Genomic DNA, 68164 nt, shown 5'->3' on the forward strand with positions numbered 1-68164 from the left:
CGCGAGGTATATCTCGAATTTATCTACCACCCGGTTTTACTGTTCATCGCTGTCATCGTCACCTGAATTAGAATGATAACATTATTTTCAGTCATCATTTTGCAGAATTTGCTGCAGAAATCACTTTGGCCTCTTAGGGTATTTAATTTAAAGCATGGTATTGATTACCTTCGTCAGCAAAAGCTCAATTTCTTATGCGGCCCCGATATTCCAACCCTTGATTACGAATTGCGACGAGTGATTCGTTGCGAAATAAGACAAGATACGACCGACCGAAAGTGAGTGATGCGTCCTTTTCTCTTATTTATGTAAATGATGCGAGTGACCCGTGCGTTTTGCCGCCACTGCATTGGTTAGCCAATGCAATGCGATCCTTGAATTCTCTATATCTTTCTGCCATGCCCTTTTCGGTTTTCACAACTTTCCCACCCCCGATTCTCCTCCCCGATATGACATGACTATGGCCCCTACCGTCCCCTGTAACCCTCCCATTCCACCCATCTGCATCCTTCCTTCCTACCATTCCATCTGAGTTTCCCTAGTTTCCACTCTCTCCGCGATATTCCCCTTCCCCCGCCGTCAGTGCAATGTTCCACCCCTTCAGACCCTTCCTCCACCGCCCCACCACCACCACCACTCACCCGAGTCTCCAGAGCCGGCATCAATGGCGCGAGAGTTCTCTTTCGACCGGCGCTATTAAGTCCTCATCGGTCGCTCACGGTGGACGCAGCGGCAGGGTGGTGGGTGTAGCTGGTTCGGCGCGGTACTCAAAGGGGTTCCCTTGGCCAGGATACGGGAGAGGGTGGCTACAGATGACCCAGTGAATTCAGTGCTCCTCTCGACTCTGTCCGTCCAGCGAGGCTCGTCCACAACCATGGGTTTAACTAAAGCTGCAGCTATCCTGTTCCTCGTCTGTCAAGGTACGGGTGTGAAGTGCTAATTATGTCACTCAAGAGTGTGCGAATTGGTTTTTCGGACCTCAAAGAACGGTTATCACGGAGGTTGTGCGAATGAACGAGGTATGCCGTTGTGATGTGAGAGTTTGCTGTGAGAAGATTACGGTTTTACGGGGAAGTTGGTTGCTCAGGACGTAACGCGAAAGGTTTTGGGTGGGGATCGTTTGTTTTGTGGCTACTTTTGGGGAGGGGGAAGGGGTTACATTCAACTACTAAATATAATTTATTCTTCAATTGAAGGGGGTACATTGAAAACCGTATCCCCATACATTTCAGTTATGTTTGAACTCCTGGACGCCGCTCGCCACGACCTTGTGGTAATTCAGTGAATAGAGTGCTAAGACTCTGTTTGAAGGGTCTCTGGTTCCAATCCTTCAGAAAATTGTGATCCTTGTGGTGCGAGGTGACCCAGGGAATGTTATTGGCTTCCCTGCTGCGAAATTCTCGCGTGTTTTAGTGCGAGGTGAGCTGTACGGCAGTGATTCGATAGGTGAGGATAGAACCCCTACCCTCACTTCTCTGAAACAGTCTTCGAGTAGAAACACTTTGGGGCGGTTTTTTAATGTGTGGTTAACATCAACCAAATGCTGATACAGACTTTAACTTAACCAAGAGGTGCTTAGCTTCTGAAAAAGATCAGATCTCAAGCTAACCAGAACTTGCGCTAAGTCACCGCCAGGTAGATTTGGAGGTTGTTTCATCTTATGGTTAGTGCTAACAGAACATTATAAAACCGGCTCTTCGTGAGTGAGAGGTTCAAAGTCCCATCAAAGAAATGTGGTCACGCGCTGACAGTGTTTTCCTCATGTCTACTCTCTTTTCTGTTTCGGCGGGATTGGACCCACATTGGAGCCTCTTATTTTGGCCATGGGGCTTATCTCTTATTCTGCTCACCTGCTGTTGTGTTCATGTCGTGGGGGTATTCTGATACGGGGTCGCAAGAATCGTTCGGCTAACAGTCTGCCTTTGTCACTTTCCACTGGAAAATGCTCAATTGGTGGTCATTTCCATTGACCTCATCTTTGTAAGCTCATTTATTACATGATTTTTGTGTTTATTCTTTTATACCAATTTTATAAATGGGACACTGTCTTTAGCGGGTTATTCAATACAGAAAGCAGAAATTTATCATGAACGTTTGGTCTTAATGTTTGCGTACGTGAAGCGTTGACAATAATTTAAATAGCATTTAACTTTGGGTCTTAGTAATAGTGTAGATAAAGGGTCTTCCATATCTTTCCGTGACTTGTTTGTATTTAATCTGTGCGATATGGCTTCTGTATCAATCAAAATTGACTTTTGTTGATAAGCCTTATTTGATTGTATTTTTCCCTTGAGAATAGCTACATAACTTCTTTTACCATCACAAATTCCAGCATAATTATTTCAATAAAATAATGGTCATCATATTACTTAAATTCCTCATTCGCTCCAGTAAAAATATTTTGGAGTGTGTCTCAAAGCTAAAAATTTATTTTGGTGACCGGCTCTTGAGGATCTTGATCGACCAGTCTGTTGAAGAGCTTATCGTTTTAAAAACCAGTTTTCTCATGCTTTCAGTTACGTGATTTCCATTGAACTTGGAATAAAAGTAAGACTTGCTACATTTTTCCTCAACTTTTCTTGGGACGGCCTTAAATACCGGTTCATAATCTTCAAATAATCGCCCCGCAGCAACAATCACGTGAGATTAATGGTTCTTTTCTTATTTTTTACCAATCATTCGAAGAATGCGGCCAAGCAGAAAGTAGAATATCGATTCTAACAAATGCGTACCGTAGTTATTTATAGATTGTGGAAAGTTTAGACGTCCTCCCTCATTACATTATTTTTTAGTGTGCATTTAAGATATCTTAGGTAAAATGAGCGAATTATTCCTTCATATCATTTATTGGCTGTAGGAAAGGGACAGATTTATTTCTTACATATAATGTTTATCATTCATCTTTTTGCTTCGGAGCTTGCATTTTCAAGGCTTTGAAATGTTATTATTGTCAAACAGGTTATTTCGTGTGATGCAGACCTGAGTGAAACGCGCTATGTACCAGCGATTCTCTTGTAACGCATCGCTTATTCTCATTTCTAACTTTTACGTACATTCCCTGTTGATAAGAATGATCGCTCGAAAATGTTTGAAGGTTGATGTGATTAAACTAATGAATCGATGGCATGCGTAACATTTATGTCAAGGTTAAAAAAAACTTTTCCACTTGAAGTAGATGTAGTCTACGACGAAAATACCACTTAGGAACTGGAATAGCGTGCTAAGAATTTAAGGAGAGATTAAATTAGGATAAACTGAAAAGTTTTAGTTTATGATCACTTATATTTAAATTGAGATCATTTAATGGTGAACATGCCTTTTGCTTGCGTAATAACCGTCATTAGTTCATGATATAATACTTAAGTCCCCTCTAATGGAAAAGGCGTGTAGTCAATGGCAGAGAGAGATCTTGATGATTCTTTCGAGCAGGCATTTTCAAGGCTTTGAAATGTTATTATTGTCAAACAGGTGATTTCGTGTGATGCAGACCTGGGTGAAACGCGCCATGTACCAGCGATTCTCTTGTAACGCATCGCTAATTCTCATTTCTAACTTTAACGTACGTTCCGTGTTGATAAAAATGATCGCTCGAAAATGTTTGAAGGTTGATGTGATTAAACTAATGAATCGATGGCATGCGTAACATTTATATCAAGGTTAAAAAAAACTTTTCCACTTGAAGTAGATGTAGTCTACGACGAAAATACCACTTAGGAACTGGAATAGCGTGCTAAGAATTTAAGGAGAGATTAAATTAGGATAAACTGAAAAGTTTTAGTGTATGATCACTTATATTTAAATTGAGATCATTTAATGGTGAACATGCCTTTTGCTTGCGTAATAACCGTCATTAGTTCATGATATAATACTTAAGTCCCCTCTAATGGAAAAGGCGTGTAGTCAATGGCAGAAAGAGATCTTGATGATTCTTTCGAGATCATGTATACATTGCACTCTCGGTTAGAGACTCTCAATAGATTAAGCTTGAGAAATCCGATCCAAGGAGGCATCGCAGGGCTTGAAAGCCTTAGCGATATGCAGTGCTAACCGTTAAAAGGTAAAAGTTACTTAACTTGCACAATTTCTTTTCTATGGAAAACGTCTAAATTTGTTTACCTCCCAATGGATATAGTAGGATTTGATTATTTATGAATATCGCAGGTCAGCCTTGAGCAAAGTTTACCTTTTAAATTTAACTTGCCTGTTGTTCCAGAGAAATATTTTTTTACTTGACGACTCGGCCTAAATAGAAAAGATAATCATTTTCTTAATTGTGGAGCCAGATACTTGTGACCTATTTTCTTCATCATGAAATGTCAACTCCTCCTCTCTCCGGGACGACACTTCTACCAGTAAAATTATTGCCGTGAAAAATATTCGGTTCGCCGCGGTCGCCTTGCGGTTAGTTTTTGCTCCCAATTCAACGGCTGATTGGCTTCGTTTTTTTCTTTGCCGCGGTGAGTTGATCGATCATTAGGTAGTAAAAAAGAAAAATGTTGACGCTTTCTCACGCAGGCCTGGCGTTAAATGACTGTTAAACTAGTAAAAAAAAGCTATCTTTCGTGTTAGTAAGTAGCGTGCTCCCCAGCGAAATAATGATATAATTTTTGTCCATTTTTAATTCAGCTGGAATTTAGATTAAAAATTATCTGAGCATGGATAACGTAATTACTAAATTATTGACAGGGACGTGGTACTTTAATTGAATACATTATTTAATTACATTACGTATGATCCCAAAAACTGTTTAGTGAATAATATTTGTCTTCAGGGGTCCATATCGAAAGCTACGAGCTCGTATGTCTTAACTTGTGTGGGTCCGAAACAGCTAGGTAGCATTTTTTTATCTAACAAACGGGATATATTAGCGAAAAAAACTACCTAATCAGCGAGTGTGCTGTTATAAAATGATTTTTCACTATTGAAAGAACCTTTCACATCGTTTTAATTATTAATATATACACTTCATTTACTTTCGCCCACTCATCAGAGCCTTACCTCACTTTCTGTGTCAGACTCATTTTATTTCGGCTATGTTTTTCGCATCCAAGACTCCAATGGCTGATTACTTCAATATTCATTAATTATGCAGTCTACTTGTAATGTATGCCACATTTTGGAGGAACGTTTGTTTTGATATATAGCAGGAAGTGGACCTTGAAGCTTATTCTTGGTCCCCAAAGGCGGAATTCAAGCTCAAGGTTAGTTCCTGATTTTCAACGCTGTCGGCGGTCTCCGAGGGATTCGCGTTATCTTTTGCAGTTCCAACCTTCGTTTATATTCTATCGAGGCAAGCTGGAGTGCTTTTTCTTTCGCGATGATTCTTGACATTTCGAGCTCTTGTTTTCGTTGGCCCGGAGACTATTTACTCGGCGGTCTTCTTTGTACTCCGCCGCGTGCGATACCGAGATTTCTGCGATGCATTTTTTGTCATATTAGCTCTTCACTTATACACTTAATGGAAATATGTTTGATGCAGTTTACGTTATTAGCATGTTGCTATCAAATTTACACCAGCGAGAACTTAAAAATGTTAAACTTACGCGGAAGACTTCGTGTTGTTACATAAAACCAAGCCTGATAAAAAATTTTATAATATAACCCTTCGTCTCTTACGTATTTTTAGTCAGAGTTTTAAAATAGCGTACATTGTTTTCGCCATCAGCATCGTGATTAAGTTTGATGGTAATAAGAATGATGACGGTATGAGACAACGTCACAAACTCTGGCATCTGTGTTGATGGCAATGCTGATCAATCGTCACTGATGATTCGAGGAAGCCATTCAGTTTACCCCAACGTCTATCCTTTTTCTTCAGTTTTTTTCTTTTGTATATCCTTTATTATCCGTTTCTTGATCATAATCTGAGATCCTTGCATAGGTTCTTCCCATGCATTCTTCAATAAAACTTCCAGTTGGAATCGTTCTTTTTCCTTATATTATGCTCAATACATGTTGACTATCCTTGTATTTATCTTGACTTTACAGTTTGTCTTGTTATCCTCTCTTTTGGTTATTTGATAAATTTCCTTTCTTGTTCCTTTTTTGCACAGAATTGATTTATTTGTCGAGATGTTTTTTTTGCATTATCTTTCATGTAATTCTACCTTGAAGATAGATACTCCCTTTGTGTGACCTGACATATTTTCCTCCTAGTTTTTTATTTATTTTTTCGCTGTCGCAAATTTTCGATTAAGTTGTATATTTAGATTAAAATGAAAATTAAAAATAACATTCACCGAAGATCTGACTGTACCCACGTTTTCATTTATTGCTTGATATCTTCGATGGCTGGACTTAGCACAATCGCCTCCCCGGCACCCAAATATATCATCGTCATGACTGGAAATGGAGAAATTCGTTTCTAAGATCACTTTTCTGTAAGTTTTTGTCCAACTCGGGTACTTTAGTACTATGATTTCGGCTGATGCAATGACTGAATGATTTTGGCATTTGGAAAATTTTGAACTTATTGTTTTGGATTCAAAAATGTGGAAACTTAACCCGTTGGGTGGCCAGGGAAAAGTTTTTATACCCGCTCGTTCTGTTTTCCTCACGATTGCGATAATCACCATTAGTGGCTCTTCCTTTCTGGGATTTTTTAGATTCTCTCGTGCCGCCTCAATCGGGGAATCATCATCTCGGCCGAATTTACGTAACTCTCTCCCGCCCGCATCAGCGATTATTAAGTCCCGGCTCTTCCCATAGCTGCCCCTTGCTCCCTTAAAGAACCGGAGGGAGTCTCTCTTTCCACCTTGAAGTCCTTGAACTACAAAAGTTCGCCATTGCCACGTCGACCGCACATATGTTTCCCTCCCCTTTCACGCGTAGGTATATCCCCCGTTTCAACTTTCGGCGCTTGCCGCGTTTATCTCTTCCGTGACGAAATACGCGCTCTTTCCCGCGGCAGGATATTCGAATCCCGCATGCATCGCTGACTTCGTGTGCGCTTACTTTCACCAGGGGCGGGGAGTTCAATTTCAATGCATCGAATTTTATCAACATTTTAACATTTTTATTGGTTCAATAGTTTTTGTATCCTTATTTAGGAGTATAGGGAGTGCATTGAAAATGCATGGCTACAAGTCCCAAACGTGTTAGAATTTTGAGTTGTATTTATCGCTGTGCGTAGCACTCCCTGCAAAACATTTTACAAGGGAGAACGGCCCTTTCTCCCGGGAGGAGGGGGGTATTCCATACTACCCGGACCCAGTGTTGACATCCCCCCAAATTTGATACTGAATCTGCCCTTGCCTCACTTATTGGTGAATGGAACTATTTTCCCTTCTAGAGATCCTGCTGGGACTGCAATTAGCTACTTTGTTCAGGGACCCATTGACACCACTGATGAGGCAATATACCTTGCTTCAATACTAAATAACAAATTATATAGTTTCTCCATTTTCTCAGACAAAAATATGTTCATAATATCCGTTGCTTGACTAGTCCAGTATTATTTTAGCATTACCTGTAATATATTCGAGCGTTAACGTTATTAAAGCCGTTTTTGCAGACACAAGTCAGCTCCAAATTAATTTAATCTCTGCCAGCATTTAGTATAAATGTACACCAGCAATCAAGAATACATAACTTTACTGTGAAAACGCCCCTCTCTCCTGGGGGGGTGTCCCATACTACCCGGACCCGGGTCATAACCCCCACCCCAAATTTGTCGCTGAATGCCCCTGACTTTCACCGCCGAAATCCGTGCGGTTCCTTCCTCTATCGGAGCATCTATTCATATCGGTCGAACGCTACTATACAAAATGGACAGTGCGTTGTTTTCGGAATGGCCTGATAAGGGATCTGCTTTCTAATGCAACCGAATTCAGCGTGGACTTTCTCAGTGTTTCGGCATTGAATAATGTGATAATTTCTCTCGCATGTTTTTTTTGGTGACAGTGTTTTCGTATCCGCTTCATGGGAAACATTGATATCTGAGTGATTTTAGGTTGGTTGAACTTGAATTGGTTGGTTGGATGGAAGAGAAGTAGAAATCACTTTCGAACTACTGAAACAGGAAATGCGTTAAACCTCTGTAACTTTCCACTACTCATTTTGTTGTTTCCAGCATCAAGGTGCAATAAATTTCTACTTTTGCAATTTTCATAAATCTACTTCTTCCTTTGGTGCAAATATTCCGTTTGATTTCGTAAGTTTATATCATAAACACTGAGAATGTCTAAACATTATGTAGAATATTTTTATTTATCTTCACATCAATGGGAAAAATGTCGTATATTTGTCTTTTTTCGATTATTGTCTACTCATTATTTGAACGAAATAATCATTTCATCTTGATTAATTAAAAGCTTTATTTTGTTTCCTATTGTAAGCAAATTTCGTTCGGGTTTGTAACTACTTCTTGCCACTAATTGATCAGTGCTATTGTTGAGAATTGATTCCATTTGGTGGAAAATCTTCCTTCCCCACTTTCTTTCGGCTCATTACCATGGTTACCTAAGCAGCAGGTATTTTCGTTTTTCTCTATTTTCGCGAATAAGCCCACGCATATGTCTTCATTCCTTTATTTAAAACTAACCCCATGTAAAAAGATTATATAAAATAATTAAGATAAAATGAACCTGAGAACCTGGCGCCTTTTTGAGAGGGTTATTCAAAAAGGTTGCTTTAGAGATTTTTTTAGATTTCAGCGCAGTTTCAAGGAGCAAATGTACTAAATATACAACAGAACCACACAACCTAATTAAATTTTATAAGCTGTGAAGTTCTCACTTTTCGTATTTTTTTCTTACGAAATTGATATTTTTTTATTAACTTTCATCAAGTTTTTAAGAGTCATCGTGAGCCCCAGCTGAGGGCTCAATCACCCCAGACCGCCCCTGGATGTCCTAGTTAAAAATAAACTTATTTGACCTTACATTTACCATAGCTCTCCCTTCTATTATCGATCCATCATCTTTAACTATTTCTAAGCACGGAACGCGGGACATATCGTGACAGGGTATCTCTCAGTGCCGAAATCGCCTAAATGACATTGAAGCAGGGGTGCCGACTTAGAAAAAATATTGGGGGGCCCAAAGCAGGGATCTTGCCCCGGGAAATTTTATAAGTATTGAGTTTTAAGTTTTTTAAGCATTTTATAAGAGTCATATGATCAACATTAGAACTCTGATAACTTAAATCTCGATATCTGGATACTCCGGGGAAAATTGACAAGCCTGACACATTTTTTTCCCACACCCATAACGAATTTTTGAGGGGGCTCGTGCACCCTCAGGCCCCGTGGAGTCGGCGCCACTGCATTGAAGAATATTATTGAAGTGTCCTGATAGACTCGATAGCCTCTCATCGCCGAGGTTATGCTATGCATTGGGACCAAACCAATGTTTAGAGTTAATAATGTAAGAACCTTCTGGGGCGAATGTAAGGAAAGGTTGATGCTCCGATGATGAAGGACCCCCACAACTTTTTATCATGTTTTTATGTAGGCTATCTTTGCGTCATTTTTTGAAGTTCATTAGTTCACTTGCTGCTTATTTTAGTTGCTTTTTTTGTTCTTTAGTGTTTTGGTTGGGTCGGTGCCTTGGGCACAGTGGCATAGCCACGGGGGGTTTTCCGGGGTACTACCCCCCCTTGAGCATTTATAAGGGGCGCCCAAAAACGAGTAAGATGGCCTCCATAAATAAATTTTAATAAATTCTCGTACAAAATTACAGTTTTTGAGTCCTAAAAATCGCGTTTTCAACACCAAAAATCCCAAATTTTTGCGAGGGAGGACCCCCGTTTGCCCTGGGGTGTTTTCCATACACCTCGGAAGGGCCCCGAAATCTTCGGTAAATAAGGTTTTCCATTCCAAAGAAAATACCATTTCAAAATCCTGGCTGCGCCACTGGCTGAAGGCTGAGATTTTCATGCTGCTGCTTTATCGTGGTGAAGCCTGAGAAGAACCCAATTATTTTCGACCGATCTTCCACACAATCTAAGTAACTTTACCACACAGTGCTTAATGGAGGCCTGAAAAACAACGTGAAAAAAGGGGGGCAGAGTTTTGATTTCAAATCAAAGAAGAGTTTGCGTGCTCAGTGTTCACTGACTCAAGTTATGCGTCGTTTTCGAAGGCAAGAGAAGTTTATGGTAAACCACCGGCTTTATAATGTGATTGCCTCTGAGGACCGTTTTGACACGATAAAAGTTGAATACAAATTACTATTGAAAGGAGAAGCCCAGTATAATCCTAGGAGAGAAATAATTCTCTTAAATTAATTACTCATGCTTTTCTATCGAGTTTAGCGGGTAATTAAACCAGACTTTGCTTTCATGGTAAAATGAATGAACTGTAATGAGATGAGGGTATGGAAAGCGAAGTAAGATGATAAATTTATGGTGTACTCCAATTAGTGAAATAAATTTTGCGGTTCATCCGTGATCTTACGCCCATCTGTTTGGGTGTTAATAATAATGAATACAAAATAAAACATTTTATTCACTTTCAGTCACAGTTTTCCGCCGAGTGCATGGAACATTATTCAACAATGTCGACTTACATTACTGGCGCTGCGTCTGGAAAAGAGCTAACACCTGCCCGGATGAGGACATAAAATATTTTTTATATACTAGGTAAGTACAAACCAAACTCTCATATGGAAATTCTCATTTTAATTAATATTATCTCATTAATTCTCATTTTAAGATTTAATAGCATGTACGGAAAGATATCAAGGGTCCCTCTCATTCACCTCAGCTTGGCATTATAAATTACATGAAGTTAGATGCTTGGTAAGCGAGCGGATTGAACTCGTTAAACGGATTTTAGCCAGTCAAAGTTTCTGAATGACCATTGCATCTGTCTGTTATCTACCCGTTACGATATCTTTATGGTAACCTCATGCCCTAGTTATGAGCGGAATTTAAATTATTATTTGTTACGACTCTGTCTCTGAACCTGATCGGTTCGAGCAAATGAAGTTCATTCCCAGTGGCACCACTTATTTGCTGTAAATTAAATTCTAACTTTCACCAAACTGGGTCGGAAATCCCACCGCTGCAGCCTTGTTTTACCTCCGGCGATGAACAACTTACTAAATGTCCTCAAATATGTCCTCTCGCTAAAAATTACTTGAGAAATCATATATAAATATATCAGATTGACAATCACAACTGGCTCGGCTAAGGCAGACGTATTTGATGACTGGAAGTGTCCTTCTACTTATAAGACATTATGTGATTTAAAGTATAAGTTTAGGTAGTAGCGGTCTCAACGTTAATGAGAAAATATGTTATCATATATGTTATATAATATGTTACCATAAAGGCTCTTACTAAAGATCTAACGATTACGCATGCATAAAGCTCTTGAGATAGATATGCCTCTATGAACTATATTTGCAGTTTTATGCATTCTCAGCCAAATATTTTATTTGGGATTTTTGATTCGGAGTGGAAGAATTTTATTTACAAGTGAAAGGGTACAATCAACCGATTAATGGGAGGTAAAATATTTCAAATACGAAGAAGAAGGAGGTAAGCGAGATTAGAAGCAACATCGTGAAGAAGTAAACGTAGCACGTCTATTGATAGTAGTAAAAGTAAAAGTCAAACTCAGTGGAAATATTGCAATGTCTAATTTTACTAATATTAAGAACATCCACCATATCGTACCCAACATCATACAAGATATCTATTGATATTTTTGGATCACTGTTCTGCTACTGCTTTCCTCGAATCGGGTTCACGCTATCAGGGAATAATTATGTTAAGGAAACGGTATAATTGGACTTTAAATATTAAAGAAGGTACTTTCAGTGCATCGAATACTTTTTTATTCTTGTTTTCTTGCAAAAATGTAAAAAAAACGTATTAATACAATACAGGCCAGAGAGTTTGGTGCCAGTGGGATTAATCATGACGTCTGTAACTGAACAATGACACACAATTTGCATTCTTCTTCAAAGACATTATCAGATATAACAATGTTGTCGTCTGTAATTTTTTGATTATGGGTTTCTTTAACACAAACATAAATATCACGGATAGTCCAAGTGCTTTCTAAAATTCTATAAAACTGGCCATGGGAAAAAAGGGTTTTTTGGTGGTACAATCCGGCTCTCTGAATATTCTGACCACAGATTACCATTGCAAAGGCCTTTTTACGCATAAATTCATAATATTTTCTAATTATTAAAACAACTTCAAAATAAACTCCCACTGTAACACATAACAATTTTATATATTCACCCATGTACAATCACTACGTCCATACCGTGCTATTTTCATTTTTTGTTGTTTATTCCCGTTTATAATAATTCTTGAATACTTTCAATACAATATTTTTATTTATTCGTGATAAACGTTATCTTTTATCTCCCCAACACACGATGTGTCTTTTAGAGAACTTTAACATTCTTCATAATTCGTGCATTTTATTTTTAATACTTTTCCCTGATTATGTTACGTGTCCTTGGTTTAATTATGGATTTAACATTTTTTAAACTTTTTTTTGGAGTATAGAATTTAAAAAAAATGTGTGGAGTCGATGTACACTCGAGTGACTAATCGGCATGGAAGACTCGGAACTTTTAAGTCAAATTAATAGGTAAATAGTGACATTTGAGCTTGTATTTTTCGTCAGAAGGCGGTGATTCAACGTCAAAAATGATTTTATGACTGTATGTGCAGTATCAACGGAATACATAGGGCATGACAGAAAAAGACCTTTCTGTTATAATATATATGATCGTGCAGCGCTGTGGAATATCTTTTTGCATAATTTGTCCTCCTCCTGATATTTCATTCGATTGAATATTTTTTACATATAATATGTTCCCGTTTTTTTCTGTCCGCGGTTCAAAGCTAGCATCTGTCGGCAGGTTCTGTAATTGCTCTAAATCATAAACTAATTTCAATTCCTTCTTGCCCATAGCTGCTATAAGACTCTATAAAGCAATCCGTCTCATTGATCAACCATCTTGTGCCGTGGATCAAGTTGCGAACTGATAGCCACCGTGACTGTGCTTTCACATTGACACAGGAATATTTCGATGGCTAACAGTTGAAGTTGAAGCATTGTCATTATTGGGGATTCAGCCCGAGGGTTAGTTTGGGTAGGTGAGGATCGAGCTCACCTCGGACCAAGCCACGGGCATTTGAATTTCACAAAGGGGGCGAATTACTTTCCTGGTCCACCTCGCATTTCGAGGATATTTGGTTTCGTGGTGTCCGAAGGCTTCTCCCCGTGCCTTTTTTTACCTCGGGACCATGCGATTAGTAATCTAGCGCCAAACTCACATGGCCATATTGCCCCTCTGATTAATATTTCTCTGCGTTATATGTTATATTGTACATTGCATCACCATAAAATTATTTGCCTTTTCTCGGTTTCGATGAATTCGCCCGTGCAGAACAAGTGCTTGTGGAGCGTATAGAAACCTGTTTCAATGCATTAATCTGCCCTCGATGGGCGTGAATTTTTCATCAGAAAGGAGTTCATTCGCATTTTTCGGCTTGCCCTATTATTCCCGGAACCTCCTTTCGTTTATTCGAATACATTTCCACGTTACACGCGACCAGTTCAGTTAATTTGCGATTTTTTTCGCTGTTACGCATGGACATAATTATCCAAATATCAACGTAATGTTTTCGAAAGGGGGTGTGTCGACCTTGTAACGTCGCAAGAGAAAGGCTATTTATTGAACCCACAATCTCTAAAGTCTCAAGTTTTCGCGTGTCCACATCATCATTAGTCAACAATCCGAAGATTGGTTTGACACAAATCGCCATTCCACACTCCTGCCTGCTAGCCTTTCCATAGTGACAAATTTCTATCGTGTCTTCATAAAAATTTAGTGAAGTATCTGCGACTCCTCGGGATAATAGTGTGGTGGTTTCCTCTTCTTGCTTTCCACATCGCAGCACAACAGCCGATAAAGTAAATGTTATCAAGCCTGCATTGAATTGAGTGTCGTTTTACTTACGATGTGGTCTCCACCTCAACTCATATGAAGAAGAGGAGCATTCCTCTCACCAGGGTGATGGGATCCGTCGCAAAGTCACGGCAGGCATCTCCATAGGATTAATGCATCTTTTAGATGGCCTGTATTACCCAGGGATATATCCGCCGCTTTTTGTCCACTACTGCTTATTTGATACGTAAACTCGCTTATGTTGTAGTTAACCTAAATACATATTTAGAGCTAGATCCACCATCCACAACCCAGTGGACACCTTTGGCGGCTTTATCCGTCCGACGCAATTGAAATGTGTTCAAGGTGTCATGTATACCTATTTGATTAATTTATTCTCCTATTGAAGTTTCGTGGAACCATAGGCTGTGAGATTAATAAGCTATGTATTTCATTTCTTATATTTTACATTTAAGAAAGTCGGCAATGTGGCTATCTTCAAGTTGAAGTATTACTATGAAGGTATAATGGAAATAATTAATTTACTTGGGTAGTAATGAGTGTTCGGTTGTATTTAGCTTTATTGTGGGAGAGTTTAACGAATCAATATTCTATCACACTGCGTGCGCAGTAGCCTGAAGAATTTGTTTCTAATCATGAAGCCTTTAGATGCATTTACTTGGTCAAAGCCTAATAGTTGTTAGAATCTTGGGGTTGGCAATAGGGTAGATTTCCCATTCGTTGTAGTTGTGAATTTGTTTTGCCGATGATCAATGCTTAATTGGCTATTTTCTTACCTTACACGTTTTTGACCTAATGCAGAATGTAAAACGCACGTTGCTGCTGAGGATTTACATTTATTTTTTATGATAAGTAGATGCAATATGATTTAAAAAAATTAAAACGCACGATTTATATTTTGGAAAAAAATTGGTGTAGGCTTAAATTTTGATGTTGGAAGCTGGCAAATTCTTCAATAATTATTTTAAATTTGTATTTCGTTGTCACTGCAAGTAACTTCAATTTTAGGACGATATTTTTCATTCCATTAGTATTTATATATGCGTGTAGTAATAATTAGTAATGATATTTGTTATAATCAGGATGCATAATTAATAGCAATACTCCTGTTCAATTACTACAAAAGTTTTCTGCAGGAATCCTGAATGTTAATTACTGACTTTCCACAGGAGTATGATTTTTATAGTTTTCTTTTGTTCGCATTGGTTTTTGGGAACATGGTGGCTGCGGAAAAATTGCATTGGGCTACTGATTAAAGGGAATTGGTTCGAAACGGACTGAAGCCTTTCATAGATCCTAAACGAGAAATTCGATTTTGAGAGAGCCCTGGGAAAGGAGCTGGATATGTGATAATGGTTGATATTCTAATACCTGTTGCTTTGTTCCGAATTGTTAGATCATCACCAATCCAGATTAATATTGAATCATGAAGCAAGTGAGTGTTACAAAATTTTGCAGCATCAAAGAGCAAAATAAACAAAATACAATGAGATCACAATGAGAATCTTAATGTTAGATAAAAATATGAAATTAATAGAAACAGTGGCTGAAAAAAATACATTGGAACGTTATTCGTTAAATATTTTCTTATTGTTAGTTTTAAGTCAATTATTTTCGCATGTATAAGTCTCTTTTTAATTTAAGACATTTGACTAAATTTTTTAAGGCATAATTTACAAAATGTTCAATGAATTTGCCCTAATAATAAAAGTGCTACTGCTAAAAATGAACGAAGGAAATTGTACGTTGGAGAAAAATAAAAACATTTCAAAAAAAGTAAAGGGGATTAATGATAATTTTCACTATCTGATTCGGGTGCCTATATTATAATAATCTCGATAAGTAATTTTTGTATACTTGAGGGGCAGGTTATATTGAAGCAGTGTAACAAAAAAATGACAGATATAACATTTCTCGCAAATCAAGATTGCTGGTAATCTAGATGATGAGCATATTCGAGGATATGCGTGTTCATCTTAGCGTCTTCTTGTTCATGTCACGAGATCGAGAGGTCAAAAAACGTAATATAGGTTATGCCAATTGCCGAATGCATCCAAAATATTTCGAAAGAGTTTCATTTACTGGTGTTAGAATTTCACCTCGTACAGGATGCGCCGACCTGCTTAGACCCATGTCACTAACTTATCCAGGCTTTCCATCGAAGTTCACTTCCTTCAAAGGATTTTAACTCAGGATGTTCCACTGGACATATTTGGGGGGTGTACTCATCGCATCACATTGTTAATATGATCATTTGAAAAAGAGATATAGTTAAATATCAACAAAAAATAAACTTAACTGAACTATATGGGAGTCATTCCAATCAAATTCGACCCGGTGTTTGCCCATTTGGTTACCGATTTTGAACAAAGTCGTCTTTATTTGATCAAAAAACGAAAACCCCCAAGTCCTTTTGTGATTCATTTTCCAGGAGTTAACGAAGAATGAAGGACATTACTAAATACAAATACAATTTTTAAACCCTTTCGATTATAACAATTTCATATGTATTAAAATGGTAATTACCTGTGTTTTCTTGCGGAGGTAAAAGCAGTCATTTCATGTATTAGCATGGCAACTCTAGCTGTTGTTGACATAGGTGCGCAGAAGCTGAAATCTCCTCAACGCATTTTAATTCTATGAATACAAACCTCGCTAGTATATTTATTTAAATTAAAATGATACCTCGATTATTTTTCTATAGTGATGATATTGCAAAAAATCGCGGAAAAAGACTGAAAGATTAAGGTAACGACAGCCATAAGAGCCGTGAAGTATGGAATTTTGTGGCTTTTATATCTGTACATACTTAAGTTCGTTTTCCAGATGAATGAAATAGTCTGAAGAATTTTGGAGTAGTTGTTCACAACTAGAGTACTGAATACTCTTCATGGTTTCAATATAATCCATGGATAAATCGTAGAATTTCTGGTGTGAAATAGAAATTACAATTTTTCTCCTGTGCATGTTGTTCCGAGGATCGAGGATGACTTCGGAATCTTATTTTTGGAACCCCGAATGTGTAAAATTGTTTGTGTACTGTTTAATATTTCTAATTAGTTTTGAAAGTGGTATGGGAACCAGAAATTAAAGCGGGTTACTAATTTTTCACCTATTAGGGCAAATTAATAGTAAGAAACTTTTGTATGAGCCCAAGAATAGGCCAATGCTCAATAAAATTAAAATTCTTCTCCATTTATGGAGTAGAATAATATTTAACATTAAAGCCAGTCTGACTGAAGGAAATGCATTTTATTTGAAAAAGAAATTAATTTTTACTTGAATTTGTTAATTTACAGCCATTAAATATTATTTTCTGTATTTCATTCTCCATCTCAATACACAAATACACACGTTTCCATTCTAGTTTATTCAATATTTATCTTTTTATTAGAATTAAATGTTGTATTACAAAAAGATGATGCGTCCTCTTTTTCAGGAAGGGTTCGTTCAGGAGTCGTGCAGAGGTCACCATCCCTGGCTCCTTGGAGAAAATCGGATGGGATAGGCGCAAATCAAATGTCATCATAATTCATGGGCACAATGGAACGGACGGAAAGACGCCACTGACATTGCTTCGTGACGGTGAGTGGCTCATTTATTCGATTTTCATAGATATTTGATTGAGGACTTATATCGGTAAATAGTCAGCTTCCGCTGCTGTTTTGAAGCAAAGTAAAATTTAAATAAAGTAGAAAAGTCAATGAATAATTTGTAATTCATGCCTTGAAAATTTGTAGTCAAATGTCTCAAAGGGCATAGCCGGATAAGAAGGTGAAAAGTCCCCCCTCCGGGATTTTTCCCGCACTTAGGGTACGCGCTTTGGGATCAAATAGGACAAACCTCTCCATTTTTTCAGGAAATACTTGAGCAATAGATACGGAAAGTGGGAATTTCATAGGTAAAACCGCTTATCATGTAGATAATCTTTACAGACCACATTTTTGAAGGGATGATCAACCTCTTCTCATCTGCAATCTAACTTCTACGGGAAAGGGGTGGAGATAATTTGTAGCGGTATATCCACAAATGAAACAACACTTGTGCGTAGATACAACGCGGGGAAATCTCAAATCGAGCTCATTTCCATCGTCGATATTCTCACATTCCGGCAGTTTTCGGAGGCCCTGAAGCCATTTTCTGCACCAGTATCCATACAATTCTGTCCCCGTGGTAAGCACCTTAATCGGTAGAATACTATAATAAATAAAAAGGGGTGTTATGAAGGGCCAGAGCATAGAGCCAAATGGCTAAAATCGCATATTTTTAATCGCATTTTTTCGCGATGTTCCACCACCTAAAAATTATTTTTTCAATACGCCAGCCGAAATGTATTAAAAAACTCCTCCAGATAACGTTTTTTCTTTTTGGCCCTCTCAAAAATATTTTATGAAAACATGCGTTAGAAATTTTCAAATCGACGCCATATCTTCTTTTCGCGCTCAAAGGTAATGAAAATAATAGGAAATCTGCTCTATTAAATATGGTTTCAAATGCCGCAAACTGCATTAAAAAATATGCCTTCTTGACCGAGATATTTAAAAAAGAGTTAAAATCGTATTTTCGATCTAGCCGGCCCTGGTGGGCCTCTAGCGGGCTGAAAATGTGGGGAGGTTTGTCCTATATGATCCCAAAGCGCGTACTCTAAGTGCGGGAAAAATCCCGGAGGGGGGACTTTTCACCTTCTTATCCAGCTATGCCCTTTAATGAAAGACTTATACATGCGAAAATAATAATTGTATTAAAGCTAAGAAAATATTTAACAAATAACGTTCAAATGTATTTGTTTTTCAGCCGCTGTGTTTGTTACTTTCATAGTTTTATCTAAGGTTCTCATTGTGATATTTTGGTTCTTCTGCTCTCTGACGTTGCAAAGTGTGTAATACTCACTCACTTTATGATTCAATATTAATCTGAATTGGTGATGATCTAAAAAATTCAGAATAAAGGAGCAGGTATAAGTAAAATGCTAAAAAGGGGCCCAAATTTATTTTCCGCATGCACTGTTTGATTCTTAGCATAATTTAACATTTTTCTGAGAATACAACAATGTAATAATAATTATTTGATTTTTAGAAGATTTGATAAATTTGTACCACGTGTGAAAAGTACCGTAAGGCGATTTACTCGTTTTTTATCATAGGTTAATAAAAAACAATACCTTAAAAGTACATTAATCACTGTAATATACGGGGAAAAAACTTGGCTAATTGCAAAAGTGATTATAATCGAACTAGGCATTATTTTCTACATGCCTACAAACTCTGATATGTATTCTTTTGCAATTGATAGAAATGGCCCTCTCAAGTGGAATTCGGCGCCCTTGGGCCGGCAACTGTATTAATTTTACTTTCATCGCGAAGTGTTAGGCCTATGGGCACAAAGATCGGTCTTGCGATTGTAGGGTCGAGGATAAATAAGAATCGAAAGAAAAAGGGTGTTCATTTTCCACGTGTAGAGGTGGGGCGAGAAAGATGCAGCACCATGTAATGTTCCCAATTGTATTATCTAATTCTGATGCAAGCATTACTCAATGTCTCGCTGGTAAGATTACCGAAATAAGTTCGCAAGCGCTTAATTTTGGAAATCTTTGTTGCGGAAATCTCCGTGCGTTTAGTTCGCTTTTTTCATATGCTCTCACCGCGATGCTGAAATCTTTGAAGCGTGCGAACAAAATTTGAGTTGTAGATTGATAGGGGTGAAAAAGACACATGTTTCATGAATTTTATTGTAAAAAAATATTTTGAAACCGGAAAGTTTTCATGTAAAATAAATATGATAATATATATTACATAAATAAATAGGTCACTTCCCCTATGTACTATCATTTGTAGTGATTGATTATTTTAAAAAAATATTTACCAATTGGTACTTTTCATTTCAGAATATATTTTATTTTACAGTTAGTGATATAAAATATTGTCCTGGCGATAGATTAGTAAATTCTAACATCTGAAAGTTATTTTCTTTTCGTGCGTTTACTCAATATTCATAATCCTTCCTTCAGTCTTTTCCTTTCGTAAGTTTCTTTGTCTTCACTAAAATATGCTGCGCTGCATTCATCACAGTGATTTTAGGTTAAAAAACAAAGTAATACTGCTAACCTTAATATATTTAATTGAATTTTCCTTTTCCTATTTGTTCCATAGTTCAAGATGATGAGAAAATTCCCGTAGCCTTAAAATCAATTGCACCAGTCAACTGCAGGTACACACTGATTTAGGGAATAGCTTGTTGTATCCATCTACAAAAATAAGTATTCAGATAAAGGACACTATACTTCCCAACAGGAGTGATACATTCTTTTTTATGTTTGGGCTTGAAGTATTTTTCAATAGCTATGGTGTGTTGGAAATAAATCCTAAAAGAGTGGTATCGAAGGTCAATGAAAGTTAGTCAGAAAAAGGCTGCAAACTTTTCCGATAATTTTACACCCTAGTTTTGCTTGGAAACCTCGTGGTCTAGCCATCGGTGAAAGCTGAATGTTTTCAAACGGCCGGCATCTGTTTTTAAGTCGAAACATCTTCGATTCGCATCACGTGCGCAGCGAGCCTCGTGTCCGAGGAAAATTTATTTATCACATAAGAAGTAACTCCCTTACGAGTGCCTACTGTGGAGGATTCACGTCGATGGCGGTTAGAGGATCGGGTAGGAGGCCTCTTCGGTATCCTCTCTAAGAGAAGGTCTTTTGCAATGGAACGAAACCAGCGGAGCGGGACATAGGATGGTTGGAGGGAGCTGAGAGTAAATAGAACAAGAGCTATCGAGTAGCCAGTTGTTTTCGCTGTAACTGTGAATCTATGGCCAGTATTGAAATTCCCACTTCAGTATTAGTTATGGGAATTGGAAATTGCATATTTAGTACTTACTGATAGATTTTATTATAGGTGATGACTTCCAAACGTAAATATTATGTTTGTTGCAGACTGAAATAGTCTTGAAATAGAAAAATAATTACTAGAAACTATTGAATGGGCCATGACACAAAGTTGAGCCTCGCGTGTGTATGTGTCTCTAATCAGCTGTGGTTCCATGCCGCAGGCAGCTTGATGACTCCGTTTTGGCGGTGAGGTTTCGGGGTAATTTGCACTACACCCAAAGGAAGACTGGTATGCACAAATATTCTTTCCCTTCCAAAAGGAAAAATAAATTTCGCATTTTTATAAGTTAATTTTTTTTATCTCAGTGGGTTTCATCAATCGCTCCTCGTTTTCAAGAGATTTATAAATCAAGGAGGAATCATCAGTCTCTCATACAGGCACGGTTGCCTCATTTTGAAGGAAAATACTGTAATAAATATTACAACGGCTCTCCCATATATTTTATTGAATAGCTTTGCCGCATTGTCTTGTTTCGGCGAAAGTATTAGATTACTAGTATATTCATAGAAATTTTAGTAACTCGTTTCTTTTAAAATTTTGAAAATGGTGAGTATTAGTTCTTTGTGGTTTTATTAAACAATTCCATTCTACCTAGGCAGTAATTATTGATTTATATTAATTATTTAGTTAACTCAACATAGGATGGTCTTCAAGGCTCTCTGATTTTGATGAAAATTTGTGTGTGGATAGAAAATCGCTTTTAAATCACCTCACGATTCATGAGCGATAGGTATCGTGCTCACCAGGGCCGCAGCTAGGAATTATGGCTGGGGGGGTTTAGGTGCAACTAATACCGGGGTGTATGGGGGTATGGAAATCCATCCAGGATAAGCGGTAGGTGCGAGATTAATAAATTGCGGAATTTTAGGATAAATGGTTCAAAATGCTGAGTTTTACGGCTTTCTGAGGGACATTTTATTAATATTTACACTATTCTATTAGCAATGTGAATCCAATTATGTATAATGGATTAACTTTAAAAATTCTCTGAGCTCTGGGGAGGGGGTGGTTTATCCCCCAAACCCCTCCCCCCTCGCTGCTCCACTGTTGCTCAGGGCTTCTGCAATAATTTGAATCTGGTGTTTAGTTTAAGGTGTCTTATCCGTTATAAAATGTTGAGATTTTATGGAACCATCGTTTATCGGTTTGTCGTGACCCCAATAAGTAAGGAAAATTTCTTTCCCATCGTTAGTGGAGAAAATTTGAATAAGTCGACGATTAATTTTATATCCGTGGAAGGCGGGTCAAGCGTAGCCACTGGATGGAATCTCTTCGCGGTTTCATGAGCGCCGATCGGTGATGTCGCGGCAAGGAGGTGCAGTCGATGAGGCAGTGAGGCCTCGTCGAAAGTAGGAGTGTCTGATGAGTAGATCTAGTCCACTATCCTCTTGTACTGTCGCTTCCAGTAGGATTGAAAAATTGTGGGATTTCTCGAGTGGAAGTAAAATTATGAAATCCGTTCTACTTAATATAAGACACGGTCTCAGGCGTTACTTTGTGGAATTTCTTCATCATAGAATAAAATAAAATAAAATAAAATAAAATCGCTTTGTTTAATTCCACTTTTTATTATAAATAGCACGACCCGGGTTTAAGCATCTAATGCTATCATCAGGTGCTATGATCAGACCTCGGGAGTCCTCGGGAAATAATTCGTTAGCAAGCCGCATCCTTTTTTTCTTTGCCCAGATGGTCCGAGAAGAAGGAAGGGAAGGAGGGTTATTGACTCGTCCTGGAGGACCAGGTCATAAAAAAATCGCAGTTCAAACCGTCTTCCTCCGTGGGCTCCAAGACTCTTATCGATCGTTAGGGTAGGCCCTCACTCGACGCTCAGAGTGTTTATCTTTTAATTTATGTTGAGCACCCCGAAAACAGCGCATTTAAGGCCTTATCAGAGAGGGAATCAACAATGTATGACAGTCACAAATACCCATGCGCTAAACAGGCGGGACTCGAACCCGTGACCTTTGGTCCTTTACCCCTCAGCCACAGAGGTCGGTCGGAGTGTTGCCAGTTTAGGTGAAATACCATTATTTTTCCTATGAAGTAAGACTTAACCCCTCGTACTAGAATCGTTGATGCTGTTTTATCATCGCATATATTTTATTAGCAATAAAAGCCTTTCCCTGAGCTATTTAGGCGTTCGTGGGGTAAAATGACGCAAACATGTGACTGTTATCTGAGCATTAGAGTCCATGGAGCAATCTTGTTCCTTCCATGTTGCTTGTGGAGTCGTTAAACTATGTTTTTCTGAGAAAAAATCATCGGGCGTCGTCCCCATTCGAATCTCACGACCATCCAGCCGCGGTTACGTTACTCGCCAGGTGGACATGGCCTAAGCGACGTACCCGTCCTGTCCCAGTTTACTCCGCTGTTGGCACGCACGGCAAATTAATGCATTTAGCTCCTTCGTGCTGAGAGGCTGTATCAGTAATCTATCCGCTGCTACCCCGTCCAATAGTCAACTTTGAGACATGAATAATTATCCCGTTTGAAACAAATTTTCCAATTTTGTGTCCATGTCAAGGTAACCAACAACGGTGAAAGAGTAAGCATTAATTTTCCGTTCTTGAGTTGAAGCAGTGGCACGTACACTATTAAAAGCTTGATTATTTATTTGGAAACTTGAAAATTCTTTTATACCAACAGAATATCGCATTATATCAACGGCAGTTTTAATGTATTAGTGTATGGAAAGATTAGGCATATATAAAAGAAAGAATAAGAAAGAATAATTTTCGGCATATATGAAATAATTCTCCTGGCTGAGAACTCGAGAAAAATTCATCAGTTAGGCATATATGTCTCTTTTATTTCAGTTTTGTAGTTATTCGAAATACAGACTTTAACTCTGGGTCCGGTAATGTTCCGTTGAGTCAGAGGAAAATTTATTAAGTCATCTTGAATCTGTTCAAATCTAATAAAATCAGACTCAAAGAAGAACGTAATTTCCTGGAAAAAAAGTCGCAAACCACCATTAACTGACAAATTTCGGTTACTGGATGAAGAAAATATGGCCGACAGAAGGATGCAGCCGTCTTTCTTTCTACGAGTACTATTGGAGACCACCGTTCTCGGTACGGAATTACATATCTCACTGCAGTTTCTGTAATTTTTGCTTGAAATACTTTTGCATTGCTATGTGGAGGCAGGAAAAAACTGCGACGTTTCTGACTTATTGATCCCCGGGACACCATTAGGGCCCAAAGGGAAGCTTAATCTACCCGTGGGTGCAATCGCAGGGCGAAAATTTTTAAAACTTTTTTCTCAATATGGACTCGAAAATCGCTATCGCCCCATTTAAATCTAAAGGCTTACATTTATTTATTGGGATTTTATTTAAAGCTTCAGAGCAAAATCAGGAGATCCTTTAAATTTTGCCTTCTTAACGTTTTTGAGTGGCGTTTTCATGTACAACAGTGCACCCTTTAAAAGGTTGACAGTTGTTAATATATACCAAATAATTTTTAATGGACCTTTTATTTTGTACTTCGGCAGTGCTGAGAAATTATTTTTTGATACCAGTTTATTTTTTTCTCTCTCTTTTCCCGCCGTATGTCTCATAAGTTGACGTTGGTGTTTTCATGCGACGTGAATCGTTGTAGTGCCAAATAAATCGTATGGATCACAAGATTTCTCACATTTTTTGGCTGCCTAATAAAAAATAAAAACAAATTTGCGGATAATTTCTATGCGGTCCGTCTCTCTTAGTAAGGGGATTTACTATCCAATTCCTCCTCAAGGTTGACTATTTTCTCCTGAGGAAATTCCCTTCTGTATTGCATTTGATGGACGATTTAATCGGGGTAATATGGAAAAATGTTCAGGAAATAAATTTTTCGGCAGATGGTTCTGTTGAATAAGACCTTTGGTATTGATACAATATGCATTGTATTTTTATCGTACATTATTTAGAGTAGTAAGTTACAGGATCGGGTGACATGTTCCATTTTTTTCGTAGTTTTAATTTATCCTAGTAGTTATTGCGTTAAGAATGGCATATAATTTGGCTAATGAGATTATTTTTAAAAATATTTATTCCCGTCGAAGTAATTATTCTTGTTAAAAAATTTTTAGGAAAATAATAACGTGAAAATCATCTATTAGCCGAAGTCGTTTTGCTTATGGTGTGAATTCGATCGATTCTCTTACTGCTGCATCATTTTATGACGGAAAAGATGCGTAGAAAGGTATTTTTATAAAGGCATATTGTTGAACACGCATTTGATTTATAACTGGTGGAATGATTATTTCAATACAGGACTCTCCATTCGACCTGTGAATGTGTTATCACCTAGCGCGGATTTAATTGGTATTTCAAAAGTCGCCACTCACGCCGCTGACGGGCAGAGCAATCCGAATTTATCGAAGAAATAAACTATAGTTTGGGTCGTTAAGCGAAATTTATGTTTAGGATGACACAATTTATTGAAACCACAAATTTTATTTGTGGATTCATTTATGTGAAGAATCCACCGTGATTGTAAATATTATATTGTAGATATTGGGAATAAATGGATCGTTCTCCCCTCATGGCCGCACTCAGGACATTTTTGAAAACATTGAAAAGCGACCCGTGGAAACAAATCAAGCTTCAACGGAATAATGCCTCCTCTATGAGCTCCCTTGACTGGAGGACATCGCTCTTGAATCGGGGATTTCAATCCATTACGTTGAGTGTAAACTGTGTCTAGGATCGATTTGGAGCTGGAAGCACATTATATTCGGGAATCTTAAGCCTGAATCACGCGATCATTTTTCCTTCCCTCTGAGAGATTGCTCCTGCGATAGATTTTGAAAGATTGAACCAAAGAGAGATATGAGGTTTTCCCGGCGTATGATGATGTTGAAGTTGTTTCGGGTTTCCCTCCGGATGAGGTTCTCTATCTCTGCCGACGTTTCTATGGTCGTGTCGTCCATCGTCATCAGGGCTATCTCAGGTCGTCGTCATCAAACCCTAATGACGATGGACGACACGACCATCGGAACGACGGTAGAGATGGAGAACTTCATCCGGTGGGAAACCCGAAACAAGCTCAACATTGAACCAAAGAAATGATCGCTCGACCCATCTGAGATCTGAATCATTCGTTCTGAATCATTCATCTCGATTTTCTGAATAATTCGTTCATTCCCATCATCACTTTTTCCTTCGCTTATTCCGTCACTTTCCGTGCTTACAACTGTCATTCATTTACAAGCCAAGCGTGGGGTTACAATCGCTGTTAGCGGCCGTCCGTTTTGATTGGCTGAAGGACGGTGCAAGCTATGGTTTCATTGACGAAAAAAGGGAGGTTCCGAGTGGTAGAAATCCTTTTCCTCGAGCCACCGCGGAAAACGATTGCGAGAAACGTTTATTTTTTCCGCTGTATCTGTCCCTGCAAAGGGATGGAAATAATGATTGTGTGATTCAGGCTTTTTATCCGGCAGATTGTGACCTTCTCGGTGACCGGAAAAGAAGGGCAATGTTAGGAACTAGGAAGCCACATTCTCGACCTTGTAGGAAACACTGAGTCATTATTACGCGTTAGATCTGTTTTGAGAAAGCTGGATGCTATTGTGTGAAGATGGTAGCCTACGTTTGACCTGTCATTTGAAGACAGTCGTTTTGCATTTGAAGTTGCAAAAATGCATATTAATTTTACTGCAAAGCCATGTTAATATTAAGCGTGTACTCAATAGATGTACGAACAAGTGGTATATAGAATACTTGGAATTAATTTCGTGCTACTCGGCGCTTTGGATGTATAAATGTATACATCATTATTATTAATTATAATCTATTCTTATACTTATTTTAAGGAAAAAATAAAAACGAGATGACCGAATATGCTTCCGTAAACTGAGAGTTACAATTTTTGGCATCCAAATCGAAATTAATCAAAATAGTTGCAGGAAATTTTACCTACCTTTTTTTAAATATGAATTCGTTGACAGAAACATCACGGTAATGATTCTAACAGCTATTTAAAAAATATAATAAGCAAAAAACGAAAAGGCTTGCTATTGATGCAGCGCGAATGTTAATAATAAAAAAATCTCTCGGTGGGTAGGCAGTGCTACAGCCTACAATCATAATCAGCATCCTGTTTCCTTGATATTTGGATCGTTTGTGACCAAGGTCATCTTGGATATCGATTCCTCTGAACACTAATAGTCAGCATACTCTTAAATAGTCAGCTAATTAGTACGTGACAGCGTGCTATTTTTTCCAGCAAGTTTAGGTGTACCATTGTGGAAGTGCTCTCAACTAATCTCATTAATGTGTAGAAGCATCACGCAAAGAATTGCTCACAGTATAGGCTCAGTTTCTTTGTTGACGAACCTTACGGTTGAAATTCTCTCGGCACCTTTTCAATAAAACACCTCGCAGTCAAACTTGCACCCTTCTTGTGCGAATAAAGTACGAAAGTCTCCATCGCATTTTGTTTCAAAGGTCAATTATGTTAAGCATCCATCCTCTAGGTGCCCTAGGAGCCTAGCTCCCTCACTGCTTCTCAGTTCATACATAAGTAGCCATCAAATGTATGTCGCAGCAAAAGGAAGGTGTCCAAATATAGTTAGCAATTTTTACCTTAGAGAAGTGACAGGAACAAGGTTCAAAATCCACGCGTACAATTCACATGCGTAAAGTTAACTAATGAATGAGAGAACGAAATTTCACTGTTTATTGGCATATAACAATGGGTGCATTAAATACTAATTATCGTCCTTTCACATGCCTGATAATCTGCCATTTTTAGGTTATATTTAAAAAAAAGGCAACTTACCGAGTCTGATTCATGAAATTAATTGTATATTGTAGGAACGACCGCCTCATCTTCTGAGTGATCATCTGGGTGATCTGACCGTTGAATATAAATTTTCTTGGCTTATACATTTGACCGTTAGAGACATCATAATTCGTGCACACATTTATCGGCCGTTAGTCTAATGTGCCTTGAGACGAATTATTGCTGGAATTATTTTTCCATTAATTCATTTTTATTTCCCTCTTTCTTTGTCTCTTTACTCATTGAAATTTTCGTTCTACCTCGGTCCATGGCTCACATGCAAGTACATTTATGCATTCAACGCGTCGAGTAGCACGAAATTAATTCCAAGTATTCTTATGTACCACTTGTTCGTGCATGTATTGAGTACACGCTTAGTATAAACATGGCTTTTCAGTGGATTAATAGGGTATTTATATTCCACGGTACAAATTTTTTTACCGTCGAGTGCAAAATTTTTATGAGGCTACGCATGAGTCACCGTCCACCCATTCTATATGCTCTTCACCTTTTTCGCTTGAGTTTATCCATCATCTCCCGGCGCTGGGTCGTCCGTAGTATTTCCAAAGAGGCGTGCGTTCCGACGTAACTTTCCCTTTCATCCTTGAAATGAGAGATTCACGGTCAGGAGAACCGCGTCACCCCGCGTGTTGAGTTGGACGACCTGCGCAACTCTTTTCGGAGGAAATTCTTCTCCGCGATGCCCGTCTCGCCTAACGATAACGGGTTTTCGCGAATTTGATAGAACGTTGGACCCGAGACCCGCTTTTGGTTTGAGAACCTGTTCTTAAGCAAGGGACAGAATGAGGAGAGAGAGTGTTTCTCAGACCGAAGAGCCGTAACAATGAAGAAACGTAGAAAGAAAACGTGTTCCTTCGACCTTGTGGACTTGGAATATATAGCATATTTTGCAGAATTGGGTTGCAAACCTAAGTATTTGGGAGCACGAACCAAATTATTATTTTGATCATGCGTTGTTCTTCTGAACACGCTTGCTGTTCACTGTGAAATTTTCGGTAGACTGTATCATCAAATCCATTTGTATTCTAAAAGTGAGATTACTACGGTAAAATATGTTTCTATAAATCAAATTTACTTTACAAGAATTTTACCATAAATTTTTTATCGTGAGCAAACTCATATGCATAGAATGAGTAAGTATGTGATATTTTAACGACGATCCTGGGAAACGGCTATCTGTCCTCAAGCTGAGCACATTAAGTCATTTATGGAATATATATTATAACTTAACCCTTTAAACACGGCGGTCATTATTTTCATCTGAAGGAAAGTCATTTTAGTGTTACTATCGCATTGTATTTTCATTTTATTAAATCTGTTTTAAAAAATATGGCAGCTGAAGAAAAAGCTTTTTGGAATCATGGAATCATTTTTGTAGAACTGGCGGCGAAACGCAATATTTTTTTTTACATATTCTCTCTTCTCGGTGAAACGATATATGTAATCAAAGTCAATTTATTTTATAAAAAAAGAGTGTTTGTATATCTTTCTTTCCTAAAAATCAAGTTGTATGCTTTGTGCCAAAATAATGCTGACTAATAGTCTAATGCAAGAAAATAATTATCTGATTTTAATTCTGTGTATGAAGTATCGGAGTTCCGAAAATATCCCAAATTGGTAACCTCATAAGAAAAGCTGGAAATCGTGTCAAAATCTCTCATTATTATCCTCTAAATTATTTTTTTCGAGTGACTCTAGAGATTTTGGGTTCTGGATTTTATTGCTTGATGGAAAGAAATACACACATTTTCTTTTTCTGGTTCAGTATTGATACCTGTGATCATTTCATTTCTTTACAATTACATTCAATATTTACATTTTTCTCAATATTATTTCAGAAATAGCGTATTTCCTTGCCAACCACTGATTGGTTTTCTATGAAATCTTTAGACCTTGACAGTATTAAAAATTGTAGTGAATTAAAAAGAAAATCACCGAAAAGGAGTGCGATAAACAAATTTTCCGAACTAAGGTTTCTCTAGGCTGGGGATAAATAAAAATAAAAATTTTGATAAGGCGTACCATCTAAATCGATCAGACAGGAATTTGTAAAAGACATTCTGTTAGTATTTCTCGTACTGTTTTCCCTCGTGTTGAAAAGCAGAGGCAATGTTTGCTTGTATTAAAAAAAGTTTTGAAGAATTATGAAGACAGAATATACAATCCTATATAATCACAGAACTAATCTATGTCACTACCAAAGTTTAAAGATTTCTTGTTACAACCAGTAATGGCTGTAAATCCGTCATTAGATGCTTCATTGTGTAAAAATAGATCGAAAACTCAAAACAGGCTGTATTTTGCAGTTTGACTGTGGACGTTATTCAGAATGTATTTTCGTTGCAAAAATTATTTGCGAATCATTTTCTTATGTATGAACTGTGCATTTTTTGGCGGCGAGCTAATTTATATGGCGTAGTCTGATGGAATCGGTGAATATTAGGGAACTGGTGGCTTACATTTGTATCTGCTATTTATAGCTAATTTCTGCATTTTGCATGAAAATGTCGATAAGACATGTATATAAATTACCTTTTTATTTTAGAAGGTAACAAACGTTTTTATGGACATGAAGTTATGCATAATATTTTAAATATTTTGTTAAACAATGCACAAGTTGTTATTAAACTGGATTAAACATCCGGGTATGCTGTAATTTTGATTCAGCTGGCTTGAAACAGAATAAAAGTGTCGCTGATATATTGTTTTAGTTTCATAATTACTACTTGTTCTCTTGGACCAAGTCCCAAAAATCTTGCGTCAGCATTTTGATACCAGTTTTTATGCCTTCAACTAATTGGGGAATTTACTCGTATCTCCGTTTTTGCCAAGTGCATTACATGCATCTTTAGCAAATTCTCCTTTCACAGCAATTTTTATCTGAATTGTGATTGCAATTTTAAACTCGGAGTTTTGAAATGAAATATTTGTGGAGAATAAAAACCGCCTGGGGGATGGGTATGGAAGAATTTTCGGTGAAAGAGAAAGGGGCAACTAGGTGGCCCTCGACTTTGTTTTTTCAACGAAATTCAATGTATTATTACGTGGATTACCAAACAGATAATTAATGAGCCAACAGTTAAAAAAATATTGTGACTATATAACGAAACCTCCCAGAATCATTGGGAAATAGGTAATTCCTTATCCATTTCTAAATACAGACGTCTAATTTTAGCAGATTCATTTAATTACAGGAATTAAATCCTGTTATTTTATTCTACTTTCCTAATAATTTATTTCAGAGCACATGCGTTCGTATAATTCTATAATAATAATAATAATAATAATAATAATAATAATATAATAACCATCTGAAATTAAATTTATCGTTACGCTGGTGCTTTCTGCTTCTCACTAAGCCTTGTCACTATAAAATATTTCGCGCTGACTTTTAAAATAATTCAAATTTAAATGGCGTTATTGAATTCTAGTTAGTTATTGTTAGTGCAGTTTCCTTATGATGCGTCCAAACTTCAAACACCTTGCACAATATTACCCAGCCACCAGTATCAGTACCTGCTAACTTTTTTAAGGTAAATACATCAACGTTGGATGGCCAGTGAGCAAATTCGGAAGAGCTTCGAAAGAGACCCCATTGCCACGATGGAACCTTCCGTTTGAGCGTGGTCACGCCATCGGCGCGGCGTTTGCGGAACGACTTTTGCCCTGATTCGAAGCTAATTGTAAGAGGAGGGCCAAAAACAGCACGATACGCTTGCTTGATAAAGTTTCGTAACCTCGCTTTTTTTCAGTTTTCGCAGAATCCATACTGCTTCTCTCTTGAATATTTTGGCGTGTACAGGTCTTTTGATGTGGATAATCCCTTGCTGGTGAATGAGAGAAGGCCAAGGTTATCATTGTTCTCCGCAGGAGCAGATACTGCACAGATAAAATTGACGTACGATTTGTGCATTGAAATGTTGATTCTGATGGATCCAACTCTGTAAACCTAAAGAAAATTTACCCACATAATCAATACCTACCCTGTGCCCACCAGCGTCTTACCTTAACGATGTGTAATACCCTGAATAGTTCTAAGACATCTCGAGTAGGTACTAGTTATCGTATCATCCTCCGATCACAATAAATATAGGTTTCTGTTGTTCCAATTACGACTATAGTGGTCGTAATAGGCATGGTGAACCACTTAACTCCGAGACCAATTCCTGGGAATATTTCGAACTATTGTGTTCCCATCGCTTTAGCAGGTGCGGATAATTATAATGCAATTTTCTCATCGTATGATTAGTTTTAGATTCCCATGCCACTGCGAGAGTGTCTCTCTCCCTAGGCGTCACTCATTTCTGCCATCAGTGTTATTCAGTTATCAACCTCCACTTGATCTCATCTTTGTTCGTAAGATCGAAACTCCTCCGCGATTTCTCTTGCCCCATTTTCTCCTACATTTCCTCGTACATTTTTTATCCACGTCCACTTATCACACCGTTCAGTGCTATCTTTCAGCGAGTTGGAAGTGCGGCAGTATAATTCGACACGTTTGGGTGGATCCGATATTCACTTCTTGCCGTGTGAATGATTGGATCTTCAGTGCTCATGAAGGACAGCTATGTTGCGTTTACAGGCGTTGAAAATACTTTGGAAACTAAACTGTATTGGTGGAGTTTATTGCTGTCTTGCTAATGCTGTTTATAAATCGCCTGAAGTTTTTTACCGAGTCGATTACGATGCTGCTGACGCTCAGACGCCTCTTAATCAGGGCTGCTGTTTCCCTAAGGAGGAGAGATTCTAAAGACAATCTTTTACTGTCGTGTGAGGAGGGAAATACTTGACCAAGGGGAACAGACGGAAATCAATTGAGCGTAGTAAAAACTCGGTATTGTACTCCTTGGTTTTTTCCGCTGTCCTTTCCGTTAGCCTTTCGTTGAAATGAATGATACGGTGCATGCGATTTCACGATTTATGCGCGTTTTTTTCACATTTTTGTCTAGAATCATTTAGTCCCTTATTGTAATCTCTCCTCTCAATTATCGTAGAGACATGGTTTATTCCTCATTTTGCTGCTAGATCTTTGCATGGGTTATTAATATCAATCATATTTATGTGCATGAAATAGTATTAATTATTAGAAAATCCACAATTTTAATAGTTACTCGAGAGTTAATTTTCCATGAGACCAAATATTTACCAAAACGCATATTAAAATGCATTAAAAGTATTTTAAGGAGTATTCATGATGCGAGCTTTTCTCATAACGGCACCAAATGATATATGATTGCAACAAAGAGGTCACGGCGACATCTTCGTGAGACTTCGTGCTGTTGTCATCCCGTTAAATTAAATGCACTCCACGGTATTGGTTGATACTATACTACTCGCTCTAAATGACCATAGAAGGTAAAAGCGTTGAACCAGGAAGCTAGTATATAGTTTTTTTTAAATTTAGAAAACCAGGAATGTTTAATTAGAACCTGAAAGACGAGGTAACCAAAGTATTTCCTCATAAAAGGAGATTTAAATACTAACACCTATAACATTGGAAACTCGAAATCGAGCATTCTTCCAGTTCACTTATCTACCATTCAAAATCGTATTTCTCTCTTTTTACCATTCTGAATCTCCCAGATATGGAAGGGTACATATTAAAAAAATTCAAGTTAGATGCACAGAGTATTTTTACTTGTAAGTCAGAATTCCACTAGAATTCTAGAATATAAGTAAGTTAAAAGTTACAGGAAAATTTCATCAATACTTAAATTTCACTTCGCGACCAGTTTTAATACAGTTTTTTATCTTCAGCTTTAAAACGACTGAAAATGCGGCGCTAGATTCTCACCGCACTATCGACTCGTAAGAAAATAGTTTCGTTTGGCTAGGGTACTAAAATACTGCATAATATACAAACTTGCTTCACAGTACGGTGTGGTTACTCATCGAGTTTCCTCACATGCACCCGAAATTTGCTTTTTTCTATTCCTACAATTACTTACTATTCTTGGACCTTCTTACAATTCGGTGCCAATATATTTCCCTATTTTCCATCTGGGGCCTGCTACGATTCTGTCATGCATTTCTTTAAAAAATTCAACTCTCTCCCGCACCATATCTTAATCTTCCTTTCTTGTGTAACTTCCATTTCAGATTCAAGCGTCCAATTCTTCCAATTAATGACCCTACATTCTAATTAATTCAGTAATTGCGCAATGAATCACTTTTAATCAAACTCTTACGACCGAATATAAAGGTTAAATATGTAATTAATTTCTCAAAGGCATGATTCAGCAAATCCAGCGACAATCACACAATCTCATTAATTGTTACACCACTATCTCCTAAGTTCTTCATATGCTACCGATAATAACATCGTAGGTAATTGGATTTGTGATGTAGCCTCTGTTAGATCTTTGAGTGTACCAGAAAAGTTCATGTAGTACTTAACTCTGTGGGCGAAACGACAGTATAATAGTGGACTGTATTTTGTATGTGCGCCGGGAGTCCCACACTCTCCAAATCACCTCTCATCTGAAAGTCGGGGAATGTCGTATTGATTTTAATTAACAGATATTAATTCTTGTTAACGATATAAATGATAAGCTATTGGGCAGTGGCCAAAAACATAGATTTTAGATTTGGATTTCAGACTCTGTTCCCCAAATTTGTCATTCAACAAACATAATTTTATAGTAAACCAGGAATATTTTACGGAATGTATTTAATATCATGCGCCTTATTGAAAAAATAATTCTTTGAAAATTAGTGGCAAGAAACCAATCATTTGTGTGTTCTGTTATATGAATTTACTCTGCCAGATCATATATACTCGAGCTTAATTGGGAGTTTGTTGGTATTCTGTGTTGGTTAACTCATCTGTGTGTTCCCTCATCTCGAAGTCTGCATTTTTGCTGCGGTGCAATTAATGTCAATAAAGGTACCTCTTGATTTTTTTTAAATTAACTAGTCTAATCTGAAATTTGATTTGGTGAAAAGCTATTAAGTTTCATAACTAGTGGAAAACAAATAGATTTATTCATGAAACTCATATTCTGTGCACGCTCAACTTTCACGTCAAACCCAATTTGGCATAAGAGAATCTTCTGATCAAATTTCCCACATTCCTCCAATGGAAAGACGATAATAATCAATTTGATAGTTTAGAATCGAACAAATTTATATATTTATTTTAACTGTGTGTGAATCGGTGTCGATTCCGAACGAGTTATTTAAAATCTGATGAACTTTCGCATTCCATTGATGGAGAATGGACGAACTCCCAACTGGAACTCATACCTACCGCGCTTCCCATCGGAGATTCTGGGTAGTGTGTATGCTAAAATTAAGTCCCAGTGTTGCAATTAAATTAATAAACCACGCAAATAAATAAATCGTGGACTTCTTGGTAATTTAGACATTGAAGTATGTACAGCCAAAATAATAAATATGCATAAATACAAATAAATGAAATCTAATTCCTAAAAATGGAACTAAAAAAATCCTGAATTATGAGTACACATTGAGTGAATGGATAAGATAACAATAAGTAGAGTGAATGAGAATACAAAGATGCAGAGAATCCAATAACCAATTTCTACTGTAAATGGTACGGCCAAGGTATCACCAAGGTAAGCAGGTCATTCATACGTTGCTAACCCCTTATGCTAGCCATGCAACCATGGTATTAGAGCATGGGTTCCCAAACTTTTTTGTACCACGCCCCCCCCCCCCCCCCCCGCTACACATATCAGCTTTCCATTTTGCAATACCCTATTTCCATGGTGCTGTACATACCAACTCCTACTTGTAAAAGTACTTGTACTCGTACAAGTATGTGCCTACTTGATACGGTGAGTAGGTAGATTTTTTTGTTCACAGTTGAATGCGGTAACGCAGAATGGAAAGATTGAATAATTGTACGTATGATGAAAATTAAAACAAGTATAACAAAAAAACGAATATAATTACCTGTAACCTTCTTTGATAAAGTTTACAACTTTATTGGAACTTTAAAAAAACAATTATGAAAACTTAAAAAGACTATTTCAAAGATCTGAGGAAATTATTTTTGTAATTTTTTATTTATTTCATTTGGGAGTCACGCCCCCCCTGGAGTTTCTCCACGCCCCCCAGGGGGGCGCGCCCCCCAGTTTGGGAACCCCTGTATTAGAGCAAATGAAAAACAAGGGATTAGTCGCTCCTTTAATGCTGCGCGACTGTATTTACCGAGACATCCAGATGGATTAATGCTCCGAGATTCTTGTACCTCGAGAAAACTTTGTGCATGGGCTCCTGTCACCCCTCTTTCCCCCTTGATCGATTCATGGCTTCAAAATTTCTGAAACCGCTTCTTAACTTGAGGGGTAAGATTCTTAAGACCGGAAACACATAAGTCTAATGTCGGAGCTATTGGGTCGTTCAATCAATATTCGGAAACAATTAAAGGAATTTGGTGGACGGAACGGAATAGCGTTCAAAGTCGGTGGAGCATATGTTCTCCCCTGCGATATTTAGTATATCATTCATCTGATTTTTCCTTGTTAAATCTTTTACTACCCTCGCCTTACAAGTGATATTTTTGCTGGATTAAGATAAAATTCGGTGTTTTAAAGGAATGATCCAGCCAAGAAGCTATTATATTATCTGGGTTTATTTAAAAACAGCAGAATTATTTCGCAATATAATTTTTCCTGGCAAAACTATATGTATTGACTGTGGGGGGAGGAGAAAAATGGCCTTACCAATTGAATAATATCTATTTTATTCTATTGAGAATTGTTTACAACATCTCAAAAGCCTCTGAAAAATTTTTAGCACAATTTTAGGCGAGATTATATACGTGCAATTAACGTAAATTTTGAGGGTGAAATGGTGACTTTTTTTTAAACACTAGAGTTACGGCGAAAGTCTTTTCTCGCCATTTTCTCCTATTTTTGAAATCAGAAAACCCTAAATTTGCCTCTTAGTTATCATGATTTGGTGACGTACACGTCGTTTGGTACACGTTCAGGTAGAACCGCACATTGAAGGAATGGATGTATCACAAGAATGTAAGCAACAGCAAAACTCGCGAGGTCGACGTAAGTAAGGGAGAAGTACCCGAGAATGGGTGACTTGCTCGGCATGTCGTCATCAACTTAAGTGTGTAAGGTTTGCGGCCGTCGATTTTTGTGGCAAATGGCTCGAAAAGTCGGCGGCGGGTGGAAAAAATGAAAAATAAAATTTACTAACTTTTTACAAACTATATCAAAATTGAAAGTAAAAAAGGTGATGAACAAGCTCATCATAATTAAGCCCGCGGTTAATAAATAATCTCGATAATTCCCTGTCACCAAGGTATTTTAAGCTCGATCAATTTATGCTTAGCGGTGCCATAGCTATTTAATGCGTGGTAAAAATAGGCAACTTCCGAAAACATTATTAAAATAAAGCGTTTAAAACCTTCCCATTCTTTTATGTAGTAAACAGCTTTTTCACGACACATAAAATTGATATTTTTGTGAAAAAAATTATGAAACTCCTTGTGTAATGTATACATAGCAGTTCCTCCCTACTTTCATATTGCGGTAGACGGGAGCAGGGGCGCAGCAAGGAATTGAGACGAGGGGGGAGCAACTAATATTAGTAATACCCCCCTAATCCACCAATGTACATTGGTGGATTAGGGGGGTTTGGAATACCAGCTAGGGCAAGCGGGAGGTGGGCGGGGGCACTCCCCGAGAAAATTTTTAAGATAAGTGGTTCAAAATGGTGAGTTTTACGACTTTCGGAGGGATATTTTATTAATCTTTAAACTATTCTGCGCGTAATATTAATCCAATTAAATAAAATTACTTCAAAAAATTTCTGAGCTCCGTGGGGTTTTTATCCCCCCCAAAATTCCCCCCTCGCTGCGCCACTGGTCGGAAGAAGGATTAGGAATTTCAGAAAATTCGCATGTGGGTTGAGAAGTGGGTCCGTGCGGGTCTAATAAGACATAATAAAACCGAACTTCCGAGATATTCGTTTGGAAACGCTCACATTTCATACTATACCGTTTTTTAATCATATTTTACACCCACAGCCTACTTGATTCGTGGTGATTACAACGTGTTTGTCGCAGATTGGGGAAGGCTCACCCGCTTCCCCTGTTACTTATCCGCCCTGCACAACATGCGCTTCGTGTCCCAGTGCACCGCCCAGCTTTTCGCACATCTCACGCACCAAGGAGCGTCGATGAAAGGAATCACTTGCATTGGGCACAGCTTGGGGGCGCACGTTTGCGGCATGATCGCCAACCACGCCACCATACGACCACACCGGATAATAGGTGAGTTGCCGGTCGTCATAGCGACGCGGCGTTTAAACAAGTAGTTTGGAGCGGATCTCCATGACAGCATTGATTGGACGGAATAAAATATTGGCTCTTAGCAACAGGTAAAAATGTACTTTCAATTCTGTGATTTTAAATATTGATTTTATGATGAAATGGTTTAGGCGCGTAAATCAAAACGAAAATTTGAGGGAAAAAACGGGAACCCCGCCAATAAAAAAATCATATCATAGAAAAAGGTCTTCTAACCTTGGACACCTCTACCTTACCTTTAAAAATATACTTCCTGATTCATCTCTACTATGCCTACACATTTCGATATTGTTGCTCTGCCAAGCACATTACTTTTTAACCAAAAAAGTATTTATTTCGCTCATTTTTACTTTTTATCTTTTTTAAGTAATGGGACTTATTTCAGAGAAGTCTAATTTTAAAATGTAGAAATCAGTGTGATATTTTATTTTTATTTTTAGTTCATTATTTTCATTGCGAAGTGATGGCTTCTGTATGTGGTATGAATCCATTCTTCACATTAAAATTTTTTGTGTAGTGGAGTATTTTTTGGGTGTAAAGAGAATGTTTTACTGCTGTGTCATGGAAGTCAGCTTTGAATCTACGATGTTTCTGAACCATTATTGCCTAGGTTTTAATCACATTTTATTTTGAGTAATACAAAATAATTATGTTACTTCTACAAGTTTTAAAATAGTTAATGGCTAAAAGCAATTAAAAAAAATATGTTTCGTAGTAAGCCTTAGTAATTCAAGTGAATTTGTGAAAATAAAACTTAACTTTCGTGGTATAAAAGGAACTATAAAGATTTTTTAGAGGCTCATTCTGTATGAAATAAAATTAATGAATCATTATTAGTTGATATTTATGTTGAAAATATACTCACTACAGGAAGAGAACGCATTTAAAAACTTTTTTTTTGTTATAATTCATTGTCAATGAGATGCAATGCTATGGATGAATTGGGAAGGCATTAAATTTTATCTTTTTTATTTATACCAGCCATTGATCCAGCAAGACCAATTATTGATGAAATGGACAATATGGCATATCGTCTGTCCCCTGATGATGCAGATTCAGTGGAGGTGATACACACAAATGCTGGCGTTCTGGGGTTGAATGCTCCTTCTGGCACTGTAGATTTCTGCGTCAATGGTGGTCATTTTCAGCCACAATGTGATGTAATCAACCATCCTATGCGTAAGTTTGCTTTATCTCTTCGCGCTCAAACTATCTCGGCATTTCAAATTCTAAATTACTGAATTCTGAAATGCTTTTAATTGTCAATTACCATATACCTAATATGCCTGGAGACAGAAAATTTTCTTATTGAATAATTTTCTGGCTTTATGGGTATAATTATAGCTACATACTGCCGAATTTACCTTAGTGTTTAACATGTGCAGTGCACATCATATTTTTGTCTAATGGTTTTACTTTTCGTCTTATTTTTAATGGCACCAAAATCCAATGCCGATCTTAAGTGTACTGGGATTGAGAAGTGAAAGAGGCAATGCAAATATGTCTTGAGGAGAAAATGCATAACTGAGACTCTAGGCAGAACATCAGCTAAATATGAAGACCGTCGATGAATAAAGTACAACAATCACTCTTAATTAAATCACTCTTAATTAATCTCAACCAAAATTCCAACCCTCCTGAGCCAATTTGAATCGGTCTCAACCGTCCTTTGGTTAGCTTAATATAAAAACCCAGTGTGGATCAAACTTGGCAGTCAGTCTTAGCCCTGGCAATGATGAGGGAGATTTTCATTAAATCATTGACCTCAAACAGCTTTACATGGTGACAAACTTGAGAAGATTTCATTAATAGTATTCTTTGGGAAGGCAAATGATCTCTTAATGCTTACTATTTCTATCCCCCTCACTCACAAAGAGATTCAATACAAAGATAAGTTTGTATGGGTGAGGGTAGAGCTCATACAAAAATAAGCTACAGGCATGTGAATTTCACTCGCCTGTAGCTTATTTAGGGGTAGGCGGGCCAGTTCCTTTCCTTGGACCACATTGCACTTTGAGGATTTTGTTTGGGGTGTCCAAAGGCTTCACTCGGGATTTGAACTTGGGACCCCTCAATCAGGAGCCGAACCCTCGACCCACTATGTTCCCCTCTATCCTAAAATGTATAGTTCACCAAACCCTTCAAAAATTCTTTGGGAAGATGGACAATATTGTATCTTAACCCATTCCGTGCGGAAGACTTCTTAAGCAGTCAAGCTACCTCCCAGACCATGGTGAATGACTGCTTATACAGTCATGGGGCCTATGACGGTTCTTTCGATTCCCAAAACGTGTTGCCAATAGGTAAGGTTCTCCTTTCAATCCATCGCCATCAGTTGAAACCTTAGCGTTGTTAAGGAAGCAGTCGTTCTTGGATCCATCACTTTTTTTGTTACACGCTTCAAAATTTTGAAGAAAACATTTCTCTACAATTTTCAATAGGCTCCAAAATACTCCATTTTTCAATTTCAGTTTTGTGAATATTTTTTAATTGCGAATTGTAATATTATTAATATAAGTTCATAATTAAAAACTTTGGACCTCAATTCTAAAATTAGTCGGTCTTATTTAGGTGGGCTAGAGGGTGGGCCGAAAAAAAATTTGGGCGGGTCTGAGCCCACCCCTAGTGCTGCCAATGGGTAAGTCCATAGTAATATGCTGTAATTAATCTCTAATGATTCAAGTAAGCTCCCGTTAGTTAAGTAGTGACATTTTGTTCCGTTCAATATCCCATCATTGTTATGCCCCATGGAGAGCACTGTAGCTTAGTTGGTAGAGCACTTTGCTGCTGGTGGAATGCTTCAGGGTTGAAATCCTTGCTGAAGCTATGTGACACCCCAAACCAAAATCCTCAAAATGCACAAGTTGCCAAGGGAAAGGAACTACATGGAATGTAAAATTCACTTGCCTATTGCTTAGGATGGGATGAGCTTTACCATTACCTATCCTAACCAACCTTTTGGTTGAAACACTGAGTGAGTGATTGCATGTCACATTAAAATTCACTGTAACCTTTACTACATAACAAAACCTTCTTAATTTTTAGGATGCACCAAATTAAAATTCCAAAGTTTTGGAAAATGCACTTTATAGCAAAAAAATATGTACTTATATAATGGTATTTTAAATATTTTTCCCCTGCACCTTACATAAAAAATTTGTTATAAATAAAATTAAAAAGAATTATAAAAAATATTTTCAATGAAAGACATATAGCTTAAACCTTAAAATATACATTAACAATAATCAAACTTAATAAGTTAATTGGTTTAAAGCTAAAAAAATAATCTCATTGGAAAGTAAAAAAATAGCATCGTCAAAATGATGAAGGTATAATGACTATGTGACTCTGTCCCAGGTTTAGTAATCCAAGGATAAGTGATTTTTTTACATTTTTAATAGTATTTAGTTCATGGCATTATATAATGAGGATTTCTGAAGAATCATGAACTATAATACAAAAAGTTAAGCATCATTTTAATTTAGTGATGTTGTGAGCAGAGGCATGTAGATGGGGCATTTGGTTGGGATTTTGGTGGCCTCAATTTTAAATCCCTCAATTTTGTTTTTCTTGTGTTCACCAGGTAAATAGGATAAAGTTCAAAAGCTGGGTAGGTCCTGTGTTATCTCCAGACCTTCAACTATGTTGTTATACCACCGGCTATTATCATATTTTTCCCATAGAAAAGGGTGCAAATGTTTGTTTCATTCTCTGCCGTCAAAATTTAATTGCTAAGGCATTTAACTGGTTGTTTACATAACTTCAGTATTGTGTGAAGAGTCCATTCCTCAACTTAGTGTGCAGATGCCCTTGATACATAAAATGGAAACATGAAAAAATATGTAGGTACTTTTGTTTCCAGCTCTAACATAATTGATTTAACCTTTCAGGTCGTCACAAGTGCAGTCATTTTCAAGGAGTATGCCTATTAGCCTCTATTGTGGCTTCCAGGAAGCCTAGAGAAATCATGGGGTACCCTTGCCGCAGTGGCTGTCCAATGGGAAGAATACCCAGGTTGCGACCTGGAAAACCCATTCCCATGGGCATGGAGAAGGCAGTTGTAGGGTAAGATCCTGGTCCGTGAGGGGGTCATTTACCTTAACCCAGATTTTTAACTTCATCCTTCTCCTTGACAGTAGTCAAAAGGCAATCAAAAAAATTTTGTGAAATATGAGTCCATGTCTATGAGAAATGTATTTTTTACCATGAAAGTCTACTAATGAACAGTGTGAGTGGGACAGCTGCAGGCCCCATCACAGAAAAACCTGGCCAAAAACCCCAAAAAAAGGTTTTCCTGACAACAAATATTTATGGATTAAGTTAATGTTTAATATCCAGAGCATACTTGAATTGCTAATAATTGCTAATGTAAATCTACTTAATTTAGCATTCACTTAGGATATAATGGTGGAGAATTAATGGCAGATGAAGAGCAGTATGTTTTGAAAAATGCCTATGGTGGAACTATTAGTAAAACAACTATAAAATTTATTGAAAATTTACCTGAAAATTCATAAGTGAGGGCTTTAAGAACTATATATAAAGTTTTATTACACATATGAAAAATATAATTTGCAGTATACCACTATTAATATGGGAAGTACGGTTTTCATAATCTATACACCTTCTTTTTAAAGCTAAAAAAGCAACATAAATCAGAGGGATTACACAAGGCTTTAATGGGTAGTAATATTTTTATGCAGAAACCAAAACTCATATGCCGATACTTGTAGACCCAGGAGATTGTTTATTTTCATGTGGAGGGCCCCAGTCGGCTGTCCCCAACCTCATGCCTGGCTGCCTCGCTGGCTTGTCACTCATTTCGATTATGGCCTTTGAAATATTCAATTATGTAACCACATCTGGTCAGTGGCAGGTGGAATTGTTTAAAAAAATTTATTCCATGGAAGCTTTGCTTCTCCATTTCGCCGCAATCAGTTCCTTCTCAACATTTGTTTGGCACAGTTAGGTAAAATCTTGAAGTTTTGTGTTGCAAAGTCTTATTCTTGATAAATTTCATCATCTTGGACGAATTAAATCTAAATTCAACAATGTTTCACATCAAATGTTGAGAACTCTTAAATTGTTAATGTCAAACCCTGGGATCAATTGGCCCACAAGATTTTGGCTAGCAAATACATTTGTTATATATAAATGCAGTAAAGTTGCCTAAAGAGAAAAACCTAAGCACCCACAAGATAATCATTACAATTACTTGCGGCTATACCTTTAAGAGAGAGTAATTTGGGAGCTATAACTTGGAATCAGCTGAGCTATGAAGTATGTGCTTATCAAATTATACCCCTTGTTCTTCATACCTACCTCCATCCACAAAATTTTTATTCATATTGCAGAAACTGTACATGAAGCAATTATTGCAATTGTACAGCTTACTTAGAAAACCCTTTAATCATGACTGCAAGAGGTCTGAAAAGAACACAGCTGAATATATTCAAGGATATTTTCGATTTTTAATGTGTTTTGTAGTCTGCTTTTGACTTCTGATTCTCTTACATAATTGTCCGGAGAACTACCTTGGCAAAAGTGTAGGTCTTTACCAATACCCGCTCATGAAATACTTGATAATGTGTAATTATTTCTATTTTTGGCCAACTTTTTCTCATTCTGGACCATTCTGTGAGCTGGGGCAATGCCCAAGGGCCCCAATGAGTTAGATAACAAACTTTTATGCACTGAGAAAGGTGTGGAACTCGAGATTACAGGCCACTTATGGAGTATGTTGCACTACAAAAAAAATTACCATAGGGAAAGCATATTATACCCCACTTATGCCTGAGGGCCCTTATCTATGTCACTTTAAGTGGCACGAGGAAAATTTAATCAAAATGGGTTTTTGAGTATGTGGGTTTCATCATTTCCAATTCGACCTGAATTTGACCTTCATTGTCTAAAAAATGTTACAAGACTGATAAGCAATTCCATTTATTCTCTATAAATTGAATATAAGAAATCTCATTGTGTGAATTTGTGGAAGATGCTAATATTCATAATGAAACATAGTAGTATTACTCACTATGTACGTATTATGTAATTTAATGCCAACGACCCAGTTTTGGCTGCTCAGCACCATTTTATAGGAATTTTTGAATGATGAATTAAAAAAAATTGGTAAGAATAAAATACTTCACCACATAACCATTAATGTTCATTAAACATTGAGTTTTCCCATTGTAGCTCTTAATCTTATAATCTGCTGTAATACCAAGACCATCCCTAAGTGACTACATAGTTATAAGTCATTAAGGGAGAGTATGTAGAACTTTATTATCATATCATGACTGTTATTTTTTCTGATTCAGCCAAGTTTGTTTTCTGTTAGTATAATAATAATAATAATATTTTATTGGTCACACAAAAGATATGAATATACATATATAGGACCCGTCAGGAAAACATAAAAAGCAAATCAAAAATACAAAGAAACTCACAAATTATTATTATTATTATTATTATTATTATAGTATAGCATTCAAGTCTCCGTAAATTATATTAGTTAGATGAAGGTGTGGATATTAGCGCATTCACCTCCTTGCATGTTTATCATGCCGATGGCAACGATTGATATGGATTGAAAATTATACCATTAATTGAATATTAAACCATTTATCAGGTTGGGAAAGTCCAATTTCCATTATCATCAGATGGCTGCATGAAATATTTCATAAGAATATCAGGACAACTTGACACTTAGGTGGGTCATGCCAGCTGGGGGATGATTCATGTTACCCAGCAGCTTAAGTCATGCCATTTTATCGTCAAAACTGTTGTGGTGCACCGATGACCCATGTCAGAATGAACATGTTAGTTGTGTATTCATGACCATGAAAAATTACGCTTGGTATGTATTATAAGTTGAATGATAAATCCTGGTAAAGTAGTGGTGGTTATGTATGTATTTTTGATGGGAAATCTTTTATGGTTACGGGTAAACTCTTCTCGGCATTCACACCAGGTTACATTATTGATATTAGCCAATGTTTTGATTAACCTAAATGAATATCTCATAGACCAAAAGAAAAAGTCCTTCTTATGATGGCTAACTGCATAATGGATTCTTTTATTGATCTGCTTGCTAACAATTTTAAAGAGAGGAAATATTGCATGCAAACATTTACTATGACCAATGTAAATATAAGTAAATATTGATTGATTAACATTTTAAAACATTTTATTCCATTATACGTATATAAAATTTTATTTCCATTATATGCATACCACTAATTACTCTGGTTTATGAAATAAAATTAGAATCCCACCTCTGGTATTCTAATTTACCCAATGACATGGTTCATCTCTGGAAGTCATTTGGAGCTTTATCAGTGGAGAAAAATGCTGCATATTTAATGAGTTTTCAATCTTTTAGTGGAAGCACAATTTGTCTTGAGGTGGCTACTGAAATTTTTATCAATGATTAGTGCCAGATTACCAATAGGAATGCACACCATTGACTTAGAGACGAGAGGCTTTGGGGATGCAAATTGGCCGTGAGGTTTTCTCCTCCTCTCTTTACTCTGTACATGGGCGTACCCAGGAAGGGGCAGGTGGGGGCAGCTGCCCCCCCCCCTAGAAGCAAAAATCACAAATGTTTTTAAGGAATTTTTTTTCAAGCAAATAATTTTAAAACTAATAAAGAGCTGTTACAGTTTCCGTAAAATGTTGATTTCATTCAGCTTTTCCATGCTTAAATCTTACCTACAACTTGAACAACCATAGCTTGCCCCCCTCCCTAATTTTGATCCTGGGTACGCCCCTGACACATTTCTCTTGTGATTCCCTCCACCAACCTCCATAATTATTTTTGGACTTTTGACTATGCAAATAACCCTGGGAAAATAACCTCTTGACACCCCCTCCTGGTGGCGGTGTAGAAAAACTAACAGTAAATGAGTTGTTCTTTGATTGTTCACCTTTATTGAGCATTTTTATTATTTTATAAATATCTTTTGATGGTTTTTCTTAAGACCAGTCTTTCATTTTCAGGGGAAGAGGTACATATTGCACTGAGATAGTACAGAACATGTGTCCATTTGTGTGATATAGCAGACTTGATTTATCCTGAAGTGAGAGCAACGTCAACTCTTCAGCCTCAAAGTTTAGGTTCCATTGGAGCTCATTACAATTTTTTCTTAGCATTCCGACTGTGGATTTGCTGTTATGATTTCAGCTGATACTAAAAGCATATCAGGAAAAAAATGGCTGAAATCTAACTAGTTGGAAGTGTTTGACGCAGTCAGTATTATTAGGAATTTCTTTGAACTCATTGGCAATAACACACCCAGAAAAATGTTTTCATTGCCTGTGAAAGTGAGTGGTGAGCTTCGGTGAAAGTATTTAAAAAATGGTGGAACCTAATGTGTGAGTGAAAAAATTATATTTGGTGTACATCAGCTAATATCAATGTGCTACTGTATGTGAGTGGTATGGATGAAGCATTGACTCATATTTGAGAAGAAAGGAGATAGCTAAATTGTATTTCATGGCCAATGCATTTCATAGTTTCATTGTGCCAACCAATAAGTTGTAGTGTCTTGCTTGCTGCTGAAATTGCACCTTATACAATAACGTGATGGATAATTTGTTGGCAGTGAGAAAAATATCCTGACAAGTAAGGAATCAACCCGCCTTTAAACTTTGCTATGAAGTAGTTTTGTGCTTTTATTGCAATAGACCTTACTTCAGCACGAGTGACAGTGAAAATTTTGTGATTCTGTTCATTTGACATTAATATTAACCAAGCCACGTGGTTATTTGTATATGCAGGGCCGGAACTTGAAGCTTTGTCAGGGGGGGAGGGGCAAAGATCAGTATACTGCTCCCTCTCCCCTGATCCTCCCATGCTCCCTCCCTCACCCTCACCCACCACTAAAATAGAATACATCTATAAGCTATTTTTATGAGATGCTTTTTTTTTTAAATTACGCACGGTACGTTTGCTATTAAGAAGTTTCATCAATAATATTGTTGAATAATTTGTAAATTGATAATTATTGTTTTATATCGTAATGAGGAAAATGAAATACATAACTTTAATGAATAAACTATTCAAATTTTGCCACCCCCTGAAATCTATCGCCTGGGGCATGTGATGCCCTAGTTCCGGGCCTGTCTATATGCCTCACAATAACCTACTACGTGTGACATAATTTGATGGTTTTGTCTCCTATTTTTACAGGTAAGCGTTGGCAGTTATGTGCTTTACTTTCAGATAGGTGAAATTTATGATTTTCAAGAAAGTATCTTCACAAACTGGAGGTAGATTGTTGATGGTATGGGTTCTGTTGCATTGGCTTTACAACAACAGAATTGAAAAGAAGATCATTATGATGAGCCCAGTAGATGGATTCTGTGAATTTGCTCATCTGTAGGTGCGACATTATCCATGCTACTGAGGATATGGTTGATGACATGGCATTTTGCATCTGTTTGGTCTATTATAATTTATTTCAAGGTGAGATATTCCTTATAAGGTGAAGTATTCCTTAGAGCTTTAAGTTTCATCAATGTTTTAGACATATATTTACCATCACAGCTATTTATTATTTCTGCTGAGTTATGTCTCGAAAATGAGATGTTTTATCCATTAAAAATTTGCATCTTGAGAACCAAAGATAAAGAATGCCAGTGAAGATATTGAGTTTCGAGGAATTTTCATTACTCTTCAGCAAAAAAATTCAGATACTCCATCAGTGGACATGACCACAAGGAGTTTAGCTGGCTCATCCCATATAAGGCACCTAGGGACTAGAAATGTATGGTGTATTGCTCTCATGCAAGGGAAAATAATTGCTACTTATAACTTTTAAATATGTATTAATGAGCACGTGCAAGATATAATCATTCTTATTTAGGCAATAATTACCTCTTTTTCCAATATATTTTTTATATTTACTTCAAAAATTTATGATGAAAACTTTTAATGGAGAAACCATTTTATATCATGAAGAGTTGATATAAATCAAGTCACAAAATATTCAAAATGGGCTACCCTTTAAAAGTGATAAAAATTATTTACTTGTATGTGAGCTTTTTAATTTTTTTTATTCTAAACAGTAAGTTACAGATTATAACTAAGGTTTAATCAGCTCTAACTGTGAGAATACATTAGTGTCCACGAATTAAGTTAATCAACTTTTTTCGAGTATGCTGAAAAGAGTTATGCTTATTTGCTGTATTTGTTACTATGTAACTATAGACGACCATCATACTTGACATTATAGTTGTCATATTGATGTGCTGAAAGGCTATCAGCTCTGAAGTATACGCATATCTGGGAATGAAATTATGTGCTGTGCAAATAATTTTATACAATTCTGTTTATAGATCTTTTTATTGGCTGTTGAACTTGAAAAAATTGTATAATGTGTAATTATTGTGAGGATGCATGAATTCCAATTTGGATATTTGGGTGAATCATGCTGTTTTATTGTAATTGATGAACCTTCTATAAAATTTTGTCACAAATTTTGGGAAGGCAACGAGTTAACTTCGTAATTATGTTGGTTCAAACTTTAAATAAAAATATTTTTTTTAAACGTTCTGTATCATTCTACATACCTCTCATCTAGTACCTATACAGATGTTCACATGGTGTTCCGCAAATATTATTTCAGAACTCAGTAATATGTATTACCAAAATATTTACTGAAGCTTTAAGTGCTGCGTAGCCCAAAATTTCTATTGCTGTTTTCTTTTTTTGCTCCATGGATGGTACATCATTTGCTCAGTGGTGTTGTATTGTATTTGTAGCTATTTTATTGCATTTTTTATTTTGTGTACAAGTTGGCGGAACTCATTCAATGCATGAAAATTGTTTCCCTGGCTGATAGGAGTTATATTTTTTTTCCTCCAGGGAAAATGCTGATAAGAGATAAAACACATCCCTTGCTCCTAGCAGCTACTGGTTTTATTTTCTCCTCAACAGGGAGCTTGATTTACTTTCTGTAGCTATGTGGTTCATAACTGTTCAGGATGAATATAGATTTGGAATGGTTGGTTAATTAACAGGCTTTATTATGGTAATCAAGAATTTCAATAGCATGTGTGAGATGTGCAGACATATTCTCACATATTCTTACATATTCTGTGCCTGTCCAGGTGGATAAAGAGAAACTCAAATAAGAGAATTTCTTTACGGTAGACATGGGCATCACCACCTTGATAATGCTAAAAACTAGTCCACACCACAGTGCTGACTTTGCATTTGATAAAAATAAGATTGTGTATCTCTCAGAATATACCCATTTAGAGAATATATACTTGAAATGCAATCTTAGTTCTGTTCTAACTTAATTATTTTTAGTTAGTGACCAATGCCTCCCATGTAGACCATCGATATGGACACCGTTGTTCTGCTCGCCACAAATCGTATGCGTACGCACTGCCGCCATCAGAATTTTACTGCTGGATTTCATTTCTACTTAAGGTAGAACAGTAGATGATCTTATCAACTAGGTACTCCTTAATATGAAGTTTGATGAGTAAAATAATGTTAATGCTAGATATTATATAGATAAGGGTAATATTGAAAATTTTAGCAATCATATAATTCTGATTGAAATTTTTCTTATACCCTTTCCATAGGTGTTATGGATTGAACAAGTTGAAAATTCAGTGTCTTATGGAATTCTATTTTACTAATGGACTATAATTTTGTTGCCATTATGTATACTTCTATTAATTTCATGAAGAAAGGAAATGGTCATTGTGCATGAATTCCAGAAAATTATGTATTTGCTTCATATTTTGAATGGGCCATTAAAATGTCCATGGGATTATTGTGTTTGATGGTACAGATGGTGCTTACCACGAGTGAGGAAGTCTTTTATCGATGAAGCAAACCATTATGTGTGAGTGGAATTGATTTTTTTTCTTAGTTCTCATAATTTTTGTTGCAACTCTCTACAATTTTATTTAAATACGGTGGCGGATATATTGGGGGAGGAGGGGCTCTAGCTGTCACTCATTGGTGAAATTTGTGCAAGATAGGCTATTTGAACCTCTTTTTGGCTGGAGGTATTCCCCTCTTTGTCCAAACCTAGTTATGTCTGTGGCTAAATTTCTATAATGACCTCATGTGCAGGCAACAAAGAGGCGATGGCAGAGGTAAATTCAGACAAAAAATCAATCAGCCATCCAAATTAAATATCCATGTAGCTGGTAGTTCAAATAGTTCTCATTGGCTGTTGTTCACGCAGGGAATGGCTGACTAATTTATTGATTCATTTTTTTTACCTTCACCACCCTGATAACAGCTCATTTCAGACCTTAACAATGGGAACCACTAAGGATCCTTGCACACATACCCATTTTTGACAGAAGAAAATCGGTAAAATTGTGCAGCTGAAGGGCATGGGAGCCAGTGGCAGATTTAGAGGGGATCACAGGGGTTGTAACCCCCACCCAAATTTAAAATTTTTTTTATCAGTTCAACAGTTTTTGTATTTTTGTATGTGATTGTCAATACTGTAAACCTTTTCCAATGAATTATTTTCACATTTTCTGTTGCATGAAACATTAATATTTTATAATTATTTTAACTTCAAGTCGGCTATTTATTTCTTCTCCATTGTTACAATTCTTAAATGTCTAAAATTTTTCAATTTCATCTTTTGCTAAGAATAAAAAAATGAAATGTTAGGCTCCAAAATGCATAAAAAATTGGGTATTTAAAACATGGGAGTACCCCCCCTCTCTCCCGGCGGGTATTCCATATTTCCTGGTCCCCTCCTAAAACTGATGCTGAATTTGCCCCTGATTGGAGCTAGCACACTGACCAATGGTGACTTGGTATCGAAAAAAACTAGGTTGAACCAAGCAAGTGATAGTTTGACCAGTTAAAATTCGACATATGTGCAAGCATGGTTCCACCTACAAAACATCAGTCAGTTTTTTACCCACTGACCAAAATCAGTGTGTGTGCAAGGAGCCTGACGAATAACAACGAATGATAAGCCATCACCCATCCCCTGGAGTGACCTTAGGTGTGGTAGGCGAGGGCTTTACCTCACCACCACCATAAAAACTAATGAAATATTGAAAATAATTTTGTTTGCACGAATTATTTAGTATTTATGGGTAGGTAATCTGCTATCTTCACTAATTGGCTGATTTATCAGTGTTGGATTGAAAAACTGAAAAATTCGTGTCTTTTTTTTCAATTCCTATCTCTATTGACAGCAAAAAGTACATGGTGAACGATCCCATTCTCTTTTACATCCGTCTGGGCTTGCTACTTATATCTCATCCAAACCCTTCCCTTTTCATTCTTCCCCTCCAATCGTCTTTTGTCAACTGTATTCCTCAAACCGTCATGGTTGACATAAGTGGCAGATCCAGAATATTGTCAATGGGGGCCTAAGTGGGAGGTTTGGGGGGGGGGGGTAATCTCCTATCAGTAGTGGGGGTCCGAACAAAGTTACCAATGACTGGCAGGCAGTTCCCAATCTATTATAATTTGCATACCCTAGAGTGGCTATAACCCCCACAGCCTCTCTCTGGATCCGTCACTGTTGTCACTATTGCTGCTTTGAAATGCGAGGAAAAGAGAGATGGTATTGACGTTTTACGAGCAGGTGCAGTGGCGCAGCGAGGGGGGTTTTGGGGGATAAAACCCCCCCCCCTGAGCTCAGAGAAATTTTTAAGTTTAATCCATTTTACTTAATTGGATTGCTTTTACTAATAGAATAGTGTAAGGATTAATAAAATTACCCTCAGAAAGCCGTAAAACTCACCATTTTGAACCATTTATCATAAATTTCCGCAATTTATTAATATCGCACCTACCTTTTATCCTGGCGGGTATTTCATTCCGCAACACACCCCATTAATTATTAGTTGCACCTAAACCCCCCCCCCCAGCCTTTATTCCTAGCTGCGTCCCTGAGCAGGTGCAGCGGTCGTTTTTAGCGGGTCATCATCTCACGCGGCCGGGTGGCATACACTCGACGCCCTCGACGACATCACCCCGTACGTGGGGCGTGCACCGTAAAACGCTGTCGTAACGGTAAGCGACATCATGAGGCGGGAGTCATGCTCCAGGTCGGGTCGCGATTCTTTTTCTCGCTGAGACGGCCGCGGCGCCGGGAGGATGCTGGCCCATGCGGCGCCAAGCTCACACCAACTTGTGACCGAATGTGCACGTTTCGAGGTTATGGAAACAGTCGTGCTACTCAATGAGGTCTTGGAGCGGTAGGTACTCGATGTGTTACTTACACTATTTTTACGACTTTTACCTGCGCCTCAGCGTAATCCTAAGTAATTTTTGACGTAGACCCCCGCAGATTAAAGTTTTCCTGTTCCCAATCCAAGAAAAATATTTCATAATGAAGTGAAAGAGTAGATTTTCGCGTAAAAATGTGTAAATGATAGTTGTAATTAGCTACGTTGAGCTTATTAATGCACTATATTCCTTTCAGCCTTAAAAAAGAATGTTGGGTAGATAATTTGCTAAATAAAATAATAGGCTCAGGTTTTTACTCAAAGAATCTTGTATTTGTAAAAATAACTAGGGAATTGTTGAATAATTACTCGCAGGGCATAAAATTGAAGGTTAGTCTGAAAGATGATTTAGCATGAATTATGAAGTTTAGTGCTTACGACGTCCAAATGATACACTATCTCGGTATATTTTTGCATTTATTCCATAATTAATTACCTTCTAAAAATAGAGGGAAACGAAAATGTTTTTAAACGAAATTGACTAATTTACGGGATCAAATTTTCCCTGTTTGAACAAGTTTTTTTCTCATCTCAGGGTCCCAGATCCGATTTTTTTTCTAAATTGGATAACATCAATCACTGCCTCTCGAGTCCTAAATTTCAAAATTTTACGAAAATTCAAGCTGAATCGGAAGATCTGTGGAGAAGAATCACTGCAACATAGCGCATTTTGCAATGATGAATTTGACTATGATTATCAGAATTGTATCCACCGTGTTTAAAGTTAATCTAAAGAATTTAGTGGCTTTTCGTTGATTATTAAAAAATAATTATTCAGCACCCATCCCTCCCTCTTCCGCCTCTCTTAACGACCGCGGCCGAATTGAGTGGGGATGTGGGTTGCATTGGCAGAATAGTTTAGATTTGATAGGAAATAATTCCCACATCTCCTCTTCCATTGATACGACGTCTTACTATGGAGATACCTGCTAAACTCAGGTCGTACATGAGGTGGGGCTCCTCATCTGCCCGGCATAGGCCAGCGGTCGGTAGCCTATACGGCTCCCGAGCCGTATGCGGCGTTTTCGATGCCAAATTCGGCCTTCCCGCTCCATGCGCAAAATATAATAATCACGTATATTATTTTATTAAAAAAAACTGAAAAAATAATGCAAACACGATGAAAACTAAGACTGTAGGAACGAGAGGGGATAAGGCGTCCCTATAGTAAATACATTTCCGGTAGTCAAATTAAATCACTATCGAAATGTAGTTGCGCAGCTGGTTGCATTAATTTTGGCTCTACCGTCACAAGGTTGACGACCCTGGCATTGGCTATTAGCTCGTCCCCCCTCCTAAAGTGATGGCCCCGGCACCCCTCACCCCCTGAATGAGGTTCGCTACATTTCACTGAAAGACGTTGAAGTTTTCGACAAGCTTAAATTGAATGAGGAAAAATAGAGGAAAAGGGGAAGACGGAAGTCTTGGTTCAAAGTCGTATATGTCGACCAGCAGAAATGAAAATAATTTACCGTCGGGCCTTTCGTAACTGAATTTATGCTGAACTTCGAAAACTGCCAAAGCCTTTGGAAAAGTACTTCGATAAGATTTTCAATGGATATGCGTGGCTAATAATAATTTAGCTCTCAATTTTATTTCTGGCGTTGAAATATTAAGTTCCTTGTCGTATACAATTTTCATGCGCATAATTAATGCCGGTTGGTCGATTGGATATATGACACACTGTTAAGGTCATCTACACCTTCAAGGGCAGGTAAGATTGGAACGATAGAATGTCAACATCAGCCTGACTGCGCCTAAGAGACCACAGATTGTTATTCTATCCGAGCTATGTAGAGGAAGAAGTTTTCCTTCTGAGCATAAAAATAGTTATGAGATAACTATATTAATTTGTCATTTTTGATATGTATTTGTACCCGGAAGGAAGCTTTGGAATCACGTCTATTTTGGATAATCCCGGAGTTACTGAGTACATAATCGCTGGCAAAATAACCGAAGCACTTCCTAAAACTGATTAGAGGATATGCGTTATACAGCAAATGATTCATTTCATTCTCTAAAATTAAGGAGGCACTCTGAATCATATTAATAAATATTTTTGATTTTTAGTCTTCCAACAGGTTTTTATTCGAGCAAAATGTGAAGGCTTTCACTTTGTTACACGCAAGAGATTCTGACAGTAAGAATAAAATTTTAAATAGGTTTTATGAAGTGATTACAGAGTATTTGGATAGGCGAGCCGAAATGGAGAAAAAGTAGTTCGGAGACGGCGATGATAAAGATTGGAATGCTTTTGACGTACTTTTTTTTCGATATTATCTCACGCTGATTGGGAGGAATCGGCTTTTTGGTGCTTACAGAATTATCTTGAATAAAGTGCCGAAATAGATATGAAATGGAAGGAAGTACGATGGGTATAAGATTTAGTCGAATTTGAAGATGTTATGCAAGTGACATAAACAGAGTATATGTGATTAAGTAAGAGAAAAATAAAATACGTAAAGGTTTACTCCTCATTACGCAAAGATAGTGCGGCATTACAGAGCGTTATGTACGGAAGTTAATAAAGGAATCGCTATCACACGCATAGCAGCAATATCCACTCTCCTTTTGAGTAGCACTATCTTGAATGAAGAGTTGAGATGTTCGTGTATAGTTTTTGAGCAGCTGGAGAAGGATTATTATTAACATTTTTTGCTTCAGTGTCAACCTTTTTACCCTTATTTTCAAGCCAGCGTCTAAGACGGAGGTACAATTTAATACTCATTCTAATGTTATTTGTGATTACGATACGATGGTTGTTTACAATTTTATGTTGCAGATATATCAAGGCCGTGACCCATTTGCAATCTATTATACTCCATTCTTATCTCGTGTTTTCAATGGCTCATTAAGATTAATAATGGGTATTGCTTATTTCTGAGACTACATGCATATCGGATTCAGTTATTGATAGATACGAAAAACATGTGAGCCGTGCGCTAAAAGGAGCTACATAGAGACATTTTCTAGCATTCGAAAGTCGAGTCGTCCTCCGCGACCCGTGTTAGCATATTTCGAAATGACTTTTTCCGTTCATTTTTTTGTGGCCATCTCGGTTCAAGATGAGGGAATAGGTCCGCCTCTCTAATTAGCTATTTGGCTCATTTTTTTTTGGATTTTCCGTACGAGGAGCAGACACCAATATGCTTAAATAACTAAATTAAAGTTCAAAAGTAGCCTTTACAAATATTTTCAGGAAGGATACAAATGTTTTTTTTAACGGTTCATACATGATCAGGTAAATTGTAAATTACTTGATCATTAGGAAATTACAAAATTCATCGTTTTAAATAGAGGGAAAATAGAGATCAGCGATCCACTCTCCTAGATGTGTAGCTTGCTATCGAGATCGGCCATTTTAGTAATTTAATATTGATGTTAAGTATAAAGAAATAGGTTGGTAATTATAATCTGATAATTTTCCTTTGATCATCGGTTCATGTTTGGACTTCCATCGGCCCATAACCTAGAGTTTGATAAAGTACTGCTTGCATTTAATTCTCACCGCACCAAGGACTCGACTGAAGATTTTTTAGTTTAGTTAGTATACGATGTATACCATAATACATTGTTAAGTGGTATTCTATTTATAATCCGTCCACACAACTGCAGCGCTATGTGGTGGAGGCCAAAGGATGGTCTCCAGAAAACTTGCAACAGTTGTTTCATAATCAGCCGGTTAAACGGATTTGGCAAAAAATACATGATATTGATCTTCCTCAGGGCCAAAATGAGCTTTTAGGCAAGATCTTAAAACGAACTTCGATCAAGGAAAACGTCGCATTTGTGTTTAAGTTCTTATTTAAAGCAATTTCATAACTATATGTTTTCTTAGTTAGAACGCCGTATCCATTCATACTGGCGCCAATGACAGCAGATTTACCGTATCATCATTTTGTGCCCAAGAAAGCATTATTTCTCAAAATACGTTGTTTATCACTCCTGCTAGAAATTTAGCTGACTCTGTCAAGGAATTATTTTGGCATCACTGTGCTGCTGTCAATGAAAACCACAATATCCAAAGTACAGTTATTCAAGAGATACAGATTCATCTACCGCTGTGATACCAGCTACTGAGGATCCATTGACAGCCGTCGGTAGAGATGCGGTTTTAGCTGGTCGCATGAGTCGAGCGACGCCTTCCATGTCATAATTTTACCCACGAATGAGTACGACTCCTCATTTTAACCTTGTTAGCGAATGTTTTTACCAATATGATTTAAATCATCAATTTTTAGGCGTTTATTTATTAATTCTCTATATTTGCATCAGAATTCATATACGCTTAGAAAATTTTCCATTATTTGCCTTGAATGCAGCATAAAATTTTCCCATGGCAAACCTTAGAAGATATTTTCATGACTGGAGTGTTAGTCTAACAAGGATAAAAGTGCTTTTTTCCTGCTAAGTAAATGTTTCAGTGAAGTATCAATGTTGAAAAGAAATTTTTTAAAATAGAATGCGTTGTTATGCTATGTTTCAAATCACCCTGGATTTATATCCTGGATTCAATATAAACGAGGAGTATGCCGTCGATGTTTCCAAAATTAAAAATGTATTTTTATATGCCTTTATGCATCGTTCATTATATTTTATTTCCCATGAGTTTCACAGGTTTTATTTTTCAAGTATTTACGGTTTGCCAAAAACGAGATCTTTATTAGATTTCATTGTACGAGTTTTTTTTTCTGTGGATTTCCATGTTACGAGTTTAAGGATAGGTACTAATTAGTGATCCGATTGACAAGGAATTTAAATTGACCTTTAATAAGAGGTTTGTGGGAATTATTTCTTAGACGTGTGACTGCAATAATTATTATAAAGCTTTTCTTCATTCGACAATTATATTAATATGCACCGATGAAGACAGCGCTTCGAAATAGCTTAGGCAGGGTCGGATTTTCCTATAGGCTAACTAGGCTTCAGCCTAGTCCCTCAAGATCAAGAGGGGCATGCATTAAAATATATTTGTTAAGGTCAACGGGTACCAAAACAGAAAAATATGAGGTGAAATGGCTTCTTTCCAATTCAATCCTGTCCTGTACGTAGACATTTCCAATCATAACTATAATTAAGTGTAACCGAGGAAATGTTCATGAATTTTTATGCATCTTAAAATAACAAAATTAAGTATCGATATCATCAAATCATTATAGCAAAAACTTTCTTTTTGAATGTCGGGTATGCTCTCCTACGGATCCAGGATCGTCTAATGAAACAGGTTTGTGAGAAACATAGACGTTGTGGTTTAGCTGAAACGAGAGGACTACAGTGAACTGAGGCTATGCGGTCAGTTAATTGCTACTCCTAGAGAACCACCTTCTTGCACTTGAACTTCATTTGTGGAATGATGTCTTGTGGGGGAAATGGTTCCAATCATTTTTCCTAACGAATGGTGCCCTCTCCTCCTACTAAGATACTGAACTTCATCCTCAATGATTGTACTGTTATGCTCAAATTGCTCTCGACGGAGCTCACCGGCTTTTCTCTTTGCCTCATCTGCATTGCCAAGGGAAACATAATTGCGGTTCATGTACACCATTAAAATTGCCCGAGCTTAGCAGTTGCACCTCGAGAGGCCGTTATGTTTTGCGCCGAGGGTTCGAGTGTGTGGTGCTTCCTCATTGCTGAGGGGGAGGACAACGGAGCGAGGGGTGGCCTTGGATTGGTAGGGGCGAGTCGCGTTGAGGATGGAGCTAGCTTACGGATGCGGAAGGGAATAACTAATTGATGGAATTTCTTCTGTGAAGAAGATGGGGGTCCTTAATCATCTGGCGTGTGAGTGATGCTTTTCTTGTGGAAGGCGTTGAGGGAAATAAATTTTGATCGCAGATATTTTGGTGAGATCACGGCTCAGATGAAGCATTGCATCATCTTTTGCGTTAAACCAGTCTTGATGCTTTGGAAGGAGAACTTAGTTAGAGGACAATGCATAAAATCCGAGAGTGGGTCTGACGTTTTGTGTCTTGTGTTATTGTGATTTTTTTGCATGCAAAAATGGGCTATTCCATCCTAATTCGACCAGGTAATTGCCCATTATGAAACCAATTTCGGCCAGATTTGGCTAATCGTCTTCATAAAATTACAAATCTGTAACCTTAAAGCCATTTTAACATTTTAGAAACGGTAATGAGACATTGTGATGTTGTAAAAATAAAAATTTACGAAATCGTATTCGCATTTGGTGGAGCATATCCGAAAATAACAAGATAAATATACACGCCATGACTAATTTTGAAGACCTTGAATTGAGAATGAAAATTAATGGATTATTTTAAAGACTTAATACAGTTTTGTAAAGTTTATTAGAAGCTCAACATTTCAAGTCGTTTTTGATGTTTATGTTAAATGCATTTGCGCCATTTATTAAAGAGGAATTGAATGATGAAGGTTGCTTGGTTTGGGACTTTTTGGAGATAAGAGGAAAAACACGAGGTCAGTGATCGTGCACTTTTTCGAGAAGGTACATTTCACTAAGTAGTATTTTACTCTTTCTCAATCACACAGAATCGTTGTGATATTTTAGGTAAATTGAAAACTTAAAAAGAGCTAAAAATCCGTAATGGACCAATACCACTATCACCCACTGGTCGGTGGGCTTAGTAGCTGAATTTGCATAAGGAATGACTTTGGCTCGAGGGATTCTGAGTTCGACCCAAGGGTAATTATTTTATACCCGCTTTAGTTCGACACTTTGGTATGTCTTAAGCCAATTTACTGAGGTAAAACACTGAGGAACCCCGAAGTTTTGCTCTTGAATGTCGGAAATGTTATCGCCATGAAGGTCTGCGCACGTAATACATTAGCTGGTTCGCGGTTTACCATGTAATATAAATAAAAAATGAAACAAACTTTAAAATTTCCAATTAAGATGAGATTTATTAGGCTAAAAACGTCAAGTTTGTGGAAGGAAACATGAAAATGTTTTGATTTTTTTCTTCGAGAAATCATGTTTATGTAGTCTTAAAGTCTTTCCTTGGGTTACATCTAGATGAGATTTTCCTTTGCACAGGCTGTCCACGCATTAATTTTATTAGCTACACCAGCATCGAGGAAACTTTGCAACAAGTTTTTCACGTGCTAAGCTATCCATAATGTATTCATGCTATCAAAAGCCTAGTGGTGAAAAGGGAGCTAAAAAGTAAAAAAGAGAATGAAATAACCTCGTTATGTTTTTCACCTTTATTTGAATTTTTAACTGTCCCCTTTGAATCGTCGTGCTTATAATTTCTGAATTAACTTTCACTTTACCGAGGGTGCACATAACTTGCCTTAATTATCCGAAAAAATGCGAAATATTTACCAACCTGAGGTGTTCTCAGGTTCATTATATAGGTACGTTGAAATCTGGGCTTGCCTAAAGGCACACGTTTTCACTTGAAGTTGCTTTTTTAAATTTGGTGTTTTAATGGATTAAAAGGTGTCATGCATAATTTTGAGGAAGCTGTTAAAACATTTCTATGACATATTTTTGACTTTCTCCTTTTAAATGGGTACTGGCGGAAATATTAACTCCTTTCGTTCATTTAGGGAAATAACCTACTCATTGTAGTTTCAGGGCGAGTCCAAGTTTTTCGCGGGTCTTAAAGCTTTCTCTAGCTAATGATGCTAACGAACATTCCGAAGTGGTTGTTTCTTTTTAATGCATGGCGTGAAAAATTCGTCTCAGAGCGTAACGGTGACTTTTAAGATCTTGAATAAACAGTTTTATGCGTGAAACATTTGGTACGCATTTTCTAGGCATCTTTTATCACCGGTATTCTTTCCTCCTCTTTAGGCGGGGTAGTGGTCTCGAAGGGATTTTAATTATTGGCAATGCGAATTTTAGTTCAAGCTTTGATAAAATAAGTTTTGGGCAACTAACGGAATTTGGGAATCCTCCTTTCGCTTCCCATACGATTTAAGCCTGTGGGTGCGATCCTCATTCTTCGAAAGAACATTGAAAATGGGTGTATATTTGTTTTCTTCTTCGAGATTTACGTTTGAGCGATGCTATGAGCGTTTTTCTGTACGAAATAAATAAATGATTTTGAAATGCTAATTTTAAATGAAAAAATATTTATTTGGCATATTTCACTGTAAAATATCATTTCAGAGTAATATTTTGATCTCAGCGTAGCATATTTGTGGCGGAGAACAACTAATGGAGCCCTGGAGAGGGCTCACTGCCTTGTATCAATTCTCTAACACCACTTCATGCGTGTAAATAATCATCCTTTTGAGGTTCGAATCCGTAACTCCCACGGTTGGTTTGTATATAGTGAATTTACTCATTTACCCTCGATGTCGGCTTTTTCTTTGCGAAATATTGTAAATTTTTTCAAAATCGTTTTTATTTTCAGCGACTAAACCATCACTTTTACTGACTCAGATTTTTGGCAAGCGGCGAAATAAAAACCGAACATGTATCCTTCGATTCCTTTGAATTTGAAGGCGTTCATTGGTACATCTCACACACGCTTTCAAAATTACGTAACTAAGATACATATGGGAGCGACAGCGGAAGCCAATGTGGATGCACTTAAGAGTGTATGATGCCGCTTCTATGCTGTCGAGAATCCTATAGACGATGAGCGGCCTGAATCGTAACGGCTAGATACAATGGCCCATTCACGAGGAGCAATGCGTGCCGTTTTATTACCTTTCATAAATCTCTCCTCATAGCTTCATCGGCGTTCCTGCGCGTCTTGAAACGATATCATTGCCATAGCTAGGCGTGGGACGTAGGTGAGATGAGACAGCCGAGAACTTTTGGCCTCAATATTTCGTTGCATTGCGCTGAAGTTCGTGGAGGGAAAGAGAACTTCTGCGTTTCGTCTTAAGTCTGAAGATAGTGTTGATAAATAATCGCTCATTAAAAAAAGATGGGCAATTAAAGAGCTTCTTTTTCCATAATACAATACTTTTATGATCTCAGATTTTGTGATTCGCTATCTGACCCTTAAAACTAATAATACGGCCAAATGGAGTACAAGCTTTAAGCATGTGATGATGGTTTCTTTTGTAAATTTTCATGTTTTAATTGATTTGGCAAAAATTTAAATGAGGTACTTTTTCATTTCTATGGCTGAAAACAATCGCAATCACCTTTTTTTCAAACATCAGTTCTCCGGAAACCTGTAAATCATCAAAATCTATTCGCTATCTAATTTTACCGCTATCTAATATAATCTATTATTAATCTGAGTGTTGCGAATAACATTTAGATGACTCTAAACTTGTTTTTTATCGATTTTTTATTCCCGATGAATCGTGAAAATTCCCAAATTTTATTCCTTTGCAACTTTGTTTGCAATTCTTGCAATCGCATGTTTACATTGACAGTAATCAGCTAAGTAACAGAAGCATTTACAGCGTAATATAATTCAGCAAATCCAAATCATGACTAAATCTGCTGCAATCATCTGACAACATTTCATCAGGCATGAATCCTCACCAAAAATGCTTGGAATTTTGATAAAAAGGTGAACCCTTTGTAAACAAGCTGCCATGTTGTTTATTTAAATGAATTAAAATTAACAATACTAGTGAGGAAGCAATAATGGGAGGCAATAATGGTAGTGAGGGACGCAAAAGAAAAAGGGCAGTGGTGTATGGAAAGAAGAAAGAGATAGACGTGTTGTAAGAGATTGGGAGATAAATTAAAGTACTGGTGTATTGAGAGACCGGAGGAAGAAATACGGAAGAATTCAGAATCGGCAGAAAGAAGAAGAGGACGCAGACCAAAAGCAGACGCCTACGAGAGAGAAAGAGACCGGAGGAAAAGGGATACGGCAGAACTCAAGATCCCCACTGGTGCAGTCCATGGCAGCGGTTCAGTGAGTGGCAGTACGGGTAGTACAAATGGGAATACAATAGTCATGGCGGCTTGTTGATGTTGTTTATGCTCACGAGTTTTAAATTGTAAAGTTTATTTATAAAGTGTTATAAAAATCATTTGTTAAGTAATAGAAGTGGAAATTAAACGAAACGTTACATTTTGGCGCCGCAACGTGTAGGGCACGACTTCTCGAAAGGATCGAGACCACGGAACGCCTTGAAGAACGAGTCGCGTCGTAGAGAGCGGGAATTCAAAATGGCGGGAATGAAAAAATTTTACGAACTGAAAAAGGTGGATTTACAAAGTTTGTTGAGGGATCGGGGATTGACGATTCAAGGGGCGAAATTTGAGCTGCAGGAGCGTTTAAAACCGCTTTTGATAAAAGAAGGAATAGATATAGAGACCCATGAGTTTGAGATGGAAACGGAGGAGCAAGGATACAGTGACCTACGGGTGCTATTAAGACAGCTGAAGGAAGAACAGGAAAGGCGAGATAGTCAGTTGAAGGAAGAACAGGAAAGGCGAGATAGTCAGTTGAAGGGAGAACAGGAAAGGCGAGATAGTCAGTTGAAGGAAGAACAGGAGAGGCGAGATAGCAAACAAGAAGAAAGAGACAAAAAGTTGGAGGAGACAATGAAGAGCATCAACGAAGGGTTAACGGCGTTTCAGCGAGAATATGGTGGGAGAATCGCCGAGCAAGAGAAGAGAATGGAGGAAATACGCGACCAGATGGATGAAGTAATCGCTGAAGTAGAGACAAAATTGGGTGAGACTGGCGAAAAATTTGAAGAGTTGGAGTCAAGCCAAGCGGACATGAAGGCCGGGATTGAGGAAATTAAGGAGAAGATCGAGGAAACAGAGAAGAGGATGGTGAAGAAATTTAATCAGCAGTCTATCAGCAAAGTGACCGATCTGGACGAGGGCGTAATCATTGAAATTACAAGACGTGTTAAGGAGGATTGCGCTCGGCTAACCCTAGCACCAACAGCCGTAGGTGCGGTGCAAATGAAGATCCCTTCATTCGATGGAAGACACAATGCGCGACCCATGAGATACCTCCAGGAGCTGAGAGAGTATTGGGAAATGTACCGCTTGACAGAAGATGACGCACTCCGTGTAGTGAGACAAGGGATGATCGGGAAGGCTGGAGAATGGTTTGCCGCGACGCAGCATTTATACGGAGACTTCGCAACATTCCGGACGATGTTCCAGGAGCAATACTGGGGGGAAGAGCGACAGATAGAAGTAAGGAGAGCCCTCGAAACGGGAAAATACCCGGATGACGATAGGCAAACACGGGTCGAATACGCTACCTCTAAAATCAGCGCAGCAAAAGAGTTGAGGCCACCGATAGATGACAAAAGCTTAGTATACCTGCTTAGGCAACATTTCGGTGTGGAGGTGAGTGTAGGGATGGTATCCCACAACGTAAGCTCGCTTCAACAATTCTTAGCTTTGCTGGCGAGATACGACAGGATCCCGGGAGAGGATAGACATCCTGGACAGACGGGGCAAAGAAGATGGTTTGATCAAAACCAAAGAATGCAAGAGGAAAGAAACCACGGAAGCCAACGGCGACCGGAAGCAGGAACACCGAGATGGGTAAACCAGCAGCCTCAACAATATGGGAGACGTCCGTTTTCGAGGAGACAGGACGAGAGAAGACCATATCAATCGCAAGGATATTACCCAAGGTTCGAGAGGGAAAATGAGAGGGACGAGCGACAAGACGACCGACAACAAGGCCACGATGACGTTACGAGAGGATTCAGATCGGGACAAAGACACCCCATAAACTCACTAGTAGTGGAAAACAGTGAGGGACTAAACCAAGGAGGCAAGACGGCGCCGGAAAACTGAGTGCGGCAGGGTATGAAGAATGTCCCATCATGCCAAATGCCGAAAAAGGAGATCGATTTTGGGACTTACCGAAGGAACAACGGGTCAGACAACGGAGAAATAGGGCACAAAGAATAGTAACACATGAGAAGAATGAAAACTGCGCGGGAGGAGGAGCGATCTGCAATGTCTTTGAGTCACCCCGAGACTACCTGATGGAGAGAGGAAAGGATGCCCCGGGAATCGTCAAGTGCCCGGAAATTGAGATCAAAATAGAAGGAGTCACCGTAAATGCGTTGATAGACACGGGATCAGAGCTGACATGCATTAGCGAAGAATTTTATCGTGAAAATGAGGACGTACTAAGGAACGGTTTAGAGTTACCAGTAAATGGAATACAGATAACAGGAGCTATTGGGAAAAGGAGTGGACGTATAAGAAAACAGATCTATTCAAACGTCGAGATAGGAAAATTAAATATCAATATGGCCTGTAAGGTAGTACCGGAATTGATTAAACCCTGCATCATTGGAACGGACACGTTGGCTCAACTATCCGCGAAAATTGAATACGAGACCGGAAATATAACTTTAAGCGATGGAGAAGAGAAATTTACCTGCACCTTCAGAGAGCTACGAGACGATTCGCAGCAAAGCTCAAGGCACATAAATGAAGTCCAGGGGCTGATAGAAGTGGAGAGCAAGGAAGGAGAGCGAGAATGGAGCCTAGAAGAACGCATTAAGGAAGCGGTGAGGGAAATAGATGGAATACCCTGGAGTAATAAGGAGGAATTGGTGAGAATGATCATGCGATACAGAGATTTATTCAGCGATAAGCCCGGATTGATAAAAGGGTACGATTATAAAATTTCAATTAAGGTGGGAGAATTTTGTCAACGAGGATATGGAATTCCATTGAACTTCCGGAGTCAAGCAAGGCAAGTAATACGAGAGATGCTAAAGGAAGGGATAATTGAAGGAAGCACATCCCGGTATATCTCACCATTAGTTTGTGTCATAAAGAAGGACGGATCTATCAGACTCTGCATGGACGCAAGATCAGTAAATAAATTAATAAAACCAGATTACGCAACCTCCAGAACAGCCGAGGAATTATTTCAACAGTGTGCCGGTGCAAAATTCATGACATCCATCGACCTAACGCAGAGTTTTTATCAAATCCAGCTACATAGCGATTCAAGGCAGTACTGTGCATTTTCTTTCGAGGGTAGAATCTACCAGTTTAAACGTGTCCCGTTCGGGTGCAGTATCAGTAGCAGCGCTTTAGTAAGAGCACTCAGCCATGTACTAGGCGACGAAGTGGAAGACTATTGTTTGAACTTCGTAGATGATTTACTGATTGTCTCCAGATCCTTCACGGAGCATTTACAACACTTGGAGACTGTTATGAAGAAATTACAAGATTCAGGCATTACGATTAATTTCAAGAAATCGGAATTTTGCCGCCAAAAGTTACAGTTCTTGGGCCATGAAATATCAACGAAAGGCATTACCATAGCGGAAGAAAAGTTTGCGCCTATTAAAGAATATGCAAGGCCTCGCAATAAGAAGCAAATGAAAGCATTCTTAGGTTTAATTAACTACTACTCAAAATTCCACCAAGCTCATGCAGAATTGACGGCGATATTAAACGACCTGACGAGAAAGGACCGTGCCTGGGAATGGAAAGAGGAACATGAGGAGGCTTTCAAGCGTACGAAGGAAGAATTTTGCAAATCCGTTATGCTGCATCACCCAGACCCAATGAAGGAATACTACATACAAACGGACGCGAGTGGGTACGCAATATCAAGTCGTTTATATCAACTAACGGAAGACGGGGAAGAGCGGGTTGTGTACTTCGCCAGCCGAAGTTTGAGAGGTGCAGAGTTTACATATAGCACAACATTAAAGGAGCTCATAGCTATTATTCATGCCCTCAAGAAATACCGAAGCTTCATTTTAGGATCTAAAATAATAGTCATCACCGATCACAAAGCACTGTCATTTATATTCAACTGCCGCCTACTGAATACGACTATATCACGTTGGATTCTATTAATTCAAGAATATAATTTTGAAGTTAGATTCTGCGAGGGAAAGAAGAACGTAGTGGCGGATATACTTAGCTGCTATCCTTATGACACCAAAGAAAAGGGCCAATTTCCACAGGAGGAAACAATAATAGCGATGATCCTAGCAGATCAACCCTCAAGAGAGTTGAGAGAAGGGTTAAGAAATTTAGGAAGACGCCAACGCAGTGATCCAAGATGGAATGAAATAATTGAACAATTGCAGGGAGGAGTAGTAAGCGTCCCGAAATACCAACTCACACCCAAGGGATTGGTAAGGATTGTGGGTGACCGACGTAAATTCTGCATCCCGCAGTCTATAATAAGACGTCTGATAAAGGAAACCCATCAAATGTATGGTCACATCGGTGCGAAAAAACTGTTCCAAATGCTAGACGAGCAGTTCGCATATCCAAAGCTTCACCATGAAATCAGGAAGGTCACGGCGACGTGCGAACAATGTCAACTCATGAAAGCACCTAACAACAGCCTATTTGCGGAAATGCAGAACGTAGTACCTGAAGGAATTAACGACTTGGCGTGTATAGACATCGTGGGCCCGCTGGTCAAGGGACAATATGGACATCAATATATCCTAACGGTGATAGACGCATTTTCAAAATATATAAAATTATACCCTCTCCGAAGAGCGAATACGTTGAATATTCTTAAAATAGTATTCGAGCACCACGTCCCTACAGTAGGGAAATGCAAGAGGATCTTAAGTGACAGAGGTACACAGTTCACTAGTCCAGTATGGGCAAGAAGACTAGAGGAAGCAGGAGTGAAACCTGTATTCTGTAGCATAAGGCATCCGCAGGGCAATTTGGTAGAAAGGTACCATCGAACTTTGAAAACATTGCTGAGGATATTTTGCTACCAGAGGCATAACACTTGGGTGAAATGGTTGGCTGTCGCTGAAGCTTGCATGAATGACACACACAACACGACAACGGGAGTGACGCCGACGGAGGCACATACCGGCCGAAAGCCAGAAAGAGCTTGGGATGAGTGGCTAGAGATCGAAGAAGGGGAAATGAGATCAGATATTCCACGCTTGATTGAAGAAATTAAAAGGAAAATAATTAATCATGGAGAGAGAAATGCAAAGCGACATCGCCATAAGAAGCGGGGCAAGACCATACCATTGAAGGAAGGAGAATTGGTGTTAGTACGTACCTGTCCCATCTCAGACAAGGAAAAGGGAATATATCACGGATTTCTGCCGTTGTTCGAAGGTCCATTCAGAATCCACGAGTTTCGAGGCGCAGCTACTTGCTTGCTTCTCCATCCAATCACAGGGAATGTTAGGGGTGTATTCCACATATCCAACTTAAAGAGGTTTAACCAGGAAGGAGACAACACACACACGCAAACACCACAACCGTCTTAACCCAATTTCAGAAGCAAACTATGGACGGTAGATGAAGAAAAGGGGGAAGTTATATCGCAACGAATACATTGTAGGGACGGCAGCGAGCAATTATAACGCGAGTAATAATCCTATACTGACGGGAGAATAAATACTTTGTAGCATATGGGTCAGTTGCAGGACAATGAAAGAGCAACTTAGGGGATTAGCGCGTAGGTCAATTAGATAAGTGGCGAAGGTTACACCCTGGAGAGATGGTGGAAGGGTGATATGAGAAAAAAAAAATGAGGGTAAATACATGTGTAATAATTTGATATGGATGATTACAAAAGTGTTTTGTTGGTTATTTATTAAGTACATAGTTAATATTTATATGCTTGGAATAAATAATGACAATGATGAATGAATGAGTAAAGTGAACGAAGAAGGGGAGTGATAAGTGAAGGAAGTGTGACAAATAGAATAATAAAATGCCAGTATTGAGTGAACTGTGTTTATGTGATGGAAAGGGGGAGTGAAGTGCTCTGGCTTTCAGCTGCAATAGAAGAGGTATGAATGTGTTTTCAAAGTTATGGTTTCAAGTGTTCATTATTTTCCTAAATATTATTAGCAATCTGGTACATTATTCATGTCAAAGCCGATGTTATATCTGATCAAATGGACAACGAGGCATATTCTGCTAATGTGACATGACATGTGTTCCCATTGTAAAAAAAAAATAATTACAATTAATTTAAGAGGGAAGTTCAAAACTGAAGGCGTTGGGGCCACACCCATAATACTCTGTTTTTGAAGGCTTTGAAAAAGAAAATTACATGTCATTCCATTTTCTTTTCCAATGGGGCTAATGTAAACAAGCTGCCATGTTGTTTATTTAAATGAATTAAAATTAACAATACTAGTGAGGAAGCAATAATGGGAGGCAATAATGGTAGTGAGGGACGCAAAAGAAAAAGGGCAGTGGTGTAT

The 68164-nt window shown here is 37.8% G+C and overlaps 1 protein-coding gene across 1 annotated transcript; it reads left to right on the forward strand.

Annotated features, from left to right (window-relative positions):
* The first annotated feature begins 874 nt into the window (after positions 1-874).
* On the forward strand, positions 875-46817 carry LOC124158155 (lipase member H-like). Its single transcript, XM_046533339.1, has 8 exons — positions 875-920; positions 1312-1446; positions 10458-10581; positions 17323-17468; positions 37571-37816; positions 38834-39031; positions 41743-41917; positions 45854-46817. Exons 1-8 carry the CDS (start codon positions 875-877, stop codon positions 45906-45908), a joined length of 1125 nt encoding a protein of 374 aa, XP_046389295.1. The 3' UTR covers positions 45909-46817.
* The last annotated feature ends 21347 nt before the right edge of the window (positions 46818-68164 follow it).

Source organism: Ischnura elegans, chromosome 4 (genome assembly GCF_921293095.1).
Source record: "Ischnura elegans chromosome 4, ioIscEleg1.1, whole genome shotgun sequence".
Lineage (NCBI taxonomy): Eukaryota > Metazoa > Arthropoda > Insecta > Odonata > Coenagrionidae > Ischnura > Ischnura elegans.

Bases quoted from the DNA above. Each gene is read 5' to 3' on its own strand.
- LOC124158155 (XM_046533339.1), top strand. From the start codon at position 875: ATGGGTTTAACTAAAGCTGCAGCTATCCTGTTCCTCGTCTGTCAAG. The intron at 17,469-37,570 runs GTGAGTGGCTCA...TTACACCCACAG, and splicing joins ACTGACATTGCTTCGTGACG to CCTACTTGATTCGTGGTGAT. The intron at 41,918-45,853 runs GTAAGATCCTGG...TTTCATTTTCAG, and splicing joins ATGGAGAAGGCAGTTGTAGG to GGGAAGAGGTACATATTGCA.